This window comes from Crinia signifera, chromosome 4 (assembly GCF_055691185.1).
Source record: "Crinia signifera chromosome 4, ASM5569118v1, whole genome shotgun sequence".
NCBI classification, from domain to species: domain Eukaryota; kingdom Metazoa; phylum Chordata; class Amphibia; order Anura; family Myobatrachidae; genus Crinia; species Crinia signifera.
The window spans coordinates 338,096,626-338,168,714 of record NC_139220.1 but is presented as its reverse complement, the minus strand read 5'-3'; the positions used below and the strand labels follow the sequence as shown (position 1 = coordinate 338,168,714).

The 72,089-nt window shown below is 52.2% G+C and overlaps 1 protein-coding gene across 1 annotated transcript; it reads right to left on the bottom strand.

Moving 5' to 3' along the window:
- Positions 1 to 26,272: 26,272 nt before the first annotated feature.
- On the bottom strand, positions 26,273 to 42,834 carry TMEM256 (transmembrane protein 256). Its single transcript, XM_083185863.1, has 4 exons — positions 42,684 to 42,834; positions 37,414 to 37,451; positions 27,540 to 27,620; positions 26,273 to 26,529 (listed from the first exon to the last, which is right to left on the bottom strand). Exons 1-4 carry the CDS (start codon positions 42,769 to 42,771, stop codon positions 26,386 to 26,388), a joined length of 351 nt encoding a protein of 116 aa, XP_083041989.1. The 5' UTR covers positions 42,772 to 42,834; the 3' UTR covers positions 26,273 to 26,385.
- Positions 42,835 to 72,089: the final 29,255 nt, after the last annotated feature.

The window sequence follows — 72,089 nt, the reverse complement described above, 5'->3', positions numbered from 1 at the left end:
CCGTTACAGCGTCTTATATAGCGCAGCAGATTCCGTTACAGTGTCTTATATAGCGCAGCAGATTCCGTTACAGTGTCTTATATAGCGCAGCAGATTCCGTTACAGCGTCTTATATAGCGTAGCAGATTCCGTTACAGTGTCTTATATAGCGCAGCAGATTCCGTTATAGCGTCTTATATAGCGCAGCAGATTCCGTTACAGTGTCTTATATAGCGCAGCAGATACTGTTACAGTGTCTTATATAGCGCAGCAGATTCCATTACAGTGTCTTATATAGCGCAGCAGATACTGTTACAGCATCTTATATAGCGCAGCAGATTCCGTTACAGCGTCTTATATAGCGCAGCAGATTCCGTTACAGCGTCTTATATAGCGTAGCAGATTCCGTTACAGTGTCTTATATAGCGCAGCAGATTCCGTTACAGTGTATTATATAGCGCAGCAGATTCCATTACAGTGTCTTATATAGTGCAGCAGATTCCGTTACAGTGTCTTCTATAGCGCAGCAGATTCCGTTACAGTGTCTTATATAGCGCAGCAGATTCCGTTACAGTGTCTTATATAGTGCAGCAGATTCCGTTACAGTGTCTTATATAGCGCAGCAGATTCCGTTACAGTGTCTTATATAGCGCAGCAGATTCCGTTACAGCGTATTATATAGCGCAGCAGATTCCGTTACAGTGTATTATATAGTGCAGCAGATTCCGTTACAGCGTCTTATATAGCGCAGCAGATTCCGTTACAGTGTCTTATATAGCGCAGCAGATTCCGTTACAGTGTCTTATATAGCGCAGCAGATTCCGTTACAGCGTATTATATAGCGCAGCAGATTCTGTTACAGTGTCTTATATAGCGCAGCAGATTCCGTTACAGTGTATTATATAGCGCAGCAGATTCCGTTACAGTGTATTATATAGCGCAGCAGATTCTGTTACAGTGTCTTATATAGCGCAGCAGATTCCGTTACAGTGTCTTATATAGCGCAGCAGATTCCGTTACAGTGTCTTATATAGCGCAGCAGATTCCGTTACAGTGTCTTATATAGTGCAGCAGATTCCGTTACAGTGTCTTATATAGCGCAGCAGATTCCGTTACAGTGTCTTATATAGCGCAGCAGGTTCCGTTACAGTGTCTTATATAACGCAGCAGATTCCGTTACAGCGTCTTATACAGCGCAGCAGATCCCGTTACAGCGTCTTATATAGCGCAGCAGATTCCGTTACAGCGTCTTATATAGCGCAGCAGATTCCGTTACAGCGTCTTATATAGCGCAGCAGATTCCGTTACAGCGTCTTATACAGCGCAGCAGATCCCGTTACAGCGTCTTATATAGCGCAGCAGATTCCGTTACAGCGTCTTATATAGTGCAGCAGATTCCGTTACAGTGTCTTATATAGCGCAGCAGATTCCGTTACAGTGTCTTATATAGTGCAGCAGATTCCGTTACAGTGTCTTATATAACGCAGCAGATTCCGTTACAGTGTCTTATATAGCGCAGCAGATCCCGTTACAGCGTCTTATATAGCGCAGCAGATTCCGTTACAGCGTCTTATATAGCGCAGCAGATTCCGTTACAGCGTCTTATATAGCGCAGCAGATTCCGTTACAGCGTCTTATATAGTGCAGCAGATTCCGTTACAGTGTCTTATATAGCGCAGCAGATTCCGCTACACCGTCTTATATAGCGCAGCAGATTCCGCTACACCGTTTTATATAGCGCAGCAGAATCTGTTGCGTTTTACAATAGTAGACAGTGATAAAACAAACTGGGTAACAACAGACAGACTTGGAGGTAGGAGGGCCCTGCTGCAAGCTTACAATCTATAGGGATATAGGAGGGAAACACAAGGACAGGCACCGTCCATTGGACGGTGTATAGAGAACCGCTGCAACCAGGACATAATCCCATGGGGACAGGGCTGCGTGCTGAGATTAGCTCTGTGTGACCCAGGACTGGACGGTGTATAGTGAACCGCTGCAGCCAGGACATAATCCCATGGGGACAGGGCTGTGTGCGGAGATTAGCTCTGTGTGACCCAGCATTGGACGGTGTATAGGGAACCGCTGCAGCCAGGACATAATCCCATGGGGACAGGGCTGTGTGCGGAGATTAGAGCTGTGTGACCCAGCATTGTACGGTGTATAGGGAACCGCTGCAGCCAGGACATAATCCCATGGGGACAGGGCTGTGTGCTGAGATTAGCTCTGTGTGACCCAGCATTGGACGGTGTATAGGGAACCGCTGCAACCAGGACATAATCCCATGGGGAAAGTGCTGTGTGCTAAAATTAGCTCTGTGTGACCCAGCATTGGACGGTGTATAGGGAACCGCTGCAGCCAGGACATAATCCCATGGGGACAGGGCTGTGTGCTGAGATTAGCTCTGTCACCCAGCATTGGATGGTGTATAGGGAACTGCTGCAACCAGGACATAATCCCATGGGGACAGGGCTGTGTGCTGAGATTAGCTCTGTGTGACCCAGCATTGGACGGTGTATAGGGAACCGCTGCAGCCAGGACATAATCCCATGGGGACAGGGCTGTGTGCTGAGATTAGCTCTGTGTGACCCAGCATTGGACGGTGTATAGGGAACCGCTGCAGCCAGGACATAATCCCATGGGGACAGGGCTGTGTGCTGAGATTAGCTCTGTGTGACCCAGCATTGGACGGTGTATAGGGAACTGCTGCAGCCAGGACATAATCCCATGGGGACAGGGCTGTGTGCTGAGATTAGCGCTCGGTGACCCAGCATTGGACGGTGTACAGGGAACCGCTGCAGCCAGGACATAATCCCATGGGGACAGGGCTGTGTGCTGAGATTAGCTCTGTGTGACCCAGCATTGGACGGTGTATAGGGAACCGCTGCAGCCAGGACATAATCCCATGGGGACAGGGCTGTGTGCTGAGATAAACTCTGTGTGACCCAGCATTGGACGGTGTATAGGGAATGGCTGCAGCCAGGACATAATCCCATGGGGACAGGGCTGTGTGCTGAGATTAGCTCTGTGACGCAGCATTGGACTGTGTATAGGGAACCGCTGCAGCCAGGACATAATCCCATGGGGACAGAGCTGTGTGCTGAGATTAGCTCTGTGACCCAGCATTGGACGGTGTATAGGGAACCGCTGCAGCCAGGACATAATCACATGGGGACAGGGCTGTGTGCTGAGATTACCTCTGTGACCAAGCATTGGACGGTGTATAGGGAACCGCTGCAGCCAGGACATAATCCCATGAGGACAGGGCTGTGTGCTGAGATTAGCTCTGTGTGACACAGCATTGGACGGTGTATATGGAACCGCTGCAGCCAGGACATAATCCCATGGGGACAGGGCTGTGTGCTGAGATAAACTCTGTGTGACCCAGCATTGGACGGTGTATAGGGAATGGCTGCAGCCAGGACATAATCCCATGGGGACAGGGCTGTGTGCTGAGATTAGCTCTGTGACGCAGCATTGGACGGTGTATAGGGAACCGCTGCAGCCAGGACATAATCCCATGGGGACAGGGCTGTGTGCTGAGATTAGCTCTGTGTGACCCAGTACTGGACGGTGTATAGGGAACCGCTGCAGCCAGGACATAATCCCATGGGGACAGGGCTGTGTGCGGAGATTAGCTCTGTGTGACCCAGTACTGGACGGTGTATAGGGAACCGCTGCAGCCAGGACATAATCCCATGGGGACAGGGCTGTGTGCTGAGATTAGCTCTGTGTGACCCAGCATTGGACGGTGTATAGGGAACCGCTGCAGCCAGGACATAATCCCATGGGGACAGGGCTGTGTGCGGAGATTAGCTCTGTGTGACCCAGCATTGGACGGTGTATAGGGAACTGATGCAGCCAGGACATAATCCCATGGGGACAGGGCTGTGTGCTGAGATTAGCTCTGTGTGACCCAGCATTGGACGGTGTATAGGGAACCGCTGCAGCCAGGACATAATCCCATGGGGACAGGGCTGTGTGCTGAGATTAGCTCTGTGTGACCCAGCATTGGACGGTGTATAGGGAACCGCTGTAGCCAGGACATAATCCCATGGGGACAGGGCTGTGTGCTGAGATTATCTCTGTGTGACCCAGCATTGGACGGTGTATAGGGAACCGATGCAGCCAGGACATAATCCCATGGGGACAGGGCTGTGTGCTGAGATTAGCTCTGTGTGACCCAGCATTGGACGGTGTATAGGGAACCGCTGCAACCAGGACATAATCCCATGGGGACAGGGCTGTGTGCTGAGATTAGCTCTGTGTGACCCAGTACTGGACGGTGTATAGGGAACCACTGCAGCCAGGACATAATCCCATGGGGACAGGGCTGTGTGCTGAGATTAGCTCTGTGTGACCCAGCATTGGACAGTGTATAGGGAACCGCTGCAGCCAGGACATAATCCCATGGGGACAGTGCTGTGTGCTGAGATTAGCTCTGTGTGACCCAGCATTGGACGGTGTATAGGGAACCGCTGCAGCCAGGACATAATCCCATGGGGACAGGGCTGTGTGCGGAGATTAGAGCTGTGTGACCCAGCATTGTACGGTGTATAGGGAACCGCTGCAGCCAGGACATAATCCCATGGGGACAGGGCTGTGTGCTGAGATTAGCTCTGTGTGACCCAGCATTGGACGGTGTATAGGGAACCGCTGCAACCAGGACATAATCCCATGGGGACAGTGCTGTGTGCTAAAATTAGCTCTGTGTGACCCAGCATTGGACGGTGTATAGGGAACCGCTGCAGCCAGGACATAATCCCATGGGGACAGGGCTGTGTGCTGAGATTAGCTCTGTCACCCAGCATTGGATGGTGTATAGGGAACTGCTGCAACCAGGACATAATCCCATGGGGACAGGGCTGTGTGCTGAGATTAGCTCTGTGTGACCCAGCATTGGACGGTGTATAGGGAACCGCTGCAGCCAGGACATAATCCCATGGGGACAGGGCTGTGTGCTGAGATTAGCTCTGTGTGACCCAGCATTGGACGGTGTATAGGGAACCGCTGCAGCCAGGACATAATCCCATGGGGACAGGGCTGTGTGCTGAGATTAGCTCTGTGTGACCCAGCATTGGACGGTGTATAGGGAACCGCTGCAGCCAGGACATAATCCCATGGGGACAGGGCTGTGTGCTGAGATTAGCTCTGTGTGACCCAGCATTGGACGGTGTATAGGGAACTGCTGCAGCCAGGACATAATCCCATGGGGACAGGGCTGTGTGCTGAGATTAGCGCTCGGTGACCCAGCATTGGACGGTGTACAGGGAACCGCTGCAGCCAGGACATAATCCCATGGGGACAGGGCTGTGTGCTGAGATTAGCTCTGTGTGACCCAGCATTGGACGGTGTATAGGGAACAGCTGCAGCCAGGACATAATCCCATGGGGACAGGGCTGTGTGCTGAGATAAACTCTGTGTGACCCAGCATTGGACGGTGTATAGGGAACCGCTGCAGCCGGGACATAATCCCATGGGGACAGGGCTGTGTGCTGAGATTAGCTCTGTGTGACCCAGCATTGGATGGTGTATAGGGAACCGCTGCAGCCAGGACATAATCCCATGGGGACAGGGCTGTGTGCTGAGATTAGCTCTGTGTGACCCAGTACTGGACGGTGTATAGGGAACCGCTGCAGCCAGGACATAATCCCATGGGGACAGGGCTGTGTGCGGAGATTAGCTCTGTGTGACCCAGTACTGGACGGTGTATAGGGAATGGCTGCAGCCAGGACATAATCCCATGGGGACAGGGCTGTGTGCTGAGATTAGCTCTGTGTGACCCAGCATTGGACGGTGTATAGGGAATGGCTGCAGCCAGGACATAATCCCATGGGGACAGGGCTGTGTGCTGAGATTAGCTCTGTGACGCAGCATTGGACTGTGTATAGGGAACCGCTGCAGCCAGGACATAATCCCATGGGGACAGGGCTGTGTGCTGAGATTAGCTCTGTGACCCAGCATTGGACGGTGTATAGGGAACCGCTGCAGCCAGGACATAATCCCATGGGGACAGGGCTGTGTGCTGAGATAAACTCTGTGTGACCCAGCATTGGACGGTGTATAGGGAATGGCTGCAGCCAGGATATAATCCCATGGGGACAGGGCTGTGTGCTGAGATTAGCTCTGTGACGCAGCATTGGACGGTGTATAGGGAACCGCTGCAGCCAGGACATAATCCCATGGGGACAGGGCTGTGTGCTGAGATTAGCTCTGTGTGACCCAGTACTGGACGGTGTATAGGGAACCGCTGCAGCCAGGACATAATCCCATGGGGACAGGGCTGTGTGCGGAGATTAGCTCTGTGTGACCCAGTACTGGACGGTGTATAGGGAACCGCTGCAGCCAGGACATAATCCCATGGGGACAGGGCTGTGTGCGGAGATTAGCTCTGTGTGACCCAGCATTGGACGGTGTATAGGGAACCGCTGCAGCCAGGACATAATCCATGGGGACAGGGCTGTGTGCTGAGATTAGCTCTGTGTGACCCAGCATTGGACGGTGTATAGGGAACTGATGCAGCCAGGACATAATCCCATGGGGACAGGGCTGTGTGCTGAGATTATCTCTGTGACCAAGCATTGGACGGTGTATAGGGAACCGCTGCAGCCAGGACATAATCCCATGAGGACAGGGCTGTGTGCTGAGATTAGCTCTGTGTGACTCAGCATTGGACGGTGTATAGGGAACCGCTGCAGCCAGGACATAATCCCATGAGGACAGGGCTGTGTGCTGAGATTAGCTCTGTGTGACACAGCATTGGACGGTGTATATGGAACCGCTGCAGCCAGGACATAATCCCATGGGGACAGGGCTGTGTGCTGAGATAAACTCTGTGTGACCCAGCATTGGACGGTGTATAGGGAATGGCTGCAGCCAGGACATAATCCCATGGGGACAGGGCTGTGTGCTGAGATTAGCTCTGTGACGCAGCATTGGACGGTGTATAGGGAACCGCTGCAGCCAGGACATAATCCCATGGGGACAGGGCTGTGTGCTGAGATTAGCTCTGTGTGACCCAGTACTGGACGGTGTATAGGGAACCGCTGCAGCCAGGACATAATCCCATGGGGACAGGGCTGTGTGCGGAGATTAGCTCTGTGTGACCCAGTACTGGACGGTGTATAGGGAACCGCTGCAGCCAGGACATAATCCCATGGGGACAGGGCTGTGTGCGGAGATTAGCTCTGTGTGACCCAGCATTGGACGGTGTATAGGGAACCGCTGCAGCCAGGACATAATCCCATGGGGACAGGGCTGTGTGCTGAGATTAGCTCTGTGTGACCCAGCATTGGACGGTGTATAGGGAACTGATGCAGCCAGGACATAATCCCATGGGGACAGGGCTGTGTGCTGAGATTAGCTCTGTGTGACCCAGCATTGGACGGTGTATAGGGAACCGCTGCAGCCAGGACATAATCCCATGGGGACAGGGCTGTGTGCTGAGATTAGCTCTGTGTGACCCAGCATTGGACGGTGTATAGGGAACCGCTGTAGCCAGGACATAATCCCATGGGGACAGGGCTGTGTGCTGAGATTATCTCTGTGTGACCCAGCATTGGACGGTGTATAGGGAACCGATGCAGCCAGGACATAATCCCATGGGGACAGGGCTGTGTGCTGAGATTAGCTCTGTGTGACCCAGCATTGGACGGTGTATAGGGAACCGCTGCAACCAGGACATAATCCCATGGGGACAGGGCTGTGTGCTGAGATTAGCTCTGTGTGACCCAGTACTGGACGGTGTATAGGGAACCACTGCAGCCAGGACATAATCCCATGGGGACAGGGCTGTGTGCTGAGATTAGCTCTGTGTGACCCAGCATTGGACGGTGTATAGGGAACCGCTGCAGCCAGGACATAATCCCATGGGGACAGGGCTGTGTGCTGAGATTAGCTCTGTGTGACCCAGCATTGGACGGTGTATAGGGAACCGCTGCAGCCAGGACATAATCCCATGGGGACAGGGCTGTGTGCTGAGATTAGCTCTGTGATGCAGCATTGGACGGTGTATAGGGAACCGCTGCAGCCAGGACATAATCCCATGGGGACAGGGCTGTGTGCGGAGATTAGAGCTGTGTGACCCAGCATTGTACGGTGTATAGGGAACCGCTGCAGCCAGGACATAATCCCATGGGGACAGGGCTGTGTGCTGAGATTAGCTCTGTGTGACCCAGCATTGGACGGTGTATAGGGAACCGCTGCAACCAGGACATAATCCCATGGGGACAGTGCTGTGTGCTAAAATTAGCTCTGTGTGACCCAGCATTGGACGGTGTATAGGGAACCGCTGCAGCCAGGACATAATCCCATGGGGACAGGGCTGTGTGCTGAGATTAGCTCTGTCACCCAGCATTGGATGGTGTATAGGGAACTGCTGCAACCAGGACATAATCCCATGGGGACAGGGCTGTGTGCTGAGATTAGCTCTGTGTGACCCAGCATTGGACGGTGTATAGGGAACCGCTGCAGCCAGGACATAATCCCATGGGGACAGGGCTGTGTGCTGAGATTAGCTCTGTGTGACCCAGCATTGGACGGTGTATAGGGAACCGCTGCAGCCAGGACATAATCCCATGGGGACAGGGCTGTGTGCTGAGATTAGCTCTGTGTGACCCAGCATTGGACGGTGTATAGGGAACTGCTGCAGCCAGGACATAATCCCATGGGGACAGGGCTGTGTGCTGAGATTAGCGCTCGGTGACCCAGCATTGGACGGTGTACAGGGAACCGCTGCAGCCAGGACATAATCCCATGGGGACAGGGCTGTGTGCTGAGATTAGCTCTGTGTGACCCAGCATTGGACGGTGTATAGGGAACCGCTGCAGCCAGGACATAATCCCATGGGGACAGGGCTGTGTGCTGAGATAAACTCTGTGTGACCCAGCATTGGACGGTGTATAGGGAATGGCTGCAGCCAGGACATAATCCCATGGGGACAGGGCTGTGTGCTGAGATTAGCTCTGTGACGCAGCATTGGACTGTGTATAGGGAACCGCTGCAGCCAGGACATAATCCCATGGGGACAGAGCTGTGTGCTGAGATTAGCTCTGTGACCCAGCATTGGACGGTGTATAGGGAACCGCTGCAGCCAGGACATAATCACATGGGGACAGGGCTGTGTGCTGAGATTAGCTCTGTGTGACACAGCATTGGACGGTGTATATGGAACCGCTGCAGCCAGGACATAATCCCATGGGGACAGGGCTGTGTGCTGAGATAAACTCTGTGTGACCCAGCATTGGACGGTGTATAGGGAATGGCTGCAGCCAGGACATAATCCCATGGGGACAGGGCTGTGTGCTGAGATTAGCTCTGTGACGCAGCATTGGACGGTGTATAGGGAACCGCTGCAGCCAGGACATAATCCCATGGGGACAGGGCTGTGTGCTGAGATTAGCTCTGTGTGACCCAGTACTGGACGGTGTATAGGGAACCGCTGCAGACAGGACATAATCCCATGGGGACAGGGCTGTGTGCGGAGATTAGCTCTGTGTGACCCAGTACTGGACGGTGTATAGGGAACCGCTGCAGCCAGGACATAATCCCATGGGGACAGGGCTGTGTGCTGAGATTAGCTCTGTGTGACCCAGCATTGGACGGTGTATAGGGAACCGCTGCAGCCAGGACATAATCCCATGGGGACAGGGCTGTGTGCTGAGATTAGCTCTGTGTGACCCAGCATTGGACGGTGTATAGGGAACTGATGCAGCCAGGACATAATCCCATGGGGACAGGGCTGTGTGCTGAGATTAGCTCTGTGTGACCCAGCATTGGACGGTGTATAGGGAACCGCTGCAGCCAGGACATAATCCCATGGGGACAGGGCTGTGTGCTGAGATTAGCTCTGTGTGACCCAGCATTGGACGGTGTATAGGGAACCGCTGCAGCCAGGACATAATCCCATGAGGACAAGGCTGTGTGCTGAGATTAGCTCTGTGTGACCCATTACTGGAAGGTGTATAGGGAACCGCTGCAGCCAGGACATAATCCCATGGGGACAGGGCTGTGTGCTGAGATTAGCTCTGTGTGACCCAGCATTGGACGGTGTATAGGGAACCGCTGCAGCCAGGACATAATCCCATGGGGACAGGGCTGTGTGCTGAGATTAGCTCTGTGTGACCCAGCATTGGACGGTGTATAGGGAACCACTGCAGCCAGGACATAATCCCATGGGGACAGGGCTGTGTGCTGAGATTAGCTCTGTGTGACCCAGCATTGGACAGTGTATAGGGAACCGCTGCAGCCAGGACATAATCCCATGGGGACAGTGCTGTGTGCTGAGATTAGCTCTGTGTGACCCAGCATTGGACGGTGTATAGGGAACCACTGCAGCCAGGACATAATCCCATGGGGACAGGGCTGTGTGCGGAGATTAGAGCTGTGTGACCCAGCATTGTACGTTGTATAGGGAACCGCTGCAGCCAGGACATAATCCCATGGGGACAGGGCTGTGTGCTGAGATTAGCTCTGTGTGACCCAGCATTGGACGGTGTATAGGGAACCGCTGCAACCAGGACATAATCCCATGGGGACAGTGCTGTGTGCTAAAATTAGCTCTGTGTGACCCAGCATTGGACGGTGTATAGGGAACCGCTGCAGCCAGGACATAATCCCATGGGGACAGGGCTGTGTGCTGAGATTAGCTCTGTCACCCAGCATTGGATGGTGTATAGGGAACTGCTGCAACCAGGACATAATCCCATGGGGACAGGGCTGTGTGCTGAGATTAGCTCTGTGTGACCCAGCATTGGACGGTGTATAGGGAACCGCTGCAGCCAGGACATAATCCCATGGGGACAGGGCTGTGTGCTGAGATTAGCTCTGTGTGACCCAGCATTGGACGGTGTATAGGGAACCGCTGCAGCCAGGACATAATCCCATGGGGACAGGGCTGTGTGCTGAGATTAGCTCTGTGTGACCCAGCATTGGACGGTGTATAGGGAACCGCTGCAGCCAGGACATAATCCCATGGGGACAGGGCTGTGTGCTGAGATTAGCTCTGTGTGACCCAGCATTGGACGGTGTATAGGGAACTGCTGCAGCCAGGACATAATCCCATGGGGACAGGGCTGTGTGCTGAGATTAGCGCTCGGTGACCCAGCATTGGACGGTGTACAGGGAACCGCTGCAGCCAGGACATAATCCCATGGGGACAGGGCTGTGTGCTGAGATTAGCTCTGTGACCCAGCATTGGACGGTGTATAGGGAACCGCTGCAGCCAGGACATAATCACATGGGGACAGGGCTGTGTGCTGAGATTACCTCTGTGACCAAGCATTGGACGGTGTATAGGGAACCGCTGCAGCCAGGACATAATCCCATGAGGACAGGGCTGTGTGCTGAGATTAGCTCTGTGTGACTCAGCATTGGACGGTGTATAGGGAACCGCTGCAGCCAGGACATAATCCCATGAGGACAGGGCTGTGTGCTGAGATTAGCTCTGTGTGACACAGCATTGGACGGTGTATATGGAACCGCTGCAGCCAGGACATAATCCCATGGGGACAGGGCTGTGTGCTGAGATAAACTCTGTGTGACCCAGCATTGGACGGTGTATAGGGAATGGCTGCAGCCAGGACATAATCCCATGGGGACAGGGCTGTGTGCTGAGATTAGCTCTGTGACGCAGCATTGGACGGTGTATAGGGAACCGCTGCAGCCAGGACATAATCCCATGGGGACAGGGCTGTGTGCTGAGATTAGCTCTGTGTGACCCAGTACTGGACGGTGTATAGGGAACCGCTGCAGCCAGGACATAATCCCATGGGGACAGGGCTGTGTGCGGAGATTAGCTCTGTGTGACCCAGTACTGGACGGTGTATAGGGAACCGCTGCAGCCAGGACATAATCCCATGGGGACAGGGCTGTGTGCGGAGATTAGCTCTGTGTGACCCAGCATTGGACGGTGTATAGGGAACCGCTGCAGCCAGGACATAATCCCATGGGGACAGGGCTGTGTGCTGAGATTAGCTCTGTGTGACCCAGCATTGGACGGTGTATAGGGAACTGATGCAGCCAGGACATAATCCCATGGGGACAGGGCTGTGTGCTGAGATTAGCTCTGTGTGACCCAGCATTGGACGGTGTATAGGGAACCGCTGCAGCCAGGACATAATCACATGGGGACAGGGCTGTGTGCTGAGATTACCTCTGTGACCAAGCATTGGACGGTGTATAGGGAACCGCTGCAGCCAGGACATAATCCCATGAGGACAGGGCTGTGTGCTGAGATTAGCTCTGTGTGACTCAGCATTGGACGGTGTATAGGGAACCGCTGCAGCCAGGACATAATCCCATGAGGACAGGGCTGTGTGCTGAGATTAGCTCTGTGTGACACAGCATTGGACGGTGTATATGGAACCGCTGCAGCCAGGACATAATCCCATGGGGACAGGGCTGTGTGCTGAGATAAACTCTGTGTGACCCAGCATTGGACGGTGTATAGGGAATGGCTGCAGCCAGGACATAATCCCATGGGGACAGGGCTGTGTGCTGAGATTAGCTCTGTGACGCAGCATTGGACGGTGTATAGGGAACCGCTGCAGCCAGGACATAATCCCATGGGGACAGGGCTGTGTGCTGAGATTAGCTCTGTGTGACCCAGCATTGGACGGTGTATAGGGAACCGCTGCAGCCAGGACATAATCCCATGGGGACAGGGCTGTGTGCTGAGATTAGCTCTGTGTGACCCAGCATTGGACGGTGTATAGGGAACTGATGCAGCCAGGACATAATCCCATGGGGACAGGGCTGTGTGCTGAGATTAGCTCTGTGTGACCCAGCATTGGACGGTGTATAGGGAACCGCTGCAGCCAGGACATAATCCCATGGGGACAGGGCTGTGTGCTGAGATTAGCTCTGTGTGACCCAGCATTGGACGGTGTATAGGGAACCGCTGTAGCCAGGACATAATCCCATGGGGACAGGGCTGTGTGCTGAGATTATCTCTGTGTGACCCAGCATTGGACGGTGTATAGGGAACCGATGCAGCCAGGACATAATCCCATGGGGACAGGGCTGTGTGCTGAGATTAGCTCTGTGTGACCCAGCATTGGACGGTGTATAGGGAACCGCTGCAACCAGGACATAATCCCATGGGGACAGGGCTGTGTGCTGAGATTAGCTCTGTGTGACCCAGTACTGGACGGTGTATAGGGAACCACTGCAGCCAGGACATAATCCCATGGGGACAGGGCTGTGTGCTGAGATTAGCTCTGTGTGACCCAGCATTGGACAGTGTATAGGGAACCGCTGCAGCCAGGACATAATCCCATGGGGACAGTGCTGTGTGCTGAGATTAGCTCTGTGTGACCCAGTACTGGACGGTGTATAGGGAACCACTGCAGCCGGGACATAATCCCATGGGGACAGGGCTGTGTGCTGAGATTAGCTCTGTGTGACCCAGCATTGGACGGTGTATAGGGAACCGCTGCAGCCAGGACATAATCCCATGGGGACAGGGCTGTGTGCTGAGATTAGCTCTGTGTGACCCAGCATTGGACGGTGTATAGGGAACCGCTGCAGCCAGGACATAATCCCATGGGGACAGGGCTGTGTGCTGAGATTAGCTCTGTGATGCAGCATTGGACGGTGTATAGGGAACCGCTGCAGCCAGGACATAATCCCATGGGGACAGGGCTGTGTGCTGAGATTATCTCTGTGTGACCCAGCATTGGACGGTGTATAGGGAACCGATGCAGCCAGGACATAATCCCATGGGGACAGGGCTGTGTGCTGAGATTAGCTCTGTGTGACCCAGCATTGGACGGTGTATAGGGAACCGCTGCAACCAGGACATAATCCCATGGGGACAGGGCTGTGTGCTGAGATTAGCTCTGTGTGACCCAGTACTGGACGGTGTATAGGGAACCACTGCAGCCAGGACATAATCCCATGGGGACAGGGCTGTGTGCTGAGATTAGCTCTGTGTGACCCAGCATTGGACAGTGTATAGGGAACCGCTGCAGCCAGGACATAATCCCATGGGGACAGTGCTGTGTGCTGAGATTAGCTCTGTGTGACCCAGTACTGGACGGTGTATAGGGAACCACTGCAGCCGGGACATAATCCCATGGGGACAGGGCTGTGTGCTGAGATTAGCTCTGTGTGACCCAGCATTGGACGGTGTATAGGGAACCGCTGCAGCCAGGACATAATCCCATGGGGACAGGGCTGTGTGCTGAGATTAGCTCTGTGTGACCCAGCATTGGACGGTGTATAGGGAACCGCTGCAGCCAGGACATAATCCCATGGGGACAGGGCTGTGTGCTGAGATTAGCTCTGTGATGCAGCATTGGACGGTGTATAGGGAACCGCTGCAGCCAGGACATAATCCCATGGGGACAGGGCTGTGTGCTGAGATTAGCTCTGTGTGACCCAGTACTGGACGGTGTATAGGGAACCGCTGCAGCCAGGACATAATCCCATGGGGACAGGGCTGTGTGCTGAGATTAGCTCTGTGTGACCAGCATTGGACAGTGTAGAGGGAACCGCTGCAGCCAGGATGTAATCCCATGGGGACAGGGCTGTGTGCTGAGATTAGCTCTGTGTGACCCAGCATTGGACGGTGTATAGGGAACCGCTGCAGCCAGGACATAATCCCATGGGGACAGGGCTGTGTGCTGAGATTAGCTCTGTGTGACCCAGCATTGGACGGTGTATAGGGAACCGCTGCAGCCAGGACATAATCCCATGGGGACAGGGCTGTGTGCTGAGATTAGCTCTGTGTGACCCAGCATTGTACGGTGTATAGAGAACCGCTGCAGCCAGGACATAATCCCATGGGGACAGGGCTGTGTGCTGAGATTAGCTCTGTGTGACCCAGCATTGGACGGTGTATAGGGAACCGCTGCAGCCAGGACATAATCCCATGGGGACAGGGCTGTGTGCTGAGATTAGCTCTGTGTGACCCAGCATTGGACGGTGTATAGGGAACCGCTGCAGCCAGGACATAATCCCATGGGGACAGGGCTGTGTGCTGAGATTAGCTCTGTGTGACCCAGTACTGAACGGTGTATAGGGAACCGCTGCAGCCAGGACATAATCCCATGGGGACAGGGCTGTGTGCTGAGATTAGCTCTCTGTGACCCAGCATTGGACGGTGTATAGGGAATGGCTGCAGCCAGGACATAATCCCATGGGGACAGGGCTGTGTGCTGAGATTAGAGCTGTGTGACCCAGCATTGGACGGTGTATAGAGAACCGCTGCAGCCAGGACATAATCCCATGGGGACAGGGCTGTGTGCGGAGATTAGCTCTGTGTGACCCAGCATTGGACGGTGTATAGGGCACCGCTGCAACCAGGACATAATCCCATTGGGACAGGGCTGTGTGCTGAGATTAGCTCTGTGTGACCCAGCATTGGACGGTGTATAGGGAACCGCTGCAGCCAGGACATAATCCCATGAGGACAAGGCTGTGTGCTGAGATTAGCTCTGTGTGACCCATTACTGGAAGGTGTATAGGGAACCGCTGCAGCCAGGACATAATCCCATGGGGACAGGGCTGTGTGCTGAGATTAGCTCTGTGTGACCCAGCATTGGACGGTGTATAGGGAACCGCTGCAGCCAGGACATAATCCCATGGGGACAGGGCTGTGTGCTGAGATTAGCTCTGTGTGACCCAGCATTGGACGGTGTATAGGGAACCGCTGCAGCCAGGACATAATCCCATGGGGACAGGGCTGTGTGCTGAGATTAGCTCTGTGTGACCCAGCATTGGACGGTGTATATGTAACCGCTGCAGCCAGGATGTAATCCCATGAGGACAGGGCTGTGTGCTGAGATTAGCTCTGTGTGACCCAGCATTGGACGGTGTATAGGGAACCGCTGCAGCCAGGACATAATCCCATGGGGACAGGGCTGTGTGCTGAGATTACCTCTGTGACCCAGCATTGGACGGTGTATAGGGAACCGCTGCAGCCAGAACGTAATCCCATGGGGACAGGGCTGTGTGCTGAGATTAGCTCTGTGTGACCCAGCATTGGACGGTGTATAGGGAACCGCTGCAGCCAGGACATAATCCCATGGGGACAGGGCTGTGTGCTGAGATTATCTCTCTGTGACCCAGCATTGGACGGTGTATAGGGAACCGCTGCAGCCAGAACGTAATCCCATGGGGACAGGGCTGTGTGCTGAGATTAGCTCTGTGTGACCAGCATTGGACGGTGTATAGGGAACCGCTGCAGCCAGGACATAATCCCATGGGGACAGGGCTGTGTGCTGAGATTAGCTCTGTGTCACCCAGCATTGGACGGTGTATAGGGAACCACTGCAGCCAGGACATAATCCCATGGGGACAGGGCTGTGTGCTGAGATTAGCTCTGTGACCCAGCATTGGACGGTGTATAGGGAACCGCTGCAGCCAGAACGTAATCCCATGGGGACAGGGCTGTGTGCTGAGATTAGCTCTGTGTGACCCAGCATTGGACGGTGTATAGGGAACCGCTGCAGCCTGGATGTAATCCCATGGGGACAGGGCTGTGTGCTGAGATTAGCTCTGTGTGACCCAGCATTGGACGGTGTATAGGGAACCACTGCAGCCAGGACATAATCCCATGGGGACAGGGCTGTGTGCTGAGATTAGCTCTGTGTCACCCAGCATTGGACGGTGTATAGGGAACCGCTGCAGCCAGGACATAATCCCATGGGGACAGGGCTGTGTGCTGAGATTAGCTCTGTGACCCAGCATTGGACGGTGTATAGGGAACCGCTGCAGCCAGGACATAATCCCATGGGGACAGGGCTGTGTGCTGAGATTAGATCTGTGTGACCCAGCATTGGACGGTGTATAGGGAACGGCTGCAGCCAGGACATAATCCCATGGGGACAGGGCTGTGTGCTGAGATTAGCTCTGTGTGACCCAGCATTGGACGGTGTATAGGGAACCGCTGCAGCCAGGACATAATCCCATGGGGACAGGGCTGTGTGCTGAGATTAGCTCTGTGTGACCCAGCATTGGACGGTGTATAGGGAACCGCTGCAACCAGGACATAATCCCATGGGGACAGGGCTGTGTGCTGAGATTAGCTCTGTGTGACCCAGCATTGGACGGTGTATAGGGAACCACTGCAGCCAGGACATAATCCCATGGGGACAGGGCTGTGTGCTGAGATTAGCTCTGTGTGACCCAGCATTGGACGGTGTATAGGGAACCACTGCAGCCAGGACATAATCCCATGAGGACAGGGCTGTGTGCTGAGATTAGATCTGTGTGACCCAGCATTGGACGGTGTATAGGGAACCGCTGCAGCCAGGACATAATCCCATGAGGACAGGGCTGTGTGCTGAGATTAGATCTGTGTGACCCAGCATTGGACGGTGTACAGGGAACCGCTGCAGCCAGGACATAATCCCATGGGGACAGGGCTGTGTGCTGAGATTAGCTCTGTGTGACCCAGCATTGGACGGTGTATAGGGAACCGCTGCAGCCAGGACATAATCCCATGAGGACAGGGCTGTGTGCTGAGATTAGCTCTGTGTGACCCAGCATTGGACGGTGTATAGGGAATGGCTGCAGCCAGGACATAATCCCATGGGGACAGGGCTGTGTGCTGAGATTATCTCTGTGTGACCCAGCATTGGACGGTGTATAGGGAACCGCTGCAGCCAGGACATAATCCCATGGGGACAGGGCTGTGTGCTGAGATTATCTCTGTGTGACCCAGTACTGGACGGTGTATAGGGAACCGCTGCAGCCAGGACGTAATCCCATGGGGACAGGGCTGTGTGCTGAGATTAGCTCTGTGTGACCCAGCATTGGACGGTGTATAGGGAACCGCTGCAGCCAGGACGTAATCCCATGGGGACAGGGCTGTGTGCTGAGATTTGCTCTGTGTGACCCAGCATTGGACGGTGTATAGGGAACCGCTGCAGCCTGGATGTAATCCCATGAGGACAGGGCTGTGTGCTGAGATTACCTCTGTGACCCAGCATTGGACGGTGTATAGGGAATGGCTGCAGCCAGGACATAATCCCATAGGGACAGGGCTGTGTGCTGAGATTAGCTCTGTGTGACCCAGCATTGGACGGTGTATAGGGAACCGCTGCAGCCAGGACATAATCCCATGGGGACAGGGCTGTGTGCTGAGATTAGCTCTGTGTGACCCAGTATTGGACGGTGTATAGGGAACCGCTGCAGCCAGGACATAATCCCATGGGGACAGGGCTGTGTGCTGAGATTAGCTCTGTGTGACACAGCATTGGACGGTGTATAGGGAACCGCTGCAGCCAGGACATAATCTCATGAGGACAGGGCTGTGTGCGGAGATTAGCTCTGTGTGACCCAGCATTGGACGGTGTATAGGGAACAGCTGCAGCCAGGACATAATCTCATGAGGACAGGGCTGTGTGCGGAGATTAGCTCTGTGTGACCCAGCATTGGACGGTGTATAGGGAACCGATGCAGCCAGGACATAATCCCATGGGGACAGGGCTGTGTGCTGAGATTAGCTCTGTGTGACCCAGCATTGGACAGTGTATAGGGAACCGATGCAGCCAGGACATAATCCCATGGGGACAGGGCTGTGTGCGGAGATTAGCTCTGTGTGACCCAGCATTGGACAGTGTATAGGGAACCGCTGCAGCCAGGACATAATCCCATGGGGACAGGGCTGTGTGCTGAGATTAGCTCTGTGTGACCCAGCATTGGACGGTGTATAGGGAACCGCTGCAACCAGGACATAATCCCATGGGGACAGGGCTGTGTGCGGAGATTAGCTCTGTGTGACCCAGCATTGGACAGTGTATAGGGAACCGCTGCAGCCAGGACATAATCCCATGGGGACAGGGCTGTGTGCTGAGATTAGCTCTGTGTGACCCAGTATTGGACGGTGTATAGGGAACCGCTGCAGCCAGGACATAATCCCATGGGGACAGGACTGTCTGGTGAGATTAGCTCTGTGTGACCCAGCATTGGACGGTGTATAGGGAACCGCTGCAGCCAGGACATAATCCCATGAGGACAGGGCTGTGTGCTGAGATTAGCTCTGTGTCACCCAGCATTGGACGGTGTATAGGGAACCGCTGCAGCCAGGACATAATCCCATGGGGACAGGGCTGTGTGCTGAGATTAGCTCTGTGTGACCCAGCATTGGACGGTGTATAGGGAACCGCTGCAGCCAGGACATAATCCCATGGGGACAGGGCTGTGTGCTGAGATTAGCTCTGTGTGACCCAGTACTGAACGGTGTATAGGGAACCGCTGCAGCCAGGACATAATCCCATGGGGACAGGGCTGTGTGCTGAGATTAGCTCTCTGTGACCCAGCATTGGACGGTGTATAGGGAATGGCTGCAGCCAGGACATAATCCCATGGGGACAGGGCTGTGTGCTGAGATTAGAGCTGTGTGACCCAGCATTGGACGGTGTATAGAGAACCGCTGCAGCCAGGACATAATCCCATGGGGACAGGGCTGTGTGCGGAGATTAGCTCTGTGTGACCCAGCATTGGACGGTGTATAGGGCACCGCTGCAACCAGGACATAATCCCATTGGGACAGGGCTGTGTGCTGAGATTAGCTCTGTGTGACCCAGCATTGGACGGTGTATAGGGAACCGCTGCAGCCAGGACATAATCCCATGAGGACAAGGCTGTGTGCTGAGATTAGCTCTGTGTGACCCATTACTGGAAGGTGTATAGGGAACCGCTGCAGCCAGGACATAATCCCATGGGGACAGGGCTGTGTGCTGAGATTAGCTCTGTGTGACCCAGCATTGGACGGTGTATAGGGAACCGCTGCAGCCAGGACATAATCCCATGGGGACAGGGCTGTGTGCTGAGATTAGCTCTGTGTGACCCAGCATTGGACGGTGTATAGGGAACCGCTGCAGCCAGGACATAATCCCATGGGGACAGGGCTGTGTGCTGAGATTAGCTCTGTGTGACCCAGCATTGGACGGTGTATATGTAACCGCTGCAGCCAGGATGTAATCCCATGAGGACAGGGCTGTGTGCTGAGATTAGCTCTGTGTGACCCAGCATTGGACGGTGTATAGGGAACCGCTGCAGCCAGGACATAATCCCATGGGGACAGGGCTGTGTGCTGAGATTACCTCTGTGACCCAGCATTGGACGGTGTATAGGGAACCGCTGCAGCCAGAACGTAATCCCATGGGGACAGGGCTGTGTGCTGAGATTAGCTCTGTGTGACCCAGCATTGGACGGTGTATAGGGAACCGCTGCAGCCAGGACATAATCCCATGGGGACAGGGCTGTGTGCTGAGATTATCTCTCTGTGACCCAGCATTGGACGGTGTATAGGGAACCGCTGCAGCCAGAACGTAATCCCATGGGGACAGGGCTGTGTGCTGAGATTAGCTCTGTGTGACCAGCATTGGACGGTGTATAGGGAACCGCTGCAGCCAGGACATAATCCCATGGGGACAGGGCTGTGTGCTGAGATTAGCTCTGTGTCACCCAGCATTGGACGGTGTATAGGGAACCACTGCAGCCAGGACATAATCCCATGGGGACAGGGCTGTGTGCTGAGATTAGCTCTGTGACCCAGCATTGGACGGTGTATAGGGAACCGCTGCAGCCAGAACGTAATCCCATGGGGACAGGGCTGTGTGCTGAGATTAGCTCTGTGTGACCCAGCATTGGACGGTGTATAGGGAACCGCTGCAGCCTGGATGTAATCCCATGGGGACAGGGCTGTGTGCTGAGATTAGCTCTGTGTGACCCAGCATTGGACGGTGTATAGGGAACCACTGCAGCCAGGACATAATCCCATGGGGACAGGGCTGTGTGCTGAGATTAGCTCTGTGTCACCCAGCATTGGACGGTGTATAGGGAACCGCTGCAGCCAGGACATAATCCCATGGGGACAGGGCTGTGTGCTGAGATTAGCTCTGTGACCCAGCATTGGACGGTGTATAGGGAACCGCTGCAGCCAGGACATAATCCCATGGGGACAGGGCTGTGTGCTGAGATTAGATCTGTGTGACCCAGCATTGGACGGTGTATAGGGAACGGCTGCAGCCAGGACATAATCCCATGGGGACAGGGCTGTGTGCTGAGATTAGCTCTGTGTGACCCAGCATTGGACGGTGTATAGGGAACCGCTGCAGCCAGGACATAATCCCATGGGGACAGGGCTGTGTGCTGAGATTAGCTCTGTGTGACCCAGCATTGGACGGTGTATAGGGAACCGCTGCAACCAGGACATAATCCCATGGGGACAGGGCTGTGTGCTGAGATTAGCTCTGTGTGACCCAGCATTGGACGGTGTATAGGGAACCACTGCAGCCAGGACATAATCCCATGGGGACAGGGCTGTGTGCTGAGATTAGCTCTGTGTGACCCAGCATTGGACGGTGTATAGGGAACCACTGCAGCCAGGACATAATCCCATGAGGACAGGGCTGTGTGCTGAGATTAGATCTGTGTGACCCAGCATTGGACGGTGTATAGGGAACCGCTGCAGCCAGGACATAATCCCATGAGGACAGGGCTGTGTGCTGAGATTAGATCTGTGTGACCCAGCATTGGACGGTGTACAGGGAACCGCTGCAGCCAGGACATAATCCCATGGGGACAGGGCTGTGTGCTGAGATTAGCTCTGTGTGACCCAGCATTGGACGGTGTATAGGGAACCGCTGCAGCCAGGACATAATCCCATGAGGACAGGGCTGTGTGCTGAGATTAGCTCTGTGTGACCCAGCATTGGACGGTGTATAGGGAATGGCTGCAGCCAGGACATAATCCCATGGGGACAGGGCTGTGTGCTGAGATTATCTCTGTGTGACCCAGCATTGGACGGTGTATAGGGAACCGCTGCAGCCAGGACATAATCCCATGGGGACAGGGCTGTGTGCTGAGATTATCTCTGTGTGACCCAGTACTGGACGGTGTATAGGGAACCGCTGCAGCCAGGACGTAATCCCATGGGGACAGGGCTGTGTGCTGAGATTAGCTCTGTGTGACCCAGCATTGGACGGTGTATAGGGAACCGCTGCAGCCAGGACGTAATCCCATGGGGACAGGGCTGTGTGCTGAGATTTGCTCTGTGTGACCCAGCATTGGACGGTGTATAGGGAACCGCTGCAGCCTGGATGTAATCCCATGAGGACAGGGCTGTGTGCTGAGATTACCTCTGTGACCCAGCATTGGACGGTGTATAGGGAATGGCTGCAGCCAGGACATAATCCCATAGGGACAGGGCTGTGTGCTGAGATTAGCTCTGTGTGACCCAGCATTGGACGGTGTATAGGGAACCGCTGCAGCCAGGACATAATCCCATGGGGACAGGGCTGTGTGCTGAGATTAGCTCTGTGTGACCCAGTATTGGACGGTGTATAGGGAACCGCTGCAGCCAGGACATAATCCCATGGGGACAGGGCTGTGTGCTGAGATTAGCTCTGTGTGACACAGCATTGGACGGTGTATAGGGAACCGCTGCAGCCAGGACATAATCTCATGAGGACAGGGCTGTGTGCGGAGATTAGCTCTGTGTGACCCAGCATTGGACGGTGTATAGGGAACCGCTGCAGCCAGGACATAATCTCATGAGGACAGGGCTGTGTGCGGAGATTAGCTCTGTGTGACCCAGCATTGGACGGTGTATAGGGAACCGCTGCAGCCTGGATGTAATCCCATGAGGACAGGGCTGTGTGCTGAGATTACCTCTGTGACCCAGCATTGGACGGTGTATAGGGAATGGCTGCAGCCAGGACATAATCCCATAGGGACAGGGCTGTGTGCTGAGATTAGCTCTGTGTGACCCAGCATTGGACGGTGTATAGGGAACCGCTGCAGCCAGGACATAATCCCATGGGGACAGGGCTGTGTGCTGAGATTAGCTCTGTGTGACCCAGTATTGGACGGTGTATAGGGAACCGCTGCAGCCAGGACATAATCCCATGGGGACAGGGCTGTGTGCTGAGATTAGCTCTGTGTGACACAGCATTGGACGGTGTATAGGGAACCGCTGCAGCCAGGACATAATCTCATGAGGACAGGGCTGTGTGCGGAGATTAGCTCTGTGTGACCCAGCATTGGACGGTGTATAGGGAACAGCTGCAGCCAGGACATAATCTCATGAGGACAGGGCTGTGTGCGGAGATTAGCTCTGTGTGACCCAGCATTGGACGGTGTATAGGGAACCGATGCAGCCAGGACATAATCCCATGGGGACAGGGCTGTGTGCTGAGATTAGCTCTGTGTGACCCAGCATTGGACAGTGTATAGGGAACCGATGCAGCCAGGACATAATCCCATGGGGACAGGGCTGTGTGCGGAGATTAGCTCTGTGTGACCCAGCATTGGACAGTGTATAGGGAACCGCTGCAGCCAGGACATAATCCCATGGGGACAGGGCTGTGTGCTGAGATTAGCTCTGTGTGACCCAGCATTGGACGGTGTATAGGGAACCGCTGCAACCAGGACATAATCCCATGGGGACAGGGCTGTGTGCGGAGATTAGCTCTGTGTGACCCAGCATTGGACAGTGTATAGGGAACCGCTGCAGCCAGGACATAATCCCATGGGGACAGGGCTGTGTGCTGAGATTAGCTCTGTGTGACCCAGTATTGGACGGTGTATAGGGAACCGCTGCAGCCAGGACATAATCCCATGGGGACAGGACTGTCTGGTGAGATTAGCTCTGTGTGACCCAGCATTGGACGGTGTATAGGGAACCGCTGCAGCCAGGACATAATCCCATGAGGACAGGGCTGTGTGCTGAGATTAGCTCTGTGTCACCCAGCATTGGACGGTGTATAGGGAACCACTGCAGCCAGGACATAATCCCATGGGGACAGGGCTGTGTGCTGAGATTAGCTCTGTGTGACCCAGCATTGGACGGTGTATAGGGAACCGCTGCAGCCAGGACGTAATCCCATGGGGACAGGGCTGTGTGCTGAGATTAGCTCTGTGTGACCCAGCATTGGACGGTGTATAGAGAACCGCTGCAGCCGGGACATAATCCCATGGGGACAGGGCTGTGTGCTGAGATTAGCTCTGTGTGACCCAGCATTGGACGGTGTATAGGGAACCGCTGCAGCCTGGATGTAATCCCATGAGGACAGGGCTGTGTGCTGAGATTAGCTCTGTGTGACCCAGCATTGGACGGTGTATAGGGAACCGCTGCAGCCAGGACATAATCCCATGAGGACAGGGCTGTGTGCTGAGATTAGCTCTGTGTGACCCAGCATTGGACGGTGTATAGGGAATGGCTGCAGCCAGGACATAATCCCATGGGGACAGGGCTGAGTGCTGAGATTATCTCTGTGTGACCCAGCATTGGACGGTGTATAGGGAACCGCTGCAGCCAGGACATAATCCCATGGGGACAGGGCTGTGTGCTGAGATTATCTCTGTGTGACCCAGTACTGGACGGTGTATAGGGAACCGCTGCAGCCAGGACATAATCCCATGGGGACAGGGCTGTGTGCTGAGATTAGCTCTGTGTGACCCAGCATTGGACGGTGTATAGGGAACCGCTGCAACCAGGACATAATCCCATGGGGACAGGGCTGTGTGCTGAGATTAGCTCTGTGTGACCCAGCATTGGACGGTGTATAGGGAACCGCTGCAACCAGGACATAATCCCATGGGGACAGGGCTGTGTGCTGAGATTAGCTCTGTGTGACCCAGCATTGGATGGTGTATAGGGAACCGCTGCAGCCAGGACATAATCCCATGGGGACAGGGCTGTGTGCTGAGATAAGCTCTGTGATGCAGCATTGGACGGTGTATAGGGAACCGCTGCAGCCAGGACAAACCCATGCGGGCAGGGCTGTGTGCTGAGATTATCTCTGTGTGACCCAGCATTGGACGGTGTATAGGGAACCGCTGCAGCCAGGACATAATCCCATGGGGAGAGGGCTGTGTGCGGAGATTAGCTCTGTGTGACCCAGCATTGGACGGTGTATAGGGAACCGCTGCAGCCAGGACATAATCCCATGGGGACAGGGCTGTGTACAGAGATTAGCTCTGTGTGACCCAGTACTGGACGGTGTATAGGGAACCGCTGCAGCCAGGACATAATCCCATGGGGACAGGGCTGTGTGCTGAGATTAGCTCTGTGTGACCCAGCATTGGACGGTGTATAGGGAACCGCTGCAGCCAGGACATAATCCCATGGGGACAGGGCTGTGTGCTGAGATTAGCTCTGTGTGACCCAGCATTGGACGGTGTATAGAGAACCGCTGCAACCAGGACATAATCCCATGGGGACTGGGCTGTGTGCTGAGATTAGCTCTGTGTGACACAGCATTGGACGGTGTATAGGGAACCGCTGCAGCCAGGACATAATCCCATGGGGACAGGGCTGTGTGCTGAGATTAGCTCTGTGACCCAGCATTGGACAGTGTATAGGGAACCGCTGCAGCCAGGACATAATCCCATGGGGACAGGGCTGTGTGCTGAGATTAGCTCTGTCACCCAGCATTGGACGGTGTATAGGGAACTGCTGCAACCAGGACATAATCCCATGGGGACAGGGCTGTGTGCTGAGATTAGCTCTGTGTGACCCAGCATTGGACGGTGTATAGGGAACCGCTGCAGCCAGGACATAATCCCATGGGGACAGGGCTGTGTGCTGAGATTAGCTCTGTGTGACCCAGCATTGGACGGTGTATAGAGAACCGCTGCAACCAGGACATAATCCCATGGGGACAGGGCTGTGTGCTGAGATTAGAGCTGTGTGACCCAGCATTGGACGGTGTATAGGGAACCGCTGCAGCCAGGACATAATCCCATGGGGACAGGGCTGTGTGCTGAGATTAGCTCTGTGTGACCCAGCATTGGACGGTGTATAGGGAACCGCTGCAGCCAGGACATAATCCCATGGGGACAGGGCTGTGTGCTGAGTTAGCTGTGTGACCCAGCATTGGACGGTGTATAGGGAACTGATGCAGCCAGGACATAATCCCATGGGGACAGGGCTGTGTGCTGAGATTAGCTCTGTGTGACCCAGCATTGGACGGTGTATAGGGAACCGCTGCAGCCAGGACATAATCCCATGGGGACAGGGCTGTGTGCGGAGATTAGCTCTGTGTGACCCAGCATTGGATGGTGTATAGGGAACCGCTGCAGCCAGGACATAATCCCATGGGGACAGGGCTGTGTGCTGAGATTAGCTCTGTGATGCAGCATTGGACGGTGTATAGGGAACCGCTGCAGCCAGGACAAACCCATGGGGACAGGGCTGTGTGCTGAGATTAGCTCTGTGTGACCCAGCATTGGACGGTGTATAGGGAACAGCTGCAGCCAGGACATAATCCCATGGGGACAGGGCTGTGTGCTGAGATTAGCGCTCGGTGACCGATTCCCACAATCACAATCACCGTTGATTTGTGAATATATTTGTTTATTATCTTTCATCTTCCATATATAGTATATACACAGCAGGGGAAATAACACACAAGACAATTCTGTGGATACGGCTCAGGTTATATCTTCTCAGAGGGCCATAGCGGCCCATCCCAGTATAAGCAGCGTTCCCCCGTATGGTGCGGCCACAGTAAGAGAAGGATCCCCAGACAAGGCATGGTAGTAAAATGTGCCACAGAACAGGAACATCCCAGATGTCAGGAGAGATCCAGCCTGCAGGGGGAGCCAGAGGACAAGGAGAGGATGTATATTATACAGATCCACATACACCAGATACAGAGCAACGGGTACAGGAGAGATCCAGCCTGCAGGGGGAGGGCTCAGGGGCTCACAGCTCCCTTCTGTCTGTGTCACCCTGCAGGGGGAGGGCTCAGGGGCTCACAGCTCCCTTCTGTCTGTCACCCTGCAGGGGGAGGGCTCAGGGGCTCACAGCTCCCTTCTGTCTGTGCAACCCTGCAGGGGGAGGGCTCAGGGGCTCACAGCTCCCTTCTGTCTGTGTCACCCTGCAGGGGGAGGGCTCAGGGGCTCACAGCTCCCTTCTGTCCGTGTCACCCTGCAGGGGGAGGGCTCAGGGGCTCACAGCTCCCTTCTGTCTGTGCAACCCTGCAGGGGGAGGGCTCATAGCTCCGTTCTGTCCGTGTCACCATGCAGGGGGAGGGGCGGGCTCACAGCTCCCTTCTGTCCGTGTCACCCAGCAGGGGGAGGGGCGGGCTCACAGCTCCCTTCTGTCCGTGTCACCCAGCAGGGGGAGGGCTCACAGCTCCCTTCTGTCTGTGTCACCCTGCAGGGGGAGGGCTCAGGGGCTCACAGCTCCCTTCTGTGTCACCCTGCAGGGGGAGGGCTCAGGGGCTCACAGCTCCCTTCTGTCTGTCACCCTGCAGGGGGAGGGCTCAGGGGCTCACAGCTCCCTTCTGTCTGTGTCACCCAGCAGGGGGAGGGGCGGGCTCACAGCTCCCTTCTGTCCAGGTCACCCTGCAGTGGGAGGGGCAGGCTCATAGCTCCCTTCTGTCTGTACCCTGCAGTGGGAGGGGCAGGCTCATAGCTCCCTTCTGTCTGTACCCTGCAGTGGGAGGGGCAGGCTCATAGCTCCCTTCTGTCTGTACCCTGCAGGGGGAGGGGCGGGATTATAGCTCCCTTCTGTCATTGTCACTGAGTCACCCTGCTCTGGTATTATGGATTTGTGCTAGTTATACATGCTCATCCTCGCTGTGTCCCTCACATACCAGCAGAGGGCGCCTGCAGTGCGGTACTGCTAATAATGCCAGGCTGTGCAGAAAGTGGTATTGATTCCCAGTCGCATACAGCTGGAAAACAGAGACAGAGAAACATCAGGAGCAGAATCTGTATGTACACATGGTGCAGCTATAGCGTGTCAGATGCGTGTCACGTGTACGTACGCACCAATATAATAGCACATACAACGCCAGCGTCGTCATTACACATACCTATTACTCACAGTTTCTTACACAGCGCAGCACCTTCCGGAAGATAATAGATAGAATCGGATTTATTTCCCATGTGACATAGAACGCCCACCTTAGTAAGGCATGGCGGGCGTAGCGAACCGTGCTAGGGGACGCAGTGCAGTTTTCTGACTGTCGACATTCCGGGGGGGAAAAAAAGTGAATAAATTTGTGTCGACTGTTGACCTTGTGTTGCTCTAATGACCCTGTTGGCATAAAGCATGTCGACCTTCAGTGGCCCCCCAACGTTACTTTGGTCCAAGATAGTCCATCCCTATGTTGGTGGGCTGTATATACCGATGGCCAGGTATCGGGAGGATGGGACATTAGGGGACACTGTCTGGGGCTACACACAAGACAAAATAGTGCAACTATGGGTGCGGGAAGCAGAAAACCACCGGAAAACTGGGTCATCGTCCCACGGGAAGGAGAGCAAACAAGGCACCGGTCTCGCTGGCGCTGTCTGGGTTCCGACACCATGGGGCGGCTCTTCCTCAAATTGGACACACATTCTCCATCTTTGTATGTATGGGGAAAATATACAATACCCGAGGTTGTGCTCCGAACACCCTGTGCAGCGACCTAAATCGTGCAATAGGGGCACACATACGTATGGTCCCAAAGTAGACGGGCCCCCTTACTCCCCTAACCCCTTCCAGCCATAGGGCACAAGAGGGGAAAATAGGGATCGGTGGGTCCTTCTCGCCAAAGCTGTCCGACCCCCTTCCCTCAACCCCCGGAAGGGTGAGGGCGGGCGGGTCCTCCGTGCCGAAGCTTGGAGAGACCCTCGGTAGGCTTCCCTAATGTCCATGGCGCAAATCTCAGAATCCAAGTGACTGTCACATATAAGACCACCTACCACTCCTATCGTAATGCTCTGGACACTGCTAAACAAACAATCTCTCATCTCCTCTCACGCCACCAACCCCAAGCGACTTTTTAATACATTTAAATCACTTCTTTTCCCTCCTTCACCCTCCCCACCTGCCAATATCAGTGCGCAAGAGCTTGCTTCCTTCTTCAAGGAAAAGATTGCTAAAATCCAAGATAAAATGGCATATTCTTCCTCAGCCAGTGACTGTTAGGGGCTGCACCGGCCGCTCTCACCCGGAGCATCCTCAGCCAGTGACCGTTAGGGGCTGCACCGGCCGCTCTCACCCGGCCCTTCCTCAGCCAGTGACCGTTAGGGGCTGCACCGGCCGCTCTCACCCGGCCCTTCCTCAGCCAGTGACCGTTAGGGGCTGCACCGGCCGCCCTCCCCCGGCCCTTCCTCAGCCAGTGACCGTTAGGGGCTGCACCGGCCGCCCTCCCCCGGCCCTTCCTCAGCCAGTGACCGTTAGGGGCTGCACCGGCCGCCCTCCCCCGGCCCTTCCTCAGCCAGTGACCGTTAGGGGCTGCACCGGCCGCTCTCCCCCGGCCCTTCCTCAGCCAGTGACCGTTAGGGGCTGCACCGGCCGCTCTCCCCCGGCCCTTCCTCAGCCAGTGACCGTTAGGGGCTGCACCGGCCGCTCTCACCCGGCCCTTCCTCAGCCAGTGACCGTTAGGGGCTGCACCGGCCGCCCTCACCCGGCCCTTCCTCAGCCAGTGACCGTTAGGGGCTGCACCGGCCGCCCTCCCCCGGCCCTTCCTCAGCCAGTGACCGTTAGGGGCTGCACCGGCCGCGCTCCCCCGGCCCTTCCTCAGCCAGTGACCATTAGGGGCTGCACCGGCCGCCCTCCCCCGGCCCTTCCTCAGCCAGTGACCGTTAGGGGCTGCACCGGCCGCCCTCCCCCGGCCCTTCCTCAGCCAGTGACCGTTAGGGGCTGCACCGGCCGCCCTCCCCCGGCCCTTCCTCAGCCAGTGACCGTTAGGGGCTGCACCGGCCGCCCTCCCTCAGCCAGTGACTGTTAGGGGCTGCACCGGCCGCGCTCCCCCGGCCCTTCCTCAGCCAGTGACCGTTAGGGGCTGCACCGGCCGCGCTCCCCCGGCCCTTCCTCAGCCAGTGACCGTTAGGGGCTGCACCGGCCGCGCTCCCCCGGCCCTTCCTCAGCCAGTGACCGTTAGGGGCTGCACCGGCCGCGCTCCCCCGGCCCTTCCTCAGCCAGTGACCGTTAGGGGCTGCACCGGCCGCGCTCCCCCGGCCCTTCCTCAGCCAGTGACCGTTAGGGGCTGCACCGGCCGCGCTCCCCCGGCCCTTCCTCAGCCAGTGACCGTTAGGGGCTGCAATGGCCGCGCTCCCCCGGCCCTTCCTCAGCCAGTGACCGTTAGGGGCTGCAATGGCCGCCCTCCCCCGGCCCTTCCTCAGCCAGTGACCGTTAGGGGCTGCACAGGCCGCCCTCCCCCGGCCCTTCCTCAGCCAGTGACCGTTAGGGGCTGCACAGGCCGCCCTCCCCCGGCCCTTCCTCAGCCAGTGACCGTTAGGGGCTGCACAGGCCGCTCTCCCCCGGCCCTTCCTCAGCCAGTGACCGTTAGGGGCTGCACTGGCCGCTCTCACCCGGCCCTTCCGCAGCCAGTGACCGTTAGGGGCTGCACTGGCCGCTCTCACCCGGCCCTTCCTCAGCCAGTGACCGTTAGGGGCTGCACTGGCCGCTCTCACCCGGCCCTTCCTCAGCCAGTGACCGTTAGGGGCTGCACTGGCCGCTCTCACCCGGCCCTTCCTCAGCCAGTGACCGTTAGGGGCTGCACTGGCCGCGCTCACCCGGCCCTTCCTCAGCCAGTGACCGTTAGGGGCTGCACTGGCCGCTCTCACCCGGCCCTTCCTCAGCCAGTGACCGTTAGGGGCTGCACTGGCCGCGCTCACCCGGCCCTTCCGCAGCCAGTGACCGTTAGGGGCTGCACAGGCCGCTCTCACCCGGCCCTTCCGCAGCCAGTGACCGTTATGGGCTGCACTGGCCGCTCTCACCCGGCCCTTCCGCAGCCAGTGACCGTTAGGGGCTGCACTGGCCGCTCTCACCCGGCCCTTCCGCAGCCAGTGACCGTTAGGGGCTGCACTGGCCGCTCTCACCCGGCCCTTCCTCAGCCAGTGACCGTTAGGGGCTGCACTGGCCGCGCTCACCCGGCCCTTCCTCAGCCAGTGACCGTTAGGGGCTGCACAGGCCGCTCTCACCCGGCCCTTCCTCAGCCAGTGACCGTTAGGGGCTGCACTGGCCGCGCTCACCCGGCCCTTCCGCAGCCAGTGACCGTTAGGGGCTGCACAGGCCGCTCTCACCCGGCCCTTCCGCAGCCAGTGACCGTTAGGGGCTGCACTGGCCGCTCTCACCCGGCCCTTCCGCAGCCAGTGACCGTTAGGGGCTGCACTGGCCGCTCTCACCCGGCCCTTCCGCAGCCAGTGACCGTTAGGGGCTGCACTGGCCGCTCTCACCCGGCCCTTCCGCAGCCAGTGACCGTTAGGGGCTGCACTGGCCGCTCTCACCGGCCCTTCCTCAGCCAGTGACCGTTAGGGGCTGCACAGGCCGCTCTCACCCGGCCCTTCCTCAGCCAGTGACCGTTAGGGGCTGCACAGGCCGCTCTCACCCGGCCCTTCCTCAGCCAGTGACCGTTAGGGGCTGCACAGGCCGCTCTCACCCGGCCCTTCCGCAGCCAGTGACCGTTAGGGGCTGCACTGGCCGCGCTCACCCGGCCCTTCCTCAGCCAGTGACCGTTAGGGGCTGCACTGGCCGCGCTCACCCGGCCCTTCCTCAGCCAGTGACCGTTAGGGGCTGCACTGGCCGCACTCACCCGGCCCTTCCTCAGCCAGTGACCGTTAGGGGCTGCACAGGCCGCTCTCACCCGGCCCTTCCTCAGCCAGTGACTTGCTTACTTCCCATCCTGAGCCCTTTGCCACTCTCTCCTCATTTGACCCCACAAGTGAGGATGAAGTATCCGCACTCTTCCTCATCCTCCTACTCCACTGGGTATGGTCACTCGGCCGACAAGCATAAGGTCAACCACTAAAGATCAACATGGGTTAGGTTGACAGGTCATTAGGTCAACACAAGAATTAGGTTGACATGAAGAATATCGACAGTCAAAAGGTTGACATGGGTTTTTTTACCTTTTTGTGAGCCGACATGCTCAGACAGGCGGTATTTCCTGTGCTACCATCTATTAGGGTGTAGTGGGAGAATAAAATAATGTGCCGAACGTACCAAGGGGTGGCGGTGCACTCTTTAATGTCCATGTTGACTGTCGACATTCGGGACAAAAAAAAAGTGAAAAACCATATTTCAATCTTTTGACTGTTGACCTTTCCCATGTCGCCCTAACCAATGTCACCCTAATGTCTGTCTATCCAATGATCCATACCCTACTCTTGATCCTATACCCTTACAAGTCTCCTGTGCTTATACCAAACTTCAGATCTGTAACCTTGCTCTCTCTACTGGTATATCTTCTTCTCTGTTCAAGCATGCACTTACTATTACCCCCATTCTGCACTTATTACCCCCATTCTGCACTTATTACCCCCAATTCTGCACTTATTACCCCCAATTCTGCACTTATTATTACCACCCCCATTCTGCACTTATTACTCCCAATTCTGACCCTAACTGTCTCTCTAACTACCATCCTATCTCTCAGCTCCCATGCCTCTCTAAGCTACTTTAGAGACTAGCCTACACTCACCTCACACACTTTCTTAACTTTCACACCCTATTAGACCCACTTCAGTCAGGCTTTCGTTCCCAACACTCCACAGATACAGCACTGTCTAAAGTAGTCAATGACCTGGTAACTGCTAAATCTAAAGGCCATTAATCACTTCTTATTCTTCTAGATCTTTCTGCTGCGTTTGACACGGTTGACCACTCTCTTTTCATACAAACACTACAATCCCTAGGAACCCTTCAGAACACAGCCCTTTCTTTGTTCTCTTCCTACCTATCTAATCGCTTTCAGTGTTCGCTTTTCTGATTCTACCGCCTCTTCACTACCTCTGTCCGTTGGAGTACCACAAGGCTCAGTCTTAGGTCCTCTGCTTTTCTCAATCTATACCTTATCTCTCGGCAAACTAAATCAGCTGTATTGGATTTCAGTATCATCTGTACGCTGATAATACTCAAATCTATCTATCCTCCTTGGCCCCATGTGTATTGGGCTGAGTCTCTGAATGCCTTTCTGCCATTTCATCTTGTTTGTCATCTCCCCACCTCAAACTCAACATTTGCAAAACAGAATTAATTATATTCCCACCAGCCAAGAGTAGTCACCAACCTGATATCTCCATCACTGTTGAGAACACAACAATTAATCCTACTCCACAAGCCACTGCCTAGGGGTCATCCTCGACTCTGAACTGTCCTTCATTCCTCACATTCAATCTGTCTCTAAATAATGTTACATGCATCAAAGAATATATCCAAAATTCGTCCGTACCTTACACAAGGCACTGCAAAAACTCTAATCCATGCACTCATTATATCACGCATTGATTATTGGGTACTACTTTCCTAGAACGGCGCCCGTCTCATTGATTGTATGCCTTAAGTTTAAGGTACTTAAGGCATACAATCAACGCAATGGACCAGATTTTTTAATCTCATGGATCTTATGCATCCATAAGATGCATGAGATAAAAAAATCGTGAGCCCCCAATAACCATTGTTAACGCCACCAGCACTATCAACACCAACCCGAAGCGTGGCGAGCACAGCGAGGGGACGCGGACTAATTTACATGTATTCTGCATCGCTGCGCTCGCCACACTATATAAAATCAACTCCACGCCGACGTGGATAGTGGGGGTATGAAAAGGTCGGAGGACGCGTACCGCCGCCCCTCGCGGGCTCGCCACGCTTCGGGTTGGCGTCAATAGTGGGGTGGCTTTAACAATGGAGGGGCCATTTCACCCATGAGGGGGGATTGCAATTAAAATTGGGGTTTTGGGGCCTTTTTACATTGATTCCAATGTAAAAATCTCGTCGATTGCATCATCTCATGCATCTTACATAGTTACATAGTAGGTAAGGCTGAAAAAAGACTTGCGTCCATCTAGTTCAACCTGGTATAGATATCCATTGCTGATTTGGTTGGTTCTGGTATTTTACAGACAAATTATATTTCTTATTTGTACCCATGGATGTTTTTCTCCAGTAAATGTTTGTCCAACTTTGCCTTGAACGCATTTAATGAGCCAGCCGTTACCACCTCTCTGGGAAGAGAGTTCCAGAGTTTGACTGTTCTGACCGTAAAGAAATTCTTTCTACTAGCTGAATGAAATCTTTTTTCTTCTAATCTATACTCATGCCCTCGCGTCCTAGATTCCTTTCTAGTAGAAAATAGGGTGTGTGACAGTTCCTTATATTGGCCCTTGATATACTTGTACATGTTGAGCATGTCCCCCCTTAAACGTCTCTTTTCTAATGTAAATAGTCCCAAATTGCTTAATCTCTCCCCGTAGCTTAAATTCTCCATTCCCCTAATAAGCTTTGTTGCTCGCCTTTGGACTTTTTCTAATTCTATGATGTCCTTTTTATAGTGTGGGGCCCAGAACTGTACTCCGTACTCTAGGTGAGGTCTCACCAATGCTTTATATAGTGGCATAATTACCCTTGAGTCCCTAGTTTCCATTCCCCTCTTAATACATGCCAGAATTTTGTTGGCCTTTTTTGTAGCTACATTACAATGGGCACTACATCCTAGATTGCTGTCTATTTGGACTCCTAGATCCTTTTCAAGTATGGAATTACCCAGTTCCTCTCCGCTAAGGTTGTAACTTGCACACTGGTTGTGTCTCCCAAGGTGCATAACCTTACATTTATCTACATTGAACCTCATCTTCCATTTTTTTGCCCACTCATCTAGAATTGCAAGATCATTTTGAAGCATGGTGACATCTTCTGGTGATTTGATGACTTTGCTAAGTTTTGTATCGTCCGCAAAGATGGATACATTGCTGAGTAACCCTATCCCAATATCGTTAATAAAAATGTTAAACAAAATGGGCCCCAAAACCGAACCCTGGGGCACTCCACTTAGTACCGGTATCATATCTGATACGGCACCATTCACAACCACTCTTTGTTCTCTATTACATAGCCAATTCCCTACCCATCTGCAGATATTTTCACCCAATCCTAGGTTCTCCATTTTATTAATCAATCTCTTGTGTGGGACAGTATCAAATGCTTTAGCAAAATCTAGGAAAATCACATCTACAGCATTTCCATTATCGAGGTTTTTGCTAACCTCTTCATAGAACCCTAGTAGATTAGTTTGGCATGAACGATTTTTCACGAACCCATGTTGGTTAGTACTGAGTAGAAGGTGATGATCTAAATATTCCTGGATACCATCCCTTAAAAATCCTTCAAATAGTTTACCCACAATTGATGTTAAACTAACGGGTCTGTAATTAGCTGGATCTTCCTTTTTTCCTTTTTTGAATATTGGCACTACCTCTGCTATTCTCCAATCTTTTGGTACTATACCTGACGATAGTGACTTGCTAAAGATATAATGTAGGGGGGTAGCTAGTTCATCCCTTAATTCCATTAATACCCTCGGATGAATCCCATCTGGCCCTGGTGACTTATTTGTTTTGAGTTTGCTTAGCCTCAGTATTATTTCTTTCGGCGTGAAATCCACAATGAGATCTGGCTTATTTGTCCCGTTTGTGGTAAATGTTCGTTCCACAGTCTGCTCTCCCTTAGTAAATACTGATGAGAAGAACTCATTTAACAGTTTTGCTTTTCCCTTGTCCTCAGTAACACTTTTTCCACTAGTATCAGTTAGTGGGCCTATGTTTTCCTTAATTAAACGTTTACTATTTATGTATTTAAAAAATTTCTTTGGGTTGTTTTTGCTTTCAGTGGCTATGCACTCTTCATATAATATTTTAGCTGCTTTGATTACCCCTTTACAAGTTTTGTTTGATTCTTTGTATTTTGCGAATGCCTCCTCATTCAAGTTATTTTTATAGAATTTAAAGGCTCTGGTTTTATTGTTGATCTTATGCCGCACAAACACATAAGATGCTTGAGATATCAGCCCCACACATACAATCTAGATCGTGGGCGCCGTGCTAGGAAAGCAGTACCGATTATTGCAATGGCCTCCTTACCGGTCTTCCTAAGAAAAGACTCACCCCTACAATCCATGATGAATGCAGCTGCGAGGCTGATCTTCCTGGCTAGACGTTCATTGTCTGCTGTCAGTCCCTCCATTGGTTGCCTGTATATTACCGCATTCAATATATAACACTTCTACTTACATACAAAGCCATTACTCTGACTACACCGACTTATATTTCTTCGCTTTTTTCAAAATATATTCCCACCCGACCTCTCCTCTCTACATCTCTATGTCTCATCCACACTCTTTACTAGATCCCATTCACTATTTCCGGACTTTCACCGGGCTGCCCCAACCTTGAGGAATGCTCTTTCACGCAAACTAAGTGTCTCCTCCAGCCTCCAAACTTTCAAATGTTCCCTGAAAACTCAGCTCTTCAGCCAGCTTATCATATTCCAGAACATCACACAACCTCCAGTAGCATTCATATCTAATTGCTTCCCATCAGGACTGTCATGTAATCTGGTGGGACTGCCATGCTATGGAATCCTATCCTTATGTATCTCTCCTAGTATCCCTATATATTGAGAGCAGGGCCCTCCTATACTGGTTTGTTACTACCCAGTTTTTGTATCACGGTTTCCAATGGGTAAAGCGCAAAGGAATATGCTGCGCTATATAAGAAACTGTAAATAAATAAATGTGTTGACATCCACGATTGTTCTTTATATTTACTATCAAATGAACAATTGTGTCTCAGACACAACAACTGAATTTTGGGTACATTGTTTTACCACAGGGATGGAAAACCTTCAGCTGTTGTTGAACTTCACATCCCAGCATGCCCTGCAACAGTTTTAGTATAGCCAAATTGCATAACTGTAGCAGGGCATGTGCAGTTCAACAACAGCTGGAGGGCCGAAGGTTCCCCATCCATGTCTTACCAGATAGGGTATGATTACTTTCTTTATTCATAGAAGTATTGCAGTCTGTTGGTTTGAAAAAATGACTAGTTTCCAGTTTTCCATCTAGTATTTCAATTTAAAGATCCAAAAAATGTTCTTACTTTGCTGATGAAAAAAGTCCTCCCTATGGACATGAAAAGGTTAGCATAGCTGGGCACAACCCTGGTGCCCATGGCGGTACCAATCAGTTCTTCATAAAAAAGGCCATCAAAACTGAAATAGTTATTGGTAAATATGAAGGTGATGCTCTCAATAATAAAATTGGATAAACCATCCTGTAGACCTTCTTGTTCTAATGTACCATTCACTGCTTTACTACCAAAATCATGAGTTGTAAATATATTGTATATTGTAAAGTGAGCCGTAATTACAGTAAAATGCTCTTCCCATTCAACAATTTGTTTGACATCCTTGGTGTTGTTTAGATGAGATTTTCCTTTTATTACCAAAGGTTGTAAACAGTGATCAATGTAGGCCAATAAATTTGAGGTAATAGAATTTGCACCTGAAACTATCGGCCTACAGAGGGGTTTGTTGCAATCTTTATGTATTGTCGGTTAAAGATACAGGACTGGGGATGTAAAGGGGTAGGTTAGATTAAGGACTATACTGTATGTGGGAGGTTCTGAAATATTTTTGGATTGTGACTTTTTGATTGTGGTGAGGCTTCCAGTCATAAATGAAGCCATTTTAATTACCTCTTTCAAGTATTCATCGCGATCGCTGCGTCTGAATCCTGCGCGAGACAGAGAAACACATTATTGCAGTGTAGATAGTGATATCCACAGTCACATACAGTAGCCTTCTATACAGAGACATCTCATACCTCTTTATACTACAATGTCACTGAGCCCTTTGGCAACAGTGTCACAGCCCCACATGGTATCATATACCCCCCCAAAGATGCACAAGCAGACCTTGCTGGGTAAAATTCTATGCAGCATGCCTTTTTGCCGTGCGCGACCGCAGCTGCACACAAAACGTTAAGCTGCGGTCACACACACAATATATAGGAGTGCCGCATATCATTTTACTCAGCAAGGTCTGCTTGTGTGTCTTTCACAGCGACGTAAATAAGACTTTTTCAGCAAAAATAAGGATGAGCATAGTAAACATTAGCAGAGTAGAAAATAAGTTGTTGTCTCACTCGCAGCACAAATCCCACAATGCATTGCAGTATTGGCGACAGATGTATGAGGACACAAGTGTAGCACACATAGGGGTATATTATTATTTGTCAAGTTTCTTATATAGCACATACATATTCCGCAGCGCTGTACAGAGGGGTTGGGATCATTTGGGCATGATGGTCGACATTCATTAGGTCGACATGGTTCTAGGTCAAAAGGTCATTAGTTCGACAGTCCAAAGGTCGACATGGAGTTTTTCACTGTTTTTTTGACCCGAATGTCAACACAGTCAACATGGACACAGTTTAAAGTGCACCGCATCCCTTCGCTCGGCACACTATTTTATTCTCCCACCAACACCCTAGTGGATGGTAGGGCATGAAATACCGCCTGTCGGCACATGTCGGCTCAAAAAACAGTGAACCTTTTGACCTTTAAACCTAGAACCATGTCAACCTTTTCCTATGTCGACCATCATGCTGTAGATCAAATGACCCACCATGTGTTATATATACGAGGCATGTACACTCAGACATTCATTCTAGGGTAAATTTTTTGTTGGAAAAACAAAACCTACCAGTATATTTTTGGATTATGGGAGGAAACTGGAGTAAACAAATGCAAACACAGGAAGGATATACAAACTCCACACAGTTAGAGCCATGACCTCAGTGCTGTGAGGCAGTAATGCTAACCCTTACACCATCCGTACTGCCCCGTATATATAACACATGGTGGGGATAGAACCCATGACCTCAGTGCTGTGAGGCAGTAATGCTAACCATTACACCATCCGTACTGCCCCGTATATATAACACATGGTGGGGATAGAACCCATGACCTCAGTGCTGTGAGGCAGTAATGCTAACCCTTACACCATCCGTACTGCCCCATATATATAACACATGGTGGGGATAGAACCCATGACCTCAGTGCTGTGAGGCAGTAATGCTAACCATTACACCATCCGTACTGCCCCATATATATAACACATGGTGGGGATAGAACCCATGACCTCAGTGCTGTGAGGCAGTAATGCTAACCCTTACACCATCCGTACTGCCCCGTATATATAACACATGGTGGGGATAGAACCCATGACCTCAGTGCTGTGAGGCAGTAATGCTAACCATTACACCATCCGTACTGCCCCGTATATATAACACATGGTGGGGATAGAACCCATGACCTCAGAGCTGTGAGGCAGTAATGCTAACCATTACACCATCTGTACTGCCTGTATATATAACACATGGTGGGGATAGAACCCATGACCTCAGTGCTGTGAGGCGGTAATGTAACCATTACACCCTCCGTACTGCCCCGTTTATATAACACATGGTGGGGATAGAACCCATGACCTCAGTGCAGTGAGGCAGTAATGTAACCATTACACCGTCCGTACTGCCCCGTATATATAACACATGGTGGGGATAGAACCCATGACCTCAGTGCTGTGAGGCAGTAATGCTAACCATTACACCCTCCGTACTGCCCCGTATATATAACACATGGTGGGGATAGAACCCATGACCTCAGTGCTGTAAGGCAGTAATGTAACCATTACACCCTCCGTACTGCCCCGTATATATAACACATGGTGGGGATAGAACCCATGACATCAGTGCTGTAAGGCAGTAATGTAACCATTACACCCTCCGTACTGCCCCGTATATATAACACATGGTGGGGATAGAACCCATGACCTCAGTGCTGTAAGGCAGTAATGTAACCATTACACCCTCCGTACTGCCCCGTATATATAACACATGGTGGGGATAGAACCCATGACCTCAGTGCTCTGAGGCAGTAATGCTAACCATTACACCGTCCGTACTGCCCCGTATCTATAACACATGGTGGGGATAGAACCCATGACCTCAGCGCTGTGAGGCAGTAATATAACCATTACACCGTCCGTACTGCCCCGTATATATAACACATGGTGGGGATAGAACCCATGACCTCAGTGCTCTGAGGCAGTAATGCTAACCATTACACCGTCCGTACTGCCCCGTATCTATAACACATGGTGGGGATAGAACCCATGACCTCAGCGCTGTGAGGCAGTAATATAACCATTACACCGTCCGTACTGCCCCGTATATATAACACATGGTGGGGATAGAACCCATGACCTCAGTGCTCTGAGGCAGTAATGCTAACCATTACACCGTCCGTACTGCCCCGTATCTATAACACATGGTGGGGATAGAACCCATGACCTCAGCGCTGTGAGGCAGTAATGCTAACCATTACACCATCTGTACTGCCTGTATATATAACACATGGTGGGGATAGAACCCATGACCTCAGTGCTGTGAGGCGGTAATGTAACCATTACACCCTCCGTACTGCCCCGTTTATATAACACATGGTGGGGATAGAACCCATGACCTCAGTGCAGTGAGGCAGTAATGTAACCATTACACCGTCCGTACTGCCCCGTATATATAACACATGGTGGGGATAGAACCCATGACCTCAGTGCTGTGAGGCAGTAATGCTAACCATTACACCCTCCGTACTGCCCCGTATATATAACACATGGTGGGGATAGAACCCATGACCTCAGTGCTGTAAGGCAGTAATGTAACCATTACACCCTCCGTACTGCCCCGTATATATAACACATGGTGGGGATAGAACCCATGACATCAGTGCTGTAAGGCAGTAATGTAACCATTACACCCTCCGTACTGCCCCGTATATATAACACATGGTGGGGATAGAACCCATGACCTCAGTGCTGTAAGGCAGTAATGTAACCATTACACCCTCCGTACTGCCCCGTATATATAACACATGGTGGGGATAGAACCCATGACCTCAGTGCTCTGAGGCAGTAATGCTAACCATTACACCGTCCGTACTGCCCCGTATCTATAACACATGGTGGGGATAGAACCCATGACCTCAGCGCTGTGAGGCAGTAATATAACCATTACACCGTCCGTACTGCCCCGTATATATAACACATGGTGGGGATAGAACCCATGACCTCAGTGCTCTGAGGCAGTAATGCTAACCATTACACCGCCCGTACTGCCCCGTATATATAACACATGGTGGGGATAGAACCCATGACCTCAGTGCTCTGAGGCAGTAATGCTAACCATTACACCGTCCGTACTGCCCCGTATCTATAACACATGGTGGGGATAGAACCCATGACCTTAGTGCTGTGAGGCAGTAATGCTAACCATTACACCATCCGTACTGCCCCGTATATATAACACATGGTGGGGATAGAACCCATGACCTCAATGCTGTGAGGCAGTAATGTAACCATTACACCATCCGTACTGTCAACTCAATTCCAATCGGAACTGCCGTCTTGTCGAAGAGACAGCAGTTTCCGACTAGAATAGGTCGGAAGGGGTTCAGACCTATTAAATTCTAGCTGCCAGGTGGATTGGCAGAATAGCAGCCAATCTACCTGCTTTTGTCAGAAACGGGGCCAAATCTACAGGGAGCATGGTGCTGGGTGAGAGCAGGTCACCCGGTCACATACCACCACCTCCCATACAACACTAATTGCATATACCCGATAGTGGTGTATTTATCCTTGGTGCTGCTGGGGAACAAAACCACCTCCAGACTCCACACAAGCCTGTGGCACAAAGTCACCGGCAAGAGAAGGATGTGGTTTATGGATGCTGGACCCTTCTGAGAGATAACAGTGCCCCATCCTGAGATGGCCGCCCCCAGCACACAGGCCTATGAGGACAGCAGTGCAGTGGCTCCTCAGATAATGAGCAGTGGCTCTACCATGTCAGCCTATTAGGATCGGACCTGCGCCATGTCAGCCCAGTAGACCTGCACCTGTGGTGACAGCAGCACTGGCACACCCTATATACAACATAGGCAATACACCAGGCATTCCCAACCACGGTCCTCAAGGCACACCAACAGTACAGGTTTTGTAGGTATCCAGACTTGAGCACAGGTGACTTAATTAGTACCTGAGGGATTCTGATTAAACCATCTGTGCTGAAGCCTGGATATCACTAAAACCTGCACTGCTGGTGTGCCTTGAGGACTGTGATTGGGAATGCCTGCAATACACTAAGGCAGTGGTTCCCAAACTGTGTGCCACGGCACCCTGGGGTAGGGATGCCCATCAACCTTCGGTGATTTTGCCATCAAAGTGGGAGAACCAATTGGTTTCCCTAAAACCAAGGAGAACCAATGTTTCTTTCTTTTTTTTTCACTGTGCTGGGACAGAGTATAGTTCCCGCCCCCACATTCTGATTGGCCCACTCAGTCAAAAATAATGGATGACCATCAATAGCTAAGACTATCAATGGTTATCCAGCACATAGTTTATGATTATCGATGGCTGTTTGCAGTACCACCATCAAGGGCAACCATCGGTGGCGACTGCACCGATGGCCAGCCCTACCCCGGGGTGCTTTGACAGACCGGCAGGGGTGCCCAGGATTGGTGGTACAAGACCAATACAAATCATGTATGACCAAAGGCTATGCGCACATTGTGGACACAACAGGAGTGAATCAGGTCCATTACCACTTAGCTGGCCCTAAGGATGAACCATAAAAACTCTCAATAAGAAACCCACGCTGGCACATGACAATATTATATCCCCCTGCTGGTACTACACACGGACCCAGTGGCTAGGTCCAAACACAGCAGTGGTTCTAGCCGCAAGCTTCAAGTACTGATCCAATTCAGCTCTAAGCCCAGGCTGTAGGGCGACCCCGGATGTAGCCACCAGAGAGATGTAGAGACCCGGAAGTGGCCACCATAGAGGCGGTATAAAGGCCGACATAAGCCCCGGAGGCTCAGAAGGGGTAGCAGAGACAGCCCCCTCTTACCGTGTGCACCATAAGCCCCAGCAGTCACAGCAAGAGCCCCGGACACTGCCCCAACCCGCAACCACGCTCTACCCAGCACTGCCGCCATGTTGCTGCGCCTCTACAGCTACAGCCAATGGCACTGCAAAACGTCACTGTCCCCGCCCAGCCAGGTGAGGCGGGAGGGGAAAAGATCATCTACGCGCCAGTAAGAGCGTGACGTCGATGCGGGACAGCCAATGGCATCACTTCAGCCACCTCTCGATTTATGCCCTGACAACAGCCCAGGACACGCTGCATGCCGCCATTAGAGAAGTGGGCGATTGCCCTTTCTATGCATCTTCACATACTGCATTCACACCTTGCATACAACCCACGTACTAATATATATACACACACACATCACACTGTATACACATCTCACACACTGTATACACATCTCACACACTATGTCACCATATCATACCTCCCAACATGGCCCTCTCCAGGGGGGACACAATATTCTGTTTCTGGACATTCCTCTTAATGTATGACTGTGACCACAGGTTTTGAACATGATAAGTGATAAGAAAGGTGTCACCACAGGTGCTGGCAATCATACATTACCGGGGAAGCCCAGGAACAGAGCATTGTGTCCTCCTGGAGAGGGGCATGCTGGGAGGTATGGATAATGTATGATTGGCAGCACCTGTGAGGATCTAGGTAACTGATAAGAAAGGTGTCACCACAGGTGCTGGCAATCATACATTACCAGGGAAGTCCAGGAACAGAGCACTGTGTCCTCCTGGAGAGGGGCATGCTGGGAGGTATGGATAATGTAGGATTGCCAGCACCTGTGGGGAGCCAGGTAACTGATAAGAAAGGTGTCACCACAGGTGATGGTAATCATACATTACCAGGGAAGCCCAGGAGCAGAGCATTGTGTCCTCCTGGACAGGGGCATGCTGGGAGGTATGGATAATGTAGGATTGCCAGCACCTGTGGGGAGCTAGGTAACTGATAAGAAAGGTGTCACCACAGGTGCATGTAATCATACATTACCAGGGAAGTCCAGGAACAGAGCACTGTGTCCTCCTGGAGAAGGGCATGCTGGGAGGTATGGATAATGTATGATTGCCAGCACCTGTGGGGAGCTAGGTAACTGATAAGAAAGGTGTCACCACAGGTGCTGGCAATCATACATTACCAGGGAAGCCCAGGAACAGAGCACTGTGTCCTCCTGGAGAGGGGCATGCTGGGAGGTATGGATAATGTAGGATTACCAGCACCTGTGGGGAGCTAGGTAACTGATAAGAAAGGTGTCACCACAGGTGCATGTAATCCTACATTACCAAGGAAGCCCAGGAACAGAGCACTGTGTCCCTCCTGGAGAGGGGCATGCTGGGAGGTATGGATAATGTATGATTGCCAGCACCTGTGGGGAGCTAGGTAACTGATAAGAAAGGTGTCACCACAGGTGCATGTAATACTACATTACCAAGGAAGCCCAGGAACAGAGCACTGTGTCCCTCCTGGAGAGGGGCATGCTGGAAGGTATGGATAATGTATGATTGCCAGCACCTGTGGGGAGCTAGGTAACTGATAAGAAAGGTGTCACCACAGGTGCTGGCAATCATACATTACCAGGGAAGCCCAGGAACCGAGCATTGTGTCCTCCTGGAGAGGGGCATGCTGGGAGGTATGGATAATGTATGATTGCCAGCACCTGTAGGGAGCTAGGTAACTGATAAGAAAGGTGTCACCACAGGTGCTGGCAATCATACATTACCAGGGAAGCCCAGGAGCAGAGCATTGTGTCCTCCTGGACAGGGGCATGCTGGAAGGTATGGATAATGTAGGATTGCCAGCACCTGTGGGGAGCTAGGTAACTGATAAGAAAGGTGTCACCACAGGTGCATGTAATCATACATTACCAGGGAAGTCCAGGAACAGAGCACTGTGTCCTCCTGGAGAAGGGCATGCTGGGAGGTATGGATAATGTATGATTGCCAGCACCTGTGGGGAGCTAGGTAACTGATAAGAAAGGTGTCACCACAGGTGCATGTAATCCTACATTACCAAGGAAGCCCAGGAACAGAGCACTGTGTCCCTCCTGGAGAGGGGCATGCTGGGAGGTATGGATAATGTATGATTGCCAGCACCTGTGGGGAGCTAGGTAACTGATAAGAAAGGTGTCACCACAGGTGCATGTAATCCTACATTACCAAGGAAGCCCAGGAACAGAGCACTGTGTCCCTCCTGGAGAGGGGCATGCTGGAAGGTATGGATAATGTATGATTGCCAGCACCTGTGGGGAGCTAGGTAACTGATAAGAAAGGTGTCACCACAGGTGCTGGCAATCATACATTACCAGGGAAGCCCAGGAACCGAGCATTGTGTCCTCCTGGAGAGGGGCATGCTGGGAGGTATGGATAATGTATGATTGCCAGCACCTGTAGGGAGCTAGGTAACTGATAAGAAAGGTGTCACCACAGGTGCTGGCAATCATACATTACCAGGGAAGCCCAGGAACAGAGCATTGTGTCCTCCTGGAGAGGGGCATGCTGGGAGGTATGGATAATGTATGATTGCCAGCACCTGTGGAGAGCTAGGTAACTGATAAGAAAGGTGTCACCACAGGTGCTGGTAATCATACATTACCGGGGAAGCCCAGGAGCAGAGCATTGTGTCCTCCTGGAGAGGGGGCATGCTGGGAGGTATGGATAGTGTATGATTGCCAGCACCTGTGGGGAGCTAGGTAACTGATAAGAAAGGTGTCACCACAGGTGCATGTAATCATACATTACCGGGGAAGCCCAGGAGCAGAGCATTGTGTCCTCCTGGAGAGAGGCATGCTGGGAGGTATGGATAATGTATGATTGCCAGCACCTGTGGGGAGCTAGGTAACTGAGAGGAAAGGTGTCACCACAGGTGCATGCAATCATACATTACCAGGGAAGCCCAGGAACAGAGCATTGTGTCCTCCTGGAGAGGGGCATGCTGGGAGGTATGGATAATGTAGGATTGCCAGCACCTGTGGGGAGCTAGGTGACTGATAAGAAAGGTGTCACCACAGGTGCTGGCAATCATACATTACCAGGGAAGCCCAGGAACAGAGCATTGTGTCCTCCTGGAGAGGGGCATACTGGGAGGTATGGATAATGTAGGATTGCCAGCACATGTGGGGAGCTAGGTAACTGATAAGAAAGGTGTCACCACAGGTGTTGGCAATCATACATTACCAGGGAAGCCTAGGAACAGAGCATTGTGTCCTCCTGGAGAGGGGCATGCTGGGAGGTATGGATAATGTAGGATTGCCAGCACCTGTGGGTAACTATGTAACTGATAAGAAAGGTGTCACCACAGGTGCTGGCAATCATACATTACCAGGGAAGCCCAGGAACAGAGCATTGTGTCCTCCTGGAGAGGGGCATGCTGGGAGGTATGGATAATGTATGATTGCCAGCACCTGTGGGGAGCTAGGTAACTGATAAGAAAGGTGTCACCACAGGTGCTGGCAATCATACATTACCAGGGAAGCCCAGGAACAGAGCATTGTGTCCTCCTGGAGAGGGGCATGCTGGGAGGTATGGATAATGTAGGATTGCCAGCACCTGTGGGGAGCTAGGTGACTGATAAGAAAGGTGTCACCACAGGTGCTGGCAATCATACATTACCAGGGAAGCCCAGGAACAGAGCATTGTGTCCTCCTGGAGAGGGGCATACTGGGAGGTATGGATAATGTAGGATTGCCAGCACATGTGGGGAGCTAGGTAACTGATAAGAAAGGTGTCACCACAGGTGTTGGCAATCATACATTACCAGGGAAGCCTAGGAACAGAGCATTGTGTCCTCCTGGAGAGGGGCATGCTGGGAGGTATGGATAATGTAGGATTGCCAGCACCTGTGGGTAACTATGTAACTGATAAGAAAGGTGTCACCACAGGTGCTGGCAATCATACATTACCAGGGAAGCCCAGGAACAGAGCATTGTGTCCTCCTGGAGAGGGGCATGCTGGGAGGTATGGATAATGTAGGATTGCCAGCACCTGTGGGGAGCTAGGTAACTGATACCGTCTTTCCCCGATAATTAGCCCTACCCCGATAATAAGCCCTACCCCAGATTTTGGACGCTGGTCCAAAATAAGCCCTCCCCCGAAAATAAGACCTACCATTTTCCCCATGTAAATGTGTGTACACCTAATGTGTAGCCTCCGCTCGGCCCCCGCTGACTCCCGCTGCCCCCGCTGACCCCCGCTGACCCCCGCTGACCCCCGCTGCCCTCCGCTCACTTACCAGCAGCACCGCAGCTCCCGTTCCCAGGGATGCATTGCGGTAGGCGCGGCGTGACGTCACGCCGCGCACATCGCGCCGCGCACATCACGCGGCTGACTGACTGACTGGCTGGCTGGCTGGCTGGCTGCTGCTCACCACACCACGCCATCAACGAACTTCAAAAAAACAGGTGGGGGCATGTAAAATACCGGCACAAATTGTGGGGCATTTCATAAAGGCAGTGGGGAATTTCTTAAAGGCGCAGGGGGGCACATTAAATTGTGGGGCATTTCATAAGGTCTAGGTCAAGGTCTATTAAAATAAGCCCTCCCCCGAAAATAAGACCTATGGTCTTTTTTGAGGGAAAAAAAAAAATAAGACAGTGTCTTATTATCGGGGAAAGACGGTAAGAAAGGTGTCACCACAGGTGCTGGCAATCATACATTACCAGGGAAGCCCAGGAACAGAGCATTGTGTCCTCCTGGAGAGGGGCATGCTGGGAGGTATGGATAATGTATGATTGCCAGCACCTGTGGGGAGCTAGGTAACTGATAAGAAAGGTGTCACCACAGGTGCTGGCAATCCTACATTACCGGGGAAGCCCAGTCAGAGCATTGTTTCCTCCTGGAGAGAAGCATGCTGGGAGGTATGGATAATGTATGATTGCCAGCACCTGTGGGGAGCTGGGTAACTGATAAGAAAGGTGTCACCACAGGTGATGGCAATCATACATTACCAGGGAAGTCCAGGAGCAGAGCATTGTGTCCTCCTGGAGAGGGGCATGCTGGGAGGTATGGATAATGTAGGATTGCTAGCACCTGTGGGGAGCTAGGTAACTGATAAGAAAGGTGTCACCACAGGTGATGGCAATCATACATTACCGGGGAAGCCCAGGAGCAGAGCATTGTGTCCTCCTGGAGAGGGGCATGCTGGGAGGTATGGATAATGTAGGATTGCTAGCACCTGTGGGGAGCTAGGTAACTGATAAAAAAGGTGTCACCACAGGTGCTGGCAATCATACATTACCAGGGAAGTCCAGGAGCAGAGCATTGTGTCCTCCTGGAGAGGGGCATGCTGGGAGGTATGGATAATGTATGATTGCAAGCACCTGTGGGGATCTAGGTAACTGATAAGAAAGGTGTCACCACAGGTGCTGGCAGTCATACATTACCAGGGAAGCCCAGGAACAGAGCATTGTGTCCTCCTGGAGACGGGGCATGCTGGGAGGTATGGATAATGTATGATTGCCAGCACCTGTGGGGAGCTAGGTAACTGATAAGAAAGGTGTCACCACAGGTGATGGCAATCATACATTACCGGGGAAGCCCAGGAGCAGAGCATTGTGTCCTCCTGGAGAGGGGCATGCTGGGAGGTATGCGCGCTGGAAATTTTGAGTTCGTGACCTATACTCAAGGCTTCCCCCGTAAAGCCATGCCCCCGTTTTCGCATGCACACAGCGTCTATTCACGGGCGACAATGGGAACTCCTAACTACCCCCCCCCCCCCATATAAACACACCTCACACACTATATGCATCTCACACACCATATATATATATATAAACACCTCACCCCTATATATACACCAGCATACTGGTCTGCACTGGATGTAATTATCACATGGCCACCAGGACCCTGAAGAGGATGCTGGATTTACCTCCAGGAGAAGGTTAGAGCCCACTAGCCCACAAGGTAACATGTCCAGTGTCTGTGTTTACTGAAAACAAGAACTTTCTTTGCAGGCTGCTGAGTGTATCAACCCGACAGTGGTCATTATTTTTGCCAGATAAAGGGGCGCATTTATCATTATATAGCGATGCCGGCGTGATGACATCGCCGGACATCGTATTGCGGTATCATGTGATACTGCCTGGATGTATCAATTTGAGGGCGCAGGGACAGGGCTCCGAAAGGGGCCCGTCCCTGCGAAGCCCTGCCCCGGAAGCCAGGTGGTCTGAGCATGCGCGGTTATGCGCTAACCCCCGCCGACCCCTCTGACCATAGGCTACAATGGGCTATCGCCATATCAGAATGGCGATAGCCCAGGGGTGCGATGCCGGGCTGCCCGATGTTGATACATCGGGCAGCTTCGCATCCCCCATAGAAACCTATGGGGGATGCGGCCGGCGGCGGTTAAGGGGGGGATCGCAGCAGGGATCAGAGATTCCTGCTGCGGTCCCCCTTTAATACATTTGGGGGATACTAAATATTTGCGGTTAACCCCCGAAAACGGATGTTTTCGGGGATTTAGCCGCAAATATTGCTTGATAAATGCTGCCCTATATCTGGGTGTTTAAACAAAAAGTAACACAAGACATTGGTTCCCCCGGCACACTGAATGGTATTAGTAACCAATCTTGAACACTACATGATAATAGAATTCAGAGATATTGGTTACATATACCTGCGCAGGTGTATGCTATGCCCCCAAGCCACGTCAAGGCTTCTATGTATATTGGGGGTCCCTAGCACTATATCTAGGTGCAGGGTGTGGCACCCCAAAAACTATCATGAGCTAGGAAGCCCAGTGCCGAATGCCAGTGAGATACTATAGTGTTAATAAATATTAGTGATAGGAAGCCGAAGCTATATATAAAGAGAGAGAGATAAAATAAAAAATGGAATGCAATTAAAATAAAAGAAAGATAGTGTTAGTGAGGGAAAAGTGTTACTAGAATGTAAGGGTTTGCCGCACTAAATCCACCCAGCCCAACCAGTCCAGGGGCACCGCACCCCACACCACCGCACCCCACACCAGGCTACAGAAAAAAATTAGCTCCAAAATTGGACACCGTTGAGGAAAGGCTTGGTATGAACATATGCCAGATTTAAGACACAGGCCAATGAAAAAAAAAAAAGAGAATCCTTTTACTGTCCTGTTAATAGTGAGTAAATTTTACTGCAAAAAGGCCATAAACCCCCCCCCCCCCCTCCCCTCCCCCCATCTCAGACTAGGTAGTGGTAAGTATCCGTGCCTCAGACTAGGTAGTGATAAGTATCCGTCCCTCAGACTAGGTAGTGGTAAGTATCCGTCCCTCAGACTAGGTAGTGATAAGTATCCGTCCCTCAGACTAGGTAGTGATAAGTATCCGTCCCTCAGGCTAGGTAGTGATAAGTATCCGTCCTTCAGACTAGGTAGTGGTAAGTATCCGTCCCTCAGACTAGGTAGTGGTAAGTATCCGTCCCTTCAGACTAGGTAGTGATAAGTATCCGTCCCTCAGGCTAGGTAGTGATAAGTATCCGTCCCTTCAGACTAGGTAGTGATAAGTATCCGTCCTTCAGACTAGGTAGTGATAAGTATCCGTCCTTCAGACTAGGCAGTGATAAGTATCCGTCCCTCAGGCTAGGTAGTGATAAGTATCCGTCCCTCAGACTAGGTAGTGATAAATATCCGTCCCTCAGACTAGGTAGTGGTAAGTATCCGTGCCTCAGACTAGGTAGTGATAAGTATCCGTCCCTTCAGACTAGGTAGTGATAAGTATCCGTCCCTCAGGCTAGGTAGTGATAAGTATCCGTCCCTTCAGACTAGGTAGTGGTAAGTATCCGTCCCTTCAGACTAGGTAGTGATAAGTATCCGTCCCTCAGGCTAGGTAGTGATAAGTATCCGTCCCTCAGACTAGGTAGTGATAAGTATCCGTCCCTCAGGCTAGGTAGTGATAAGTATCCGTCCCTCAGGCTAGGTAGTGATAAGTATCCGTCCCTCAGGCTAGGTAGTGATAAGTATCCGTCCCTCAGACTAGGTAGTGATAAATATCCGTCCCTCAGACTAGGTAGTGGTAAGTATCCGTCCCTCAGACTAGGTAGTGATAAGTATCCGTCCCTTCAGACTAGGTAGTGATAAGTATCCGTCCCTCAGGCTAGGTAGTGATAAGTATCCGTCCCTCAGACTAGGTAGTGATAAATATCCGTCCCTCAGACTAGGTAGTGGTAAGTATCCGTCCCTCAGACTAGGTAGTGATAAGTATCCGTCCCTTCAGACTAGGTAGTGATAAGTATCCGTCCCTTCAGACTAGGTAGTGATAAGTATCCGTCCCTCAGGCTAGGTAGTGATAAGTATCCGTCCTTCAGGCTAGGTAGTGATAAGTATCCGTCCCTCAGGCTAGGTAGTGATAAGTATCCGTCCCTCAGACTAGGTAGTGATAAGTATCCGTCCCTCAGACTAGGTAGTGGTAAGTATCCGTCCCTCAGACTAGGTAGTGATAAGTATCCGTCCCTTCAGACTAGGTAGTGATAAGTATCCGTCCCTTCAGACTAGGTAGTGATAAGTATCCGTCCCTCAGGCTAGGTAGTGATAAGTATCCGTCCTTCAGGCTAGGTAGTGATAAGTATCCGTCCTTCAGGCTAGGTAGTGATAAGTATCCGTCCCTTCAGACTAGGTAGTGATAAGTATCCGTCCCTTCAGACTAGGTAGTGATAAGTATCCGTCCCTCAGACTAGGTAGTGGTAAGTATCCGTCCCTCAGACTAGGTAGTGATAAGTATCCGTCCCTTCAGACTAGGTAGTGATAAGTATCCGTCCCTCAGACTAGGTAGTGATAAGTATCCGTCCCTTCAGACTAGGTAGTGATAAGTATCCGTGCCTCAGACTAGGTAGTGATAAGTATCCGTCCCTCAGACTAGGTAGTGATAAGTATCCGTCCCTCAGACTCGGTAGTGGTAAGTATCCGTCCCTCAGACTAGGTAGAGATAAGTATCCGTCCCTCAGGCTAGGTAGTGATAAGTATCCGTCCCTCAGGCTAGGTAGAGATAAGTATCCGTCCCTCAGGCTAGGTAGTGATAAGTATCCGTCCCTCAAGCTAGGTAGTGATAAGTATCCGTCCCTCAGGCTAGGTAGTGATAAGTATCCGTCCCTCAGACTAGGTAGTGATAAGTGTCCGTCCCTCAGGCTAGTTAGTGATAAGTATCCGTCCCTCAGGCTAGGTAGTGATAAGTATCCGTCCCTCAGGCTAGGTAGTGATAAGTATCCGTCCCTCAGGCTAGGTAGTGATAAGTATCCGTCCCTCAGGCTAGGTAGTGATAAGTATCCGTCCCTCAGGCTAGGTAGTGATAAGTATCCGTCCCTCAGGCTAGGTAGTGATAAGTATCCGTCCCTCAGACTAGGTAGAGATAAGTATCCGTCCCTCAGGCTAGGTAGTGATAAGTATCCGTCCCTCAGGCTAGGTAGTGATAAGTATCCGTCCCTCAGGCTAGGTAGTGATAAGTGTCCGTCCCTCAGGCTAGGTAGTGATAAGTATCCGTCCCTCAGGCTAGGTAGTGATAAGTATCCGTCCCTCAGGCTAGGTAGTGATAAGTATCCGTCCCTCAGGCTAGGTAGTGATAAGTATCCGTCCCTCAGGCTAGGTAGTGATAAGTATCCGTCCCTCAGGCTAGGTAGTGGTAAGTATCCGTCCCTCAGGCTAGGTAGTGATAAGTATCCGTCCCTCAGGCTAGGTAGTGATAAGTATCCGTCCCTCAGGCTAGGTAGTGATAAGTATCCGTCCCTCAGGCTAGGTAGTGATAAGTATCCGTCCCTCAGGCTAGGTAGTGATAAGTATCCGTCCCTCAGGCTAGGTAGTGATAAGTATCCGTCCCTCAGACTAGGTAGAGATAAGTATCCGTCCCTCAGGCTAGGTAGTGATAAGTATCCGTCCCTCAGGCTAGGTAGTGATAAGTATCCGTCCCTCAGGCTAGGTAGTGATAAGTGTCCGTCCCTCAGGCTAGGTAGTGATAAGTATCCGTCCCTCAGGCTAGGTAGTGATAAGTATCCGTCCCTCAGGCTAGGTAGTGATAAGTATCCGTCCCTCAGGCTAGGTAGTGATAAGTATCCGTCCCTCAGGCTAGGTAGTGATAAGTATCCGTCCCTCAGGCTAGGTAGTGGTAAGTATCCGTCCCTCAGGCTAGGTAGTGATAAGTATCCGTCCCTCAGGCTAGGTAGTGGTAAGTATCCGTCCCTCAGGCTAGGTAGTGGTAAGTATCCGTCCCTCAGGCTAGGTAGTGATAAGTATCCGTCCCTCAGGCTAGGTAGTGATAAGTATCCGTCCCTCAGGCTAGGTAGTGATAAGTATCCGTCCCTCAGGCTAGGTAGTGATAAGTATCCGTCCCTCAGGCTAGGTAGTGATAAGTATCCGTCCCTCAGGCTAGGTAGTGATAAGTATCCGTCCCTCAGGCTAGGTAGTGATAAGTATCCGTCCCTCAGGCTAGGTAGTGATAAGTATCCGTCCCTCAGGCTAGGTAGTGGTAAGTATCCGTCCCTCAGGCTAGGTAGTGATAAGTATCCGTCCCTCAGGCTAGGTAGTGGTAAGTATCCGTCCCTCAGACTAGGTAGTGATAAGTATCCGTCCCTCAGGCTAGGTAGTGATAAGTATCCGTCCCTTACGCTAGGTAGTGATAAATATCCGTCCCTCAGGCTAGGTAGTGATAAGTATCCGTGCCTCAGGCTAGGTAGTGATAAGTATCCGTCCCTCAGGCTAGGTAGTGATAAGTATCCGTCCCTCAGACTAGGTAGTGATAAGTATCCGTCCCTCAGGCTAGGTAGTGATAAGTATCCGTCCCTCAGGCTAGGTAGTGATAAGTATCCGTCCCTCAGGCTAGGTAGTGATAAGTATCCGTCCCTCAGGCTAGGTAGTGATAAGTATCCGTCCCTCAGACTAGGTAGTGATAAGTGTCCGTCCCTCAGGCTAGTTAGTGATAAGTATCCGTGCCTCAGACTAGGTAGTGATAAGTATCCGTCCCTCAGGCTAGGTAGTGATAAGTATCCGTGCCTCAGACTAGGTAGTGATAAGTATCCGTGCCTCAGACTAGGTAGTGATAAGTATCCGTCCCTCAGACTAGGTAGTGATAAGTATCCGTCCCTTCAGGCTAGGTAGTGATAAGTATCCGTCCCTCAGGCTAGGTAGTGATTGTTTCCCATTGCTCGGACTAAGATTAGGTAGTGATAAGGTTTTATCTCTAGGTTTTATTTTGATTACACTAATTAATTTAGATTTAGACAGGTTAGTCAGGGATGTGTGTTTCCAAAGCAGCCAAGACCAACCCGCCTTACAGAGAATATTATTACCAGTTATTATATAGCGCACACATATTCCCCAGTGCTGTACAGAGAATATTATTACCAGTTATTATATAGCACACACATATTCCACAGCGCTGTACAGAGATTATTATTACCAGTTATTATATAGCGCACACATATTCTGCAGCGCTGTACATAGACTATTATTACCAGTTATTATATAGTGCACACATATTCCACAGCGCTGTACAGAGAATATTATTACCAGTTATTATATAGCGCACACATATTCCGCAGCGCTGTACATAGACTATTATTACCAGTTATTATATAGTGCACACATATTCCACAGCGCTGTACAGAGACTATTATTACCAGTTATTATATAGCGCACACATATTCCGCAGCGCTGTACAGAGACTATTATTACCAGTTATTATATAGCGCACACATATTCCGCAGCGCTGTACAGAGAATATTATTACCAGTTATTATATAGCGCACACATATTCTGCAGCGCTGTACAGAGAATATTATTACCAGTTATTATATAGCGCACACATATTCCGCAGCTCCGTACAGAGAATATTATTACCAGTTATTATATAGCGCACACATATTCCGCAGCGCTGTACAGAGAATATTATTACCAGTTATTATATAGCGCACACATATTCCGCAGCTCCGTACAGAGAATATTATTACCAGTTATTATATAGCGCACACATATTCCGCAGCGCTGTACAGAGACTATTATTACCAGTTATTATATAGCGCACACATATTCCGCAGCGCTGTACAGAGACTATTATTACCAGTTATTATATAGCGCACACATATTCCGCAGCGCTGTACAGAGAATATTATTACCAGTTATTATATAGCGCACACATATTCTGCAGCGCTGTACAGAGAATATTATTACCAGTTATTATATAGCGCACACATATTCCGCAGCACTGTACAGAGAATATTATTACCAGTTATTATATAGAGCACACATATTCCGCAGCTCTGTACAGAGACTATTATTACCAGTTATTATATAGCGCACACATATTCCGCAGCGCTGTACAGAGACTATTATTACCAGTTATTTATATAGCGCACACATATTCCACAGCGCTGTACAGAGACTATTATTACCAGTTATTATATAGCGCACACATATTCCGCAGCGCTGTACAGAGAATATTATTACCAGTTATTTATATACCGCACACATATTCCTCAGCGCTGTACAGAGACCATTATTACCAGTTATTTATATAGCGCACACATATTCCTCAGCGCTGTACAGAGACCATTATTACCAGTTATTATATAGCGCACACATATTCCACAGCGCTGTACAGAGAATATTATTACCAGTTATTATATAGCGCACACATATTCCACAGCACTGTACAGAGACTATTATTACCAGTTATTATATAGCGCACACATATTCCGCAGCGCTGTACAGAGAATATTATTACCAGTTATTATATAGCGCACACATATTCCGCAGTGCTGTACAGAGACTATTATTACCAGTTATTATATAGCGCACACATATTCCGCAGCGCTGTACAGAGAATACTATTACCAGTTATTATATAGTGCACACATATTCCGCAGTGCTGTACAGAGATTATTATTACCAGTTATTATATAGCGCACACATACTCCGCAGCGCTGTACAGAGAATATTATTACCAGTTATTATATAGCGCACACATATTCCACAGCGCTGTACAGAGAATATTATTACCAGTTATTATATAGCACACACATATTCCGCAGCGCTATACAGAGAATATTATTACCAGTTATTTATATAGCGCACACATATTCCGCAGCGCTGTACAGAAACTATTATTACCAGTTATTATATAGCGCACACATATTCCGCAGCGCTGTACAGAGAATATTATTACCAGTTATTATATAGCGCACACATATTCCGCAGCGCTGTACAGAGACTATTATTACCAGTTATTATATAGCGCACACATATTCCGCAGCGCTGTACAGAGAATATTATTACCAGTTATTATATAGCGCACACATAATCCGCAGCGCTGTACAGAGACTATTATTACCAGTTATTATATAGCGCACACATATTCCACAGCGCTGTACAGAGACTATTATTACCAGTTATTATATAGCGCACACATATTCCGCAGCGCTGTACAGAGACTATTATTACCAGTTATTATATAGCGCACACATAATCCGCAGCGCTGTACAGAGACTATTATTACCAGTTATTATATAGCGCACACATATTCCTCAGCGCTGTACAGAGACTGTTATTATATAGCGCACACATATTCCGCAGCGCTGTACAGAGACTATTATTACCAGTTATTATATAGCGCACACATACTCCGCAGCGCTGTACAGAGAATATTATTACTAGTTATTATATAGCGCACACATATTCCGCAGTGCTGTACAGAGAATATTATTACCAGTTATTTATATAGCGCACACATATTCCGCAGCGCTGTACAGAGAATATTATTACCAGTTATTATATAGCGCACACATATTCTGCAGCGCTGTACAGAGACTATTATTACCAGTTATTTATATAGCGCACACATATTCCGCAGTGCTGTACAGAGAATATTATTACCAGTTATTTATATAGCGCATACATATTCCGCAGCGCTGTACAGAGAATAGTTGAACATTCACATCAGTCACTGCCCCAGTGGAGCTTACAATCTATGTTCCCTACAACATGTACATGCGCACACAAACTCTAGGGTTAGTTTGTTGGGAGCCAATTAGCCTACCAGTATATTTTTGGAGTGTGGGAGGAAACCGGAGTACCCGGAGGAAACCCACGCAAGTACGGGGAGAATATACAAACTCCGCACAGTTAGGGCCATGGTGGGAATCGAACCCATGACCTCAGCGCAGTAATGCTAACTGTTACACCGTCCGTACTATCTATTGGTAATAAACATAAGTTTGCCTATCACTTAATGCAGCATTGCAGATAACCAGGGCTCTGATACCATGGTTCCTGGCTCTAGAAAGTAGATATTGATTATACAGCTCTAGTCCCCGGCACCAGATATTGATTATACAGCTCTAGTCCCCGGCACCAGATATTGACTGATACAGCTCTTATCCCCGGCACCAGGCAGCAGATATTGGCTGATGCAGCTCTAGTCCCCCGCACCAGGCAGCAGATATTGGCTGATACAGCTCTAGTCCCTGGCACCAGGCAGCAGATAATGGCTGATACAGCTCTAGTCCCTGGCACCAGGCAGCAGAAAATGGCTGATACAGCTCTAGTCCCTGGCACCAGGCAGCAGAAAATGGCTGATACAGCTCTAGACCCTGGCACCAGGCAGCAGATAATGGCTGATACAGCTCTAGTCCCTGGCACCAGGCAGCAGATATTGGCTGATGCAGCTCTAGTCCCTGGCACCAGGCAGCAGATAATGGCTGATACAGCTCTAGTCCCTGGCACCAGGCAGCAGAAAATGGCTGATACAGCTCTAGACCCTGGCACCAGGCAGCAGATAATGGCTGATACAGCTCTAGTCCCCGGCACCAGATATTGACTGATAACAGCTCTAGTCCCCGGCACCAGGCAGCAGATATTGGCTGATACAGCTCTAGTCCCTGGCACCAGGCAGCAGATATTGGCTGATACAGCTCTAGTCCCCGGCAGCAGGCAGCAGATATTGGCTGATACAGCTCTAGACCCTGGCACCAGGCAGCAGATACTGGCTGATACAGCTCTAGACCCTGGCACCAGGCAGCAGATAATGGTGCAGCTCTAGTCCCTGGCACCAGGCAGCAGAAATTGGCTGATAAAGATCTAGTCCCTGGCACAAGGCAGCAGATAATGGTGCAGCTCTAGTCCCTGGCACCAGGAAGCAGATATTGACTGATACAGATCTAGTCCCTGGCACCAGGCAGCAGATATTGGCTGATACAGCTCTAGTCCCTGGCACCAGGAAGCAGATATTGGCTGATACAACTCTAGTCCCTGGCACCAGGCAGCAGATATTGGCTGATACAGCTCTAGTCCCCGGCACCAGGCAGCATATATTGGCTGATACAGCTCTAGTCCCTGGGACCAGGCAGCAGATATTGGCTGATACAGCTCTAGTCCCTGGCACCAGGCAGCAGATATGGGCTGATACAGCTCTAGTCCCCGGTATCAGGCAGCAGATATTTGCTGATACAGCTCTAGTCCCTGGAACCAGGCAGCAGATATTGGCTGATACAGCTCTAGTCCCCGGCACCAGGCAGCAGATATTGGCTGATACAGCTCTAGTCCCTGGCACCAGGCAGCAGATATTGGCTGATACAGCTCTAGTCCCCGGCACCAGGCAGCAGATATTGGCTGATGCAGCTCTAGTCCCTGGCACCAGGCAGCAGATATTGGCTGATACAGCTCTAGTCCCTGGCAGCAGGCAGCAGATATTGGCTGATACAGCTCTAGTCCCTGGCACCAGGCAGCAGATATTGGCTGATACAGCTCTAGTCCCTGGTACCAGGCAGCAGATAATGGCTGGTGCAGCTCTAGTCCCTGGCACCAGGCAGCAGATATTTTGTCTGATACAGCTCTAGTCCCTGGTACCAGGCAGCAGATAATGACTGGTGCAGCTCTAGTCCCTGGCACCAGGCAGCAGATATTGGCTTATACAGCTCTAGTCCCTGGCACCAGGCAGCAGATATTGGCTTATACAGCTCTAGTCCCTGGCACCAGGCAGCAGATATTGGCTGATACAGCTCTAGTCCCCGGCACCAGGCAGCAGATATTGGCTGATACAGCTCTAGTCCCCGGCACCAGGCAGCAGATATTGGCTGATGCAGCTCTAGTCCCTGGCACCAGGCAGCAGATATTGGCTGATACAGCTCTAGTCCCTGGCAGCAGGCAGCAGATATTGGCTGATACAGCTCTAGTCCCTGGCACCAGGCAGCAGATATTGGCTGATACAGCTCTAGTCCCTGGTACCAGGCAGCAGATAATGGCTGGTGCAGCTCTAGTCCCTGGCACCAGGCAGCAGATATTTTGTCTGATACAGCTCTAGTCCCTGGTACCAGGCAGCAGATAATGACTGGTGCAGCTCTAGTCCCTGGCACCAGGCAGCAGATATTGGCTTATACAGCTCTAGTCCCTGGCACCAGGCAGCAGATATTGGCTGATACAGCTCTAGTCCCCGGCAGCAGGCAGCAGATATTGGCTGATACAGCTCTAGACCCTGGCACCAGGCAGCAGATACTGGCTGATACAGCTCTAGACCCTGGCACCAGGCAGCAGATAATGGTGCAGCTCTAGTCCCTGGTACCAGGCAGCAAATATTGGCTGATACAGCTCTAGTCCCTGGCACCAGGCAGCAGATATTGGCTGATACAGCTCTAGTCCCTGGTACCAAGCAGCAGATAATGGCTGGTGCAGCTCTAGTCCCTGGCACCAGGCAGCAGATATTGGCTTATACAGCTCTAGTCCCTGGCATCAGGCAGCAGATATTGGCTGATACAGGTCTAGTCCCTGGCACCAGGCAGCAGATATTGGCTGATACAGCTCTAGTTCCTGGCACCAGGCAGTAGATATTGTCTGATACAACTCTAGTCCCTGGCACCAGGCAGCAGATATTGGCTGATACAGCTCTAGTCCCCGGCACCAGATATTGACTGATACAGCTCTATTCCCCGGCACCAGATATTGGCTGATACAGCTCTAGTCCCTGGCACCAGGCAGCATATATTGGCTGATACAGCTCTAGTCCCTGGCACCAGGCAGCATATATTGGCTGATACAGCTCTAGTCCCTGGGACCAGGCAGCAGATATTGGCTGATACAGCTCTAGTCCCTGGAACCAGGCAGCAGATATGGGCTGATACAGCTCTAGTCCCCGGTATCAGGCAGCAGATATTTGCTGATACAGCTCTAGTCCCTGGCACCAGGCAGCAGATATTGGCTGATACAGCTCTAGTCCCCGGCACCAGGCTGCAGATATTGGCTGATACAGCTCTAGTCCCTGGCACCAGGCAGCAGATATAGGCTGATACAGCTCTAGTCCCCGGCACCAGATATTGACTGATACAGCTCTATTCCCCTGCACCAGATATTGGCTGATACAGCTCTAGTCCCTGGCACCAGGCAGCAGATATTGGCTGATACAGCTCTAGTCCCCGGTACCAGGCAGCAGATATTTGTTGATACAGCTCTAGTCCCTGGCACCAGGCAGCAGATATTGGCTGATATAGCTCTAGTCCCCGGCACCAGGCAGTAGATATTGTCTGATACAACTGTAGTCCCTGGCACCAGGCAGCAGATATTGGCTGATACAGCTCTAGTCCCCGGCACCAGATATTGACTGATACAGCTCTCTTCCCCGGCGCCAGATATTGGCTGATACAGCTCTAGTCCCTGGCACCAGGCAGCATATATTGGCTGATACAGCTCTAGTCCCTGGCACCAGGCAGCAGATATTGGCTGATACAGCTCTAGTCCCCGGCACCAGGCTGCAGATATTGGCTGATACAGCTCTAGTCCCTGGCACCAGGCAGCAGATATTGGCTGATACAGCTCTAGTCCCCGGCACCAGATATTGGCTGATACAGCTCTAGTCCCTGGCACCAGGCAGCATATATTGGCTGATACAGCTCTAGTCCCTGGCACCAGGCAGCATATATTGGCTGATACAGCTCTAGTCCCTGGCACCAGGCAGCATATATTGGCTGATACAGCTCTAGTCCCTGGCACCAGGCAGCAGATATTGGCTGATACAGCTCTAGTCCCTGGGACCAGGCAGCAGATATTGGCTGATACAGCTCTAGTCCCTGGCACCAGGCAGCAGATATTGGCTGATACAGCTCTAGTCCCTGGGACCAGGCAGCAGATATTGGCTGATACAGCTCTAGTCCCTGGCACCAGGCAGCAGATATTGGCTGATACAGCTCTAGTCCCTGGCAACCGGCAGTAGATAATTATTGGATCAGATATAGTTTCTGGCACCAGGCAGACCCGGCAATAGGGGGGCAAAAGGCACAGCTGTCCCATGCCCTGACGATCTGAGGGGACCCAAAATCATCCCCCGCTTAGCGGTCAGTCCACTCATCGCTGCACTCAATCACCCCACAATTGATTGCTGTGGACGGCTGGCCCTTAATCCCCCACCCCTGTAACAAGAATTTTCGTGGCCGCAGTGCAGCTGACGTGGAAATGAGCCCACAAAGTATTCCTCTGCGGACAGGACCCTGGAGAGGAGGGGAGGCCCCCGACTGCATTGGTGAAAGCTGGGTGCTGCCTGGGGATGGAACACGTAGCTGCCGCTTACACAGACTGACACCTACCCCTGGGCAATGAGCATGTAAATTCCCCCTGGCAACAAATATTTAATCCCTCTGGGTAACGAGCATTTACTACACCATGGCAACTAGCATGTAATCCCCTGGGAAACAAGCATTTAACCCCCATGGCAATGAGCATGTAATCCCCCATGGGCTGTGGCATCGAGCATGTAAGCCTCTGGCAAACAAGCATTCAACCCCCCCAGGCAACGGGCAAGTCAATTCCCCAAGTATGTACTCCGCTGTGGCAAAGAGCATGTAACCACTGGCATTGAACAAGAAACCTCTGTCAATATGCATGTTACCCCTGGCAACGAGCATGTAGGTAATTCACACTTATGTGGCATAATATGTAATGGATATTACAGCGTGTGGCATAATGTGTAATGGGCATTACGTTGTGTGGCATAATGTGTAATGGGCATTACAGTGTGTTCTATAATATGAAATGGGCATTACGGTGTGTGGCATAATGTGCAATGGGCATTACGACATGTGATATAATATGTAATAGGTATTACAGTGGGTGGCATAATGGGCATTTCAGTGTGGTATAATATTTAATGGGCATAACGGCGTGTGGTATAATATGTAATAGGTATTACAGTGTGTGGCATAATATGTAATGGGCATTTCATTGTGGTATAATATGTAATGGGCATTACTGGTGTGTGGCATAATATGTAGCAGTTGTCAGTACAGAGGTGAGACTTATATGGAACTTCTTGCCACGAATACTGCTTGAGGGTGTGGGGGTCCCCCAGAAATATTAGTGTATGGTACCCCAAGATTTCTGTTGCAGGCCCTGGCACTAGGCAGCAGATAATGACTGGAAAAGCTTTAGATCCTGGCACCGGTTCCCCTTCGTTGCTGTCGCTCTGTCTGGTACACGCAGGGTTAATCATTGCTCTGTATATGTCCGGCTCCCCTGCGCTGCTGTCGCTGTGTCTGGGACACGCAGGGTTAATCATTACTACTTATATGGCTGGCTCCCCTACGCTGCTGTCGCTGTGTCTGGGACACGCAGGGTTAATCATTACTCCTTATATGGCCGGACAGCCCCCCTGTGCTGCTGACGCTGTGTCTGGGACACGCAGGGTTAATCATTACTCCTTATATGTCCGTCTCCCCTGCGCTGCTGTCGCTGTGTCTGGGACACGCAGGGTTAATCATTACTCCTTATATGTCCAGCTCCCCTGCGCTGCTGTCGCTGTGTCTGGTACACGCAGGGTTAATCATTGCTCTGTATATGTCCGGCTCCTCTGCGCTGCTGTCGCTGTGTCTGGGACACGCAGGGTTAATCATTACTACTTATATCGCCGGTTCCCCTGCGCTGCTGTCGCTGTGTCTGGGACACGCAGGGTTAATCATTACTCCATATATGGCCGGCTCCCCTGCGCTGCTGTCGCTGTGTCTGGGACACGCAGGGTTAATCATTACTCCTTATATGTCCGGCTCCCCTGCGCTGCTGTCGCTGTGTCTGGTACACGCAGGGTTAATCATTACTCCTTATATGTCCGGCTCCCCTGCGCTGCTGTCGCTGTGTCTGGGACACGCAGGGTTAATCATTACTTCTTATATGGCCGGCTCCCCTGCGCTGCTGTCGCTGTGTCTGGGACACGCAGGGTTAATCATTACTCCTTATATGTTCGGCTCCCCTGCGCTGCTGCCGCTGTGTCTGGTACACGCAGGGTTAATCATTACTCCTTATATGGCCGGCTCCCCTGCGCTGCTGTCGCTGTGTCTGGGACTCGCAGGGTTAATCATTACTCCTTATATGGCCGGCTCCCCTGCGCTGCTGTCGCTGTGTCTGGGACTCGCAGGGTTAATCATTACTCCTTATATGGCCGGCTCCCCTGCGTTGCTGTCGCTGTGTCTGGGACACGCAGGGTTAATCGTCACTCCTTATATGGCCGGCTCCCCTGCGCTGCTGTCGCTGTGTCTGGGACACGCAGGGTTAATCATTATTCCTTATATGTCCGGCTCCCCTACGCTGCTGTCGCTGTGTCTGGGACACGCAGGGTTAATCATTTATACTTATATCGCCGGTTCCCCTGCGCTGCTGTCACTGTGTCTGGGACACGCAGGGTTAATCATTACTCCTTATATGGCCGGCTCCCCTGTGCTACTGTCGCTGTGTCTGGGACTCGCAGGGTTAATCATTACTCCTTATATGGCCGGTTCCCCTGCGCTGCTGTCGCTGTGTCTGGGACACGCAGGGTTAATCATTACTCCTTATATGGCCGGTTCCCCTGCGCTGCTGTCGCTGTGTCTGGGACACGCAGGGTTAATCATTACTCCTTATATGTCCGGCTCCCCTGCGCTGCTGTCGCTGTGTCTGGGACACGCAGGGTTAATCATTACTCCTTATATGGCCGGCTCCCCTGCGCTGCTGTCGCTGTGTCTGGGACTCGCAGGGTTAATCATTACTCCTTATATGGCCGGCTCCCCTGCGCTGCTGTCGCTGTGTCTGGGACTCGCAGGGTTAATCATTACTCCTTATATGGCTGGCTCCCCTGCGTTGCTGTCGCTGTGTCTGGGACACGCAGGGTTAATCGTCACTCCTTATATGGCCAGCTCCTCTGCGCTGCTGTCGCTGTGTCTGGGACACGCAGGGTTAATCATTACTCCTTATATGTCCGGCTCCCCTACGCTGCTGTCGCTGTGTCTGGGACACGCAGGGTTATCCATTACTACTTATATCGCCGGTTCCCCTGCGCTGCTGTCGCTGTGTCTGGGACACGCAGGGTTAATCATTACTCTGTATATGTCCGGCTCCCCTGCGCTGCTGTCGCTGTGTCTGGGACACGCAGGGTTAATCATTACTCCTTATATGTCCGGCTCCCCTGCGCTGCTGTCGCTGTGTCTGGGACACGCAGGGTTAATCATTACTCCATATATGGCCGGCTCCCCTGCGCTGCTGTCGCTGTGTCTTTGACACGCAGGGTTAATCATTACTCCTTATATGTCCGGCTCCCCTGCGCTGCTGTCGCTGTGTCTGGGACACGCAGGGTTAATCATTACTACTTATATGTCCGGCTCCCCTGCGCTGCTGTCGCTGTGTCTGGGACACGCAGGGTTAATCATTACTCCTTATATGTCCGGCTCCCCTGCGCTGCTGTCGCTGTGTCTGGGACACGCAGGGTTAATCATTACTCCTTATATGGCCGGCTCCCCTGCGCTGCTGTCGCTGTGTCTGGGACACGCAGGGTTAATCATTACTACTTATATGGCCGGCTCCCCTGCGCTGCTGTCGCTGTGTCTGGGACACGCAGGGTTAATCATTACTCTGTATATGTCCGGCTCCCCTGCGCTGCTGTCGCTGTGTCTGGGACACGCAGGGTTAATCATTACTCCTTATATGTCCGGCTCCCCTGCGCTGCTGTCGCTGTGTCTGGGACACGCAGGGTTAATCATTACTCCATATATGGCCGGCTCCCCTGTGCTGCTGTCGCTGTGTCTGGGACACGCAGGGTTAATCATTACTCCTTATATGTCCGGCTCCCCTGCGCTGCTGTCGCTGTGTCTGGGACACGCAGGGTTAATCATTACTCCTTATATGTCCGGCTCCCCTGCGCTGCTGTCGCTGTGTCTGGGACACGCAGGGTTAATCATTACTCCTTATATGTCCGGCTCCCCTGCGCTGCTGTCGCTGTGTCTGGGACACGCAGGGTTAATCATTACTACTTATATGGCCGGCTCCCCTGCGCTGCTGTCGCTGTGTCTGGGACACGCAGGGTTAATCATTACTCCTTATATGTCCGGCTACCCTGCGCTGCTGTCGCTGTGTCTGGGACATGCAGGGTTAATCATTACTCCTTATATGTCCGGCTCCCCTGCGCTGCTGTCGCTGTGTCTGGGACACGCAGGGTTAATCATTACTCCTTATATGTCCGTCTCCCCTGTGCTGCTGTCGCTGTGTCTGGTACACGCAGGGTTAATCATTACTCCTTATATGTCCGTCTCCCCTAGGCTGCTGTCGCTGTGTCTGGGACACGCAGGGTTAATCATTACTCTGTATATGTCCGGCTCCCCTGCGCTGCTGTCGCTGTGTCTGGGACACGCAGGGTTAATCATTACTCCTTATATGTCCGGCTCCCCTGCGCTGCTGTCGCTGTGTCTGGGACACGCAGGGTTAATCATTCTTCCTTATATGTCCGGCTCCCCTGCGCTGCTGTCTCTGTGTCTAGGACACGCAGGGTTAATCATTACTCCTTATATGGCCGGCTCCCCTGCGCTGCTGTCGCTGTGTCTGGGACACGCAGGGTTAATTATTACTCCTTATATGGCCGGTTCCCCTGCGCTGCTGTCGCTGTGTCTGGGTCACGCAGGGTTAATCATTACTCCTTATATGTCCGGCTCCCCTGCGCTGCTGTCTCTGTGTCTGGTACACGCAGGGTCAATCATTACTCCTTATATGGCTGGCTCCCCTGCGCTGCTGTGTCTGGGATACGCAGGGTTAATCATTACTCCTTATATGACCGGCTCCCCTGCGCTGCTGTCGCTGTGTCTGGGACACGCAGGGTTAATCATTACTACTTATATGGCCGGCTCCCCTGCGCTGCTGTCGCTGTGTCTGGGACACGCAGGGTTAATCCTTACTCCTTATATGTCCATCTCCCCTGCGCTGCTGTTGCTGTGTCTGGTACACGCAGGGTTAATCATTACTCCTTATATGTCCGGCACCCCTGCGCTGCTGTCGCTGTGTCTAGGACATGCAGGGTTAATCATTACTCCTTATATGTCCGGCTCCCCTGCGCTGCTGTCTCTGTGTCTGGGACACGCAGGGTTAATCATTACTCCTTATATGTCCGGCTCCCCTGCGCTGCTGTCTCTGTGTCTGGGACACGCAGGGTTAATCATCACTCCTTATATGGCCGGCTCCCCTGCGCTGCTGTCGCTGTGTCTGGGACACGCAGGGTTAATCATTACTCCTTATATGACCGGCTCCCCTGCGCTGCTGTCGCTGTGTCTGGGACACGCAGGGTTAATCATTACTCCTTATATGGCCGGCTCCCCTGCGCTGCTGTCGCTGTGTCTGGGACACGCAGGGTTAATCATTACTCCCTATATGGGCGGCTCCCCTGCGCTGCTGTCGCTGTGTCTGGGACACGCAGGGTTAATCATTACTCCTTATATGTCCGGCTCCCCTGCGCTGCTGTCGCTGTGTCTGGGACACGCAGGGTTAATCATTACTCCTTATATGGCCGTCTCCCCTGCGCTGCTGTCGCTGTGTCTGCTACACGCAGGGTTAATCATTACTCCTTATATGTCCGTCTCCCCTGCGCTGCTGTCGCTGGGTCTGGGACACGCAGGGTTAATCATTACTCCTTATATGTCCGGCTCCCCTGCGCTGCTGTCGCTGTGTCTGGGACACGCAGGGTTAATCATTACTCCTTATATGGCCGGCTCCCCTGCGCTGCTGTCGCTGTGTCTGGGACACGCAGGGTTAATCATTACTCCTTATATGTCCGGCTCCCCTGCGCTGCTGTCGCTGTGTCTGGGACACGCAGGGTTAATAATTACTACTTATATGTCCGTCTCCCCTGCGCTGCTGTCGCTGTGTCTGGGACACGCAGGGTTAATCATTACTCCTTATATGTCCGTCTCCCCTGCGCTGCTGTCGCTGTGTCTGGGACACGCAGGGTTAATCATTACTCCTTATATGTCCGTCTCCCCTGCGCTGCTGTCGCTGTGTCTGGGACACGCAGGGTTAATCATTACTCCTTATATGTCTCGCTCCCCTGCGCTGCTGTCGCTGTGTCTGGTACACGCAGGGTTAATCATTACTCCTTATATGGCCGGCTCCCCTGCGCTGCTGTCGCTGTGTCTGGGACACGCAGGGTTAATCATTACTACTTATATGTCCGGCTCCCCTGCGCTGCTGTCGCTGTGTCTGGGACACGCAGGGTTAATCATTACTACTTATACTGCCGGCTCCCCTGCGCTGCTGTCGCTGTGTCTGGTACACGCAGGGTTAATCATTACTCCTTATATGGCCGGCTCCCCTGCGCTGCTGTCGCTGTGTCTGGTACACGCAGGGTTAATCATTACTCTGTATATGGCCGGCTCCCCTGCGCTGCTGTGTCTGGTACACGCAGGGTTAATCATTACTCCTTATATGTCCGGCTCCCCTGCGCTGCTGTCGCTGTGTCTGGTACACGCAGGGTTAATCATTACTCCTTATATGGCCGGCTCCCCTGCGCTGCTGTCGCTGTGTCTGGTACACGCAGGGTTAATCATTACTCTGTATATGGCCGGCTCCCCTGCGCTGCTGTGTCTGGTACACGCAGGGTTAATCATTACTCCTTATATGTCCGGCTCCCCTGCGCTGCTGTCGCTGTGTCTGGGACTCGCAGGGTTAATCATTACTCCTTATATGGCCGGCTCCCCTGCGCTGCTATTGCTGTGTCTGGGACACGCAGGGTTAATCATTACTCCTTATATGGCCGGCTCCCCTGCGCTGCTGTCGCTGTGTCTGGGACATGCAGGGTTAATCATTACTCCTTATATGTCCGGCTCCCCTGCGCTGCTGTCGCTGTGTCTGGGACACGCAGGGTTAATCATTACTCCTTATATGGCCGGCTCCCCTGCGCTGCTGTCGCTGTGTCTGGGACACGCAGGGTTAATCATTACTACTTATATGGCCGGCTCCCCTGCGCTGCTGTTGCTGTGTCTGGTACACGCAGGGTTAATCATTACTCCTTATATGGCCGGCTCCCCTGCGCTGCTGTCGCTGTGTCTGGTACACGCAGGGTTAATCATTACTCTGTATATGGCCGGCTCCCCTGCGCTGCTGTCGCTGTGTCTGGTACACGCAGGGTTAATCATTACTCCTTATATGTCCGGCTCCCCTGCGCTGCTGTCGCTGTGTCTGGGACTCACAGGGTTAATCATTACTCCTTATATGGCCGGCTCCCCTGCGCTGCTGTCGCTGTGTCTGGGACATGCAGGGTTAATCATTACTCCTTATATGTCCGTCTCCCCTGCGCTGCTGTCGCTGTGTCTGGGACACGCAGGGTTAATCATTACTCCTTATATGTCCGGCTCCCCTGCGCTGCTGTCGCTGTGTCTGGGACACGCAGGGTTAATCATTACTCCTTATATGTCCGGCTCCCCTGCGCTGCTGTCGCTGTGTCTGGGACTCGCAGGGTTAATCATTATTCCTTATATGGCCGGCTCCCCTGCGCTGCTGTCGCTGTGTCTGGGACTCGCAGGGTTAATCATTACTCCTTATATGGCCGGCTCCCCTGCGCTGTTGTCGCTGTGTCTGGTACACGCAGGGTTAATCATTACTACTTATATGTCCGGCTCCCCTGCGCTGCTGTCGCTGTGTCTGGGACACGCAGGGTTAATCATTACTCCTTATATGGCCGGTTCCCCTGCGCTGCTGTCGCTGTGTCTGGGACACGCAGGGTTAATCATTACTCCTTATATGTGTCCGGCTCCCCTGCGCTGCTGTCGCTGTGTCTGGGACACGCAGGGTTAATCATTACACCTTATATGGCCGGCTCCCCTGCGCTGCTGTCGCTGTGTCTGGGACTCGCAGGGTTAATCATTACTCCTTATATGGCTGGCTCCCCTGCGTTGCTGTCGCTGTGTCTGGGACACGCAGGGTTAATCGTCACTCCTTATATGGCCAGCTCCTCTGCGCTGCTGTCGCTGTGTCTGGGACACGCAGGGTTAATCATTACTCCTTATATGTCCGGCTCCCCTACGCTGCTGTCGCTGTGTCTGGGACACGCAGGGTTATCCATTACTACTTATATGGCTGGCTCCCCTGCGTTGCTGTCGCTGTGTCTGGGACACGCAGGGTTAATCGTCACTCCTTATATGGCCAGCTCCTCTGCGCTGCTGTCGCTGTGTCTGGGACACGCAGGGTTAATCATTACTCCTTATATGTCCGGCTCCCCTACGCTGCTGTCGCTGTGTCTGGGACACGCAGGGTTATCCATTACTACTTATATCGCCGGTTCCCCTGCGCTGCTGTCGCTGTGTCTGGGACACGCAGGGTTAATCATTACTCTGTATATGTCCGGCTCCCCTGCGCTGCTGTCGCTGTGTCTGGGACACGCAGGGTTAATCATTACTCCTTATATGTCCGGCTCCCCTGCGCTGCTGTCGCTGTGTCTGGGACACGCAGGGTTAATCATTACTCCATATATGGCCGGCTCCCCTGCGCTGCTGTCGCTGTGTCTTTGACACGCAGGGTTAATCATTACTCCTTATATGTCCGGCTCCCCTGCGCTGCTGTCGCTGTGTCTGGGACACGCAGGGTTAATCATTACTACTTATATGTCCGGCTCCCCTGCGCTGCTGTCGCTGTGTCTGGGACACGCAGGGTTAATCATTACTCCTTATATGTCCGGCTCCCCTGCGCTGCTGTCGCTGTGTCTGGGACACGCAGGGTTAATCATTACTCCTTATATGGCCGGCTCCCCTGCGCTGCTGTCGCTGTGTCTGGGACACGCAGGGTTAATCATTACTACTTATATGGCCGGCTCCCCTGCGCTGCTGTCGCTGTGTCTGGGACACGCAGGGTTAATCATTACTCTGTATATGTCCGGCTCCCCTGCGCTGCTGTCGCTGTGTCTGGGACACGCAGGGTTAATCATTACTCCTTATATGTCCGGCTCCCCTGCGCTGCTGTCGCTGTGTCTGGGACACGCAGGGTTAATCATTACTCCATATATGGCCGGCTCCCCTGTGCTGCTGTCGCTGTGTCTGGGACACGCAGGGTTAATCATTACTCCTTATATGTCCGGCTCCCCTGCGCTGCTGTCGCTGTGTCTGGGACACGCAGGGTTAATCATTACTCCTTATATGTCCGGCTCCCCTGCGCTGCTGTCGCTGTGTCTGGGACACGCAGGGTTAATCATTACTCCTTATATGTCCGGCTCCCCTGCGCTGCTGTCGCTGTGTCTGGGACACGCAGGGTTAATCATTACTACTTATATGGCCGGCTCCCCTGCGCTGCTGTCGCTGTGTCTGGGACACGCAGGGTTAATCATTACTCCTTATATGTCCGGCTACCCTGCGCTGCTGTCGCTGTGTCTGGGACATGCAGGGTTAATCATTACTCCTTATATGTCCGGCTCCCCTGCGCTGCTGTCGCTGTGTCTGGGACACGCAGGGTTAATCATTACTCCTTATATGTCCGTCTCCCCTGTGCTGCTGTCGCTGTGTCTGGTACACGCAGGGTTAATCATTACTCCTTATATGTCCGTCTCCCCTAGGCTGCTGTCGCTGTGTCTGGGACACGCAGGGTTAATCATTACTCTGTATATGTCCGGCTCCCCTGCGCTGCTGTCGCTGTGTCTGGGACACGCAGGGTTAATCATTACTCCTTATATGTCCGGCTCCCCTGCGCTGCTGTCGCTGTGTCTGGGACACGCAGGGTTAATCATTCTTCCTTATATGTCCGGCTCCCCTGCGCTGCTGTCTCTGTGTCTAGGACACGCAGGGTTAATCATTACTCCTTATATGGCCGGCTCCCCTGCGCTGCTGTCGCTGTGTCTGGGACACGCAGGGTTAATTATTACTCCTTATATGGCCGGTTCCCCTGCGCTGCTGTCGCTGTGTCTGGGTCACGCAGGGTTAATCATTACTCCTTATATGTCCGGCTCCCCTGCGCTGCTGTCTCTGTGTCTGGTACACGCAGGGTCAATCATTACTCCTTATATGGCTGGCTCCCCTGCGCTGCTGTGTCTGGGATACGCAGGGTTAATCATTACTCCTTATATGACCGGCTCCCCTGCGCTGCTGTCGCTGTGTCTGGGACACGCAGGGTTAATCATTACTACTTATATGGCCGGCTCCCCTGCGCTGCTGTCGCTGTGTCTGGGACACGCAGGGTTAATCATTACTCCTTATATGTCCATCTCCCCTGCGCTGCTGTTGCTGTGTCTGGTACACGCAGGGTTAATCATTACTCCTTATATGTCCGGCACCCCTGCGCTGCTGTCGCTGTGTCTAGGACATGCAGGGTTAATCATTACTCCTTATATGTCCGGCTCCCCTGCGCTGCTGTCTCTGTGTCTGGGACACGCAGGGTTAATCATTACTCCTTATATGTCCGGCTCCCCTGCGCTGCTGTCTCTGTGTCTGGGACACGCAGGGTTAATCATCACTCCTTATATGGCCGGCTCCCCTGCGCTGCTGTCGCTGTGTCTGGGACACGCAGGGTTAATCATTACTCCTTATATGACCGGCTCCCCTGCGCTGCTGTCGCTGTGTCTGGGACACGCAGGGTTAATCATTACTCCTTATATGGCCGGCTCCCCTGCGCTGCTGTCGCTGTGTCTGGGACACGCAGGGTTAATCATTACTCCCTATATGGGCGGCTCCCCTGCGCTGCTGTCGCTGTGTCTGGGACACGCAGGGTTAATCATTACTCCTTATATGTCCGGCTCCCCTGCGCTGCTGTCGCTGTGTCTGGGACACGCAGGGTTAATCATTACTCCTTATATGGCCGTCTCCCCTGCGCTGCTGTCGCTGTGTCTGCTACACGCAGGGTTAATCATTACTCCTTATATGTCCGTCTCCCCTGCGCTGCTGTCGCTGGGTCTGGGACACGCAGGGTTAATCATTACTCCTTATATGTCCGGCTCCCCTGCGCTGCTGTCGCTGTGTCTGGGACACGCAGGGTTAATCATTACTCCTTATATGGCCGGCTCCCCTGCGCTGCTGTCGCTGTGTCTGGGACACGCAGGGTTAATCATTACTCCTTATATGTCCGGCTCCCCTGCGCTGCTGTCGCTGTGTCTGGGACACGCAGGGTTAATAATTACTACTTATATGTCCGTCTCCCCTGCGCTGCTGTCGCTGTGTCTGGGACACGCAGGGTTAATCATTACTCCTTATATGT

Excerpts from the sequence above, each read along its gene's own strand:
- TMEM256 (XM_083185863.1), bottom strand. The coding sequence starts at position 42,771 with ATGGCGGCAGTGCTGGGTAGAGCGTGGTTGCGGGTTGGGGCAGTGTCC. Across the intron at positions 37,452-42,683 it reads TGGGGCTTATGGTGCACACG|GATTCAGACGCAGCGATCGC; the intron begins GTAAGAGGGGGC and ends TGTCTCGCGCAG. Across the intron at positions 27,621-37,413 it reads GCGATGAATACTTGAAAGAG|CTGTATGCGACTGGGAATCA; the intron begins GTAATTAAAATG and ends TCTGTTTTCCAG.